Raw genomic sequence first — 71597 nt, 5'->3', positions numbered from 1 at the left:
GAGAGTGGTGGGTGTGTAGAACACGTTGCCAGGGTGGCTGTAGAGGCAGATGAACTACGGATATTTAAGAGACTCTGGGTTAGAATCATGAGTGAAAGAGAAATGGAGGGCTATGTGAGAGGAAGGGTTAGACTGATCTTAGAGTTGGTTACAAGATCAGCACATAATTATGGCCGGAGTCTCTGTGCTGCAGGGTAGTGTTCTTTGCCCTATTACAGATAGGCTCCATATAGAACGAGCTGCCAGAGGAAGTGGTTGAGACTGATACAATGACAACATTTAAGAGATACTTAGATAGCTACCTGGGCAGGAAAAATTTAGAGCAGGGGTACCCAAGGTTTTTTATACCAGGGACCCCTACCATTAACTGAGGGGTCCGTGGACTCCAAGTTGGGAGCCCCTGGTTTCGAAGGTTTGCAGCCAAACACTGGGACATGGAATTAGCTTGTGTGGGGCATCTCGGTTCGCATGGACCATCTGGGATGAAGGGCCCGTTTCCACGATGTATTGACTCTATGTCAGTACTACTGAATACCTCAGTGGATTCTCATTATTAACTTATCAGCTTAGAGCCACCACCAACCCAGCACTTGGTCTTTGCTGCTTTGATTTTGTTAGTCACTCAACAATTTCATGGTCAAAATCTTGTTTCCAGAAAGCCACTGGATCTCCTCACAACCTTGGAACATCTGGACAGCAACAATACATACATCAGGATGCTCTTCACTGACGACAGCTCGGCATTCCATACCATCATCCCTTCAAGAACTTGGCCTCAATACCTGTTTGTGCAACTGCAACATCACTTGGAGACCCCAGTTTGGACTGGCAACAACTTCTCCACAACCTCCGTCAGGGTAGGTGCGCCTACCTGTGCGCTTAGTCCCCTGCTCTACTCACTTTACACTTGTGACTGTGAGGCTAAGCGCAGCTCCAATGTCATAATTAATTTTGCTGGTGACACCACTGTTGCTGGCCAAATCAAAGGTGGTGACAAATCAGCATTCAGGAGGGAGATTGAAAATCTGGCTGAGTGGTGCCAAGATCACAAACTCTCAATGTCAGCAAGACCGAGGAGATGATTATTGACTTCAGGAGGAGGAAGCAGGAGCTCCATGAGCCAGTCCCCACAGGATCAGAGGTTCAAAGGGTCAGCGACTTGGTGTTATTATTTCAGAGGGTCTGTTCTAGGCCCAGCACGCAAGTGTAATTCTGAAGAAAGCACGGCAGCAAATTTACCTCCTTAGAAGTTTGCGGAGGTTCTGCGTGACATCTAAAACTCTGACAAGCGTCTGTAGATGTGGGGTGGAGAGTATATTGACTGGCTGCGTGAAGGCCAATGTCCTTGAATGAAAAATCCTATGTAAGTGAGTAGATACGGCCCAATTGATTAGGGGTAAAGCCCTCTCTACCATTGAGCACATCTACACAGAGCACTGTCGCAGGAAAGCAGCATCCACCATCTTCTCACTATCCACCATCATCATCAAGATCATGCTCTCTACTTGCTGCTGCCATCAGGGAGGAGGTACAGGAGCCTCAGGACTCACACCACCAGGTTATTACCCCTCAGTCATCAGGCTCTTGGACCAGAGGGGATAACTTCACTCACCCGTCACTCTACTGTTCCACAACCTATAGACTCACTTTCAAGGTCTCTTCATCTCATGCTCTCAATATTTATTGCTTATTTATTATTATTATTCATATTTTTCCTTTTGTATTTGACAGTTTGTTGTCTTTTGCACACCGGTTATTTGTCCATCCTGTTGGATGCAGTCTCTCATTGATTGTATTATGGCTCTTGCCTGCAAGAAAATGAATCTGACATATATGTATTTTGATAATAAATTTACTTTGAACTTTGAGTTTCTGTTTGTAGAGTTTCTCATGTGTCTCACCATTCCCCTTCACCACAACAGGATCTCGACGCCTACAGGTAATAATTTCTGAATACACACTTGCGCATTTGCAGAGACACACAAAAGTGCTTGGTGTCACTGAATATGCTGACGTTCAACAATAAAAAACAAATCCACACTTGGAACTGAGTATTATGCTCTGTTCTGGTCACTTCATTATAGGAGTGGTCAAGATTCAGACGGGGCGCAGAGGAGATTGTCCTGAGCACTGAACCTACTCCAAGATCAATCTAAACGTTCCCTCCCATGCATTGTTTTTTCAACCATGCGTTTACCTAAGAGTGTCTCAAATGTCCCTAATGTACCTATACATCTATTGCCATCCCAGCAGTCCATTCCACACAGCCACCACTCCCTGTGTAAAAAAAACTTACTTCAGACATCCCCCCTCCCCCAAACACCTTAAAATTATACTCCCTCACATTAGAAATTTCTGCCCTGGGAAAACCCTTTAGCTATCTACTCCACCTATGCCTCTTATCATCTTGGACCCCTCTACCAAGTCACCTCTCATCCCCCTTCACTCCAAAGAGAAAAGCCCTAGTTCACTCAGCCTCTTCTCATAAGACTCGCTCTTGAATCTGGGCAGCATTCGGTAAACCCCCCTGCACCCTCTCTGGAGCTTCCACATCCTTCCTACAGTGAGGAGACCAGAACTGAACACAATACTCCGAGTGTGGTCTAACCAGGGTTCAGACACAGTGACGATGGAGGGTCCCTGTCCAGGGTGCCTTTTGCCCTTCCTGATGGTAACGGTAATCATTCTGGGTGTCCTGTTGGAGCAGCCTGCGAGAGGAACTGAGGTGCACCTTGTAGATGGCGGTGCAGCAAGCGTGGTGGTTTGGCAAGCGTTTTGCTGGCGTTATGTTGTGTCTGCACATGGTCATCTTATCCTGTGCCTGCATCTTTACATAATGTGGGGTAACTGAGGTGTGGGGATGAAAAAGTGAACAGACCAAAGGGGATGACCGGTCACTGGGTGTTGGATCAAGTGTGGACAACCATGTGCAAACACAGCTGTACACGTACAGACACACCAGTGTCACTCAGGGTGACAGTAATAACCCCCATGTCCACACACAGACACACCAGTGTCACTCAGGGAGACGGTAATAACCCCCGTGTCCACACAGACACACCAGTGTCACTCAGGGTGACAGTAATAACCCCCATGTCCACACACAGACACACCAGTGTCACTCAGGGAGACGGTAATAACCCCCGTGTCCACACACAGACACACCAGTGTCACTCAGGGAGACGGTAATAACCCCCGTGTCCACACACAGACACACCAGTGTCACTCAGGGAGACGGTAATAACCCCCGTGTCCACACACAGACACACCAGTGTCACTCAGGGTGACGGTAATAACCCCCATGTCCACACACAGACACACCAGTGTCACTCAGGGAGACGGTAATAACCCCCGTGTCCACACACAGACACACCAGTGTCACTCAGGGAGATGGTAATAACCCCCGTGTCCACACAGACACACCAGTGTCACTCAGGGAGATGGTAATAACCCCCGTGTCCACACAGACACACCAGTGTCACTCAGGGAGACGGTAATAACCCCCGTGTCCACACACAGACACACCAGTGTCACTCAGGGAGACGGTAATAACCCCCGTGTCCACACAGACACACCAGTGTCACTCAGGGAGACGGTAATAACCCCCGTGTCCACACACAGACACACCAGTGTCACTCAGGGAGACGGTAATAACCCCCGTGTCCACACACAGACACACCAGTGTCACTCAGGGAGACGGTAATAACCCCCCGTGTCCACACACAGACACACCAGTGTCACTCAGGGAGACGGTAATAACCCCCGTGTCCACACAGACACACCAGTGTCACTCAGGGAGACGGTAATAACCCCCGTGTCCACACACAGACACACCAGTGTCACTCAGGGAGACAGTAATAACCCCCGTGTCCACACAGACACACCAGTGTCACTCAGGGAGACGGTAATAACTCCCGTGTCCACACAGACACACCAGTGTCACTCAGGGAGACGGTAATAACCCCCGTGTCCACACAGACACACCAGTGTCACTCAGGGAGACGGTAATAACCCCCGTGTCCACACACAGACACACCAGTGTCACTCAGGGAGACAGTAATAACCCCCGTGTCCACACAGACACACCAGTGTCACTCAGGGAGACGGTAATAACTCCCGTGTCCACACAGACACACCAGTGTCACTCAGGGAGACGGTAATAACCCCCGTGTCCACACAGACACACCAGTGTCACTCAGGGAGACGGTAATAACTCCCGTGTCCACACAGACACACCAGTGTCACTCAGGGAGACGGTAATAACCCCCGTGTCCACACAGACACACCAGTGTCACTCAGGGAGATGGTAATAACCCCTGTGTCCACAGACACTCACCGAGCCCGTTATGATTCCTGCTGTTGTCCTTAGAGCCAGGGCTACGATGCAGATGATCAGCAGGAAAGCGGCTGCAAATGCTGAATTCATAGAATCCTGGAAAAGCAGAAGATTGCAGAATTTTATTGCACACTGTCTCACCACACACTCCCGGGGTCAGACAGAGTGAAGCTCCCTCCACACTGTCCCATCACACACACCCAGGGTCAGACAGAGTGAAGCTCCCTCCACACTGTCCCATCACACACTCCCGGGGTCAGACAGAGTGAATCTCCCTCCACACTGTCCCATCACACACACCCAGGGTCAGACAGAGTGAAGCTCCCTCCACACTGTCCCATCACATACACACCCGGGGTCAGACAGAGTGAAGCTCTCTCCACACTGTCCCATCACACACACCCGGGGTCAGACAGAGTGAAGCTCCCTCCACACTGTCCCATCACACACACCCAGGGTCAGACAGAGTGAAGCTCCCTCCACACTGTCCCATCACATACACACCCGGGGTCAGACAGAGTGAAGCTCTCTCCACACTGTCCCATCACACACTCCCGGGGTCAGACAGAGTGAAGCTCCCTCCACACTGTCCCATCACACACACCCAGGGTCAGACACAATATAAAGCTCCCTCTGCAGTGTCCCATCACACACTCCCAGCGTCAGAGTGAAGCTCCCTTCACATCACACACTCCCGGGGTCAGACACAGAGTGAAGCTCCCTCCACACTGTCCCATCACACACACCCGGGGTCAGACAGAGTGAAGCTCCCTCCACACTGTCCCATCACACACACCCAGGGTCAGACACAATATAAAGCTCCCTCCACACTGTCCCATCACACACACCCAGCGTCAGAGTGAAGCTCCCTTCACATCACACACTCCCGGGGTCAGACAGAGTGAAGCTCCCTCCACACTGTCCCATCACACACACCCGGGGTCAGACACAATATAAAGCTCCCTCTGCAGTGTCCCATCACACACACCCAGCGTCAGAGTGAAGCTCCCTTCACATCACACACTCCCGGGGTCAGACACAGAGTGAAGCTCCCTCCACACTGTCCCATCACACACACCCGGGGTCAGACACAATATAAAGCTCCCTCTGCAGTGTCCCATCACACACACCCAGCGTCAGAGTGAAGCTCCCTCCACACTGTCCCATCACACACACCCGGGGTCAGACAGAGTGAAGCTCCCTCCACACTGTCCCATCACACACACCCGGGGTCAGACACAATATAAAGCTCCCTCCACACTGTCCCATCACACACACCCGGGGTCAGACAGAGTGAAGCTCCCTCCACACTGTCCCATCACACACACCCGGGGTCAGACACAGAGTGAAGCTCCCTCCACACTGTCACATCACACACACCCGGGGTCAGACACAATATAAAGCTCCCTCTGCACTGTCCCATCACACACTCCCAGGGTCAGAGGGAAGCTCCCTTCACATCACACACTCCCAGGGTCTGGGGTAGAGGCTGCTGCACAGAGCTGTGCCTGCAGTAAGTTCCTGGTGCTGGCAAAATCAGCCAACCGTGGGTTTGGAAACAGGTGGTGGAGGGATCTGCCTGGCAATGTTTAAGGAGTACGTTCATGCCCGGGTAACTATCGAGAAGGAACACACATAGTCCACAGTGACCAGTGAGGCGTTCTGGGCCGTTGGGCTCCGCGGGGGGCTATTGCCATCATTGACAGATGGAAACATTGTAGTTTAATGTGTAATGTCTATTTGTAGTGAAGTAATTGTGTTAGTCACTGTGTGTATATATTGTAACACTGAATTTGTAATAAAGATATTTTGTACTTTTAGATGGACCGAGTGTAGAGTTTTATCAGGCTTTTTGGTAATGTCCTGGGGGATGACTACAGCCTTGTTCTAGGGGAAAGCCTAGCCACTGAGCAGAGAGCTGTTGTGGTCCTACTGCCCAAGAATGGGGACCTCCGCCTATTAAAGAACTGGAGCCCGGTCTCCCTTTTGTGCGTGGACTACAAGATCTTCGCCCGGGCAATGGCCAACCGTTAATGAGAACCGTTAATGGTTCATTACTGAGACAGGTGATCCATCCTGACCAATCTTACACAGTCCCGGGCCGCTCCATCCAGGACCTGATCCACCTGCAACAGGAGACTGGGTCCCAGGCAGTGTTTCTTTCTCTTGACCAGGAGAAGGCATTTGACCACAGTTTCTTGGTGGGCACTCTGCAGGCTTTTGGGCTCAGACCACACTTTGTGGCCCGAGTTCGGCTCCTATACTCTGCCAGAGTGCCTTGTTAAGATCAATGGATCACTGACAGCGCCCATTCCCTACAGAAGAGGAGTATGTCAAGGGTGCCCCATGTCTGGTCAATTGTATGCGATCTGTGTCGAGCCATTCCTGAGCCTTCTTGGCCTATGAAGGTCATCCCCTCAGCCTATGCCGACGACATACTCCTCATGGTGATAGATCCCAGTGACCCGCAGAGGATGTGCAAGTGCCAAGAGGTTTTTTTGGCAGCATCTTCTACTAGGATCAACTGGGCAGAATGTTCCGGACTCTTAGTGGGTCAGTGGCAGGTGACTCCCTGCTGGAGGAGATGAGAGCTTTTGAGTGGAGCACCAGACGTCTTCTCTATCTGGGAGTCTACCTGAGTCCTTCTGGGGAGACCTGGCTGGCGAACTGGCAGGACCTGGAGACGAAAGTCATGGCCCAGCTGGGGCGCTGGTCAGGCCTTCTCAGGATGCGTTCCTATCGAGGCAGGGTGGTGGTCATAAACCAGCTGGTGGCCTCCATGTTGTGGTACCGGATGGTCAACTTGGCCCCTCCTGCCCCCTTTGTTGTGAGAATACAGAGGAAGTTAGTGGACTTCTTCTGGGGTAACAGGAAACACTGGGTCTCTGCAGCGGTCTTGAGTCTCCCAGTGGGAGAGGACGGACAGTCGCTGGTGTGCGTTCAAACGCGACTGGCAGCTCTCCACCTCAGGACTCTGCAGAGATTCCTGTATGCTGAGCACCCTCCCAGGTGGCATATGTTGGCGACATTCTTCCTCCGGAGGGGCTGCTGTCTTCACGATGACATGCAGCTACCACCAGCGGGCGTCAGCCGTGCTGGTTTGCGGAGTCTGCCCGGCTTCTATCAGGACCTACTGAGAGTCTGAAACATGGTCACCTCAGGCCGGGAATCCCCTCCTCTGGCAGAGGGCGGGGTCCTGGCCGACCCTTCTCCTACCTCAGTGGGTGTCGGTGCGGCTCAGGTGTGTGGACCGACTCAGGCTGAGCTGCTTGTCGGGCCCAGACCCCGCAATCTTATCCGAGAGCCGTGTCCACACAACTTGAGCCGTCTCTCATCGACACCCACAGTCTCATTCAGGGATGCAAGTAGGAGGTATTTGTATGGGCTGCTGCTCCACACCCTCCACTTCCTTGCCCTTGTCCACCGTCCCGATACGCCATGGCGGTCGGTCTTTCCACCCGGAGGTGAGGAGGGTCCCCACTGGAAGTCCCTTTATGAGGGGGTTCTTCCCATGCACCTGGGGGATCTCGGCTGGAGGGTGCTGCATAGAGCGGTGCCCTGCAATAAGTTCTTCAGTTTGTACATGGATCTCCCACCCGCATGCCACTTCTGCGGGCTGGAGGAGACCGTGTACCACATGTACATGGAGTGTGCGAGGCTGCAGCCCCTTTTTGCGTATTTGCGTGGGCTGCTTCTCGCCTTCTGGCTGCATTTTAGCCCCACCCTATTTATATACGGTCATCCGATAAGGAGGGGGCATGGAGGGATGAGGATGTCCTTGTTAACTTGCTCCTGGGGCTGGCGAAATCCGCCATCCGAAGGTCTTGGAAACGGGTGGCGGGAGGATCTCCCCGGGCAGACTGCCTGGCAATGTTTAGGGGGTATGTTCGTGCCCGGGTAAATATTGAAAAAGAACACGCGCAGTCCACGGCGACGTCAGAGGTGTTTCGAAACCGTTGGGCTCTGCGGGGTGTAAATGCCATCGTTGATAGAGATGGCAACATTTTGGTGTAATGTCTATTGTCTATTTGTAGTGAAGTAATTGTGTTTGCTACTGTTTTGTATATATTGTATAGCACCAATATTTGTAATAAAGGATTTTGTAAAAAGGAAAAAAAAGGGGTCAGACACAGAGTGAAGCTCCCTCCACACTGTCCCATCAAAGACAGAGTGAAGCTCCCTCCACACTGTCCCATCACAGAGTGAAGCTCCCTCCACACTGTCCCATCACAGAATGAAGCTCCCTCCACACTGTCCCACCACAGACACAGAGTGAAGCTCCCTCCACACTGTCCCATCACAGACACAGAGTGAAGCTCCCTCCACACTGTCCCATCACAGACACAGAGTGAAGCTCCCTCCACGCTGTCCCATCACAGACACAGAGTGAAGCTCCCTCCACGCTGTCCCACCACAGACACAGAGTGAAGCTCCCTCCACGCTGTCCCATTACAGACACAGAGTGAAGCTCCCTCCACACTGTCCCTTCACATACAGAGTGAAGCTCCCTCCACACTGTCCCTTCACAGACAGAGTGAAGCTCCCTCCACGCTGTCCCATCACAGACACAGAGTGAAGCTCCCTCCACACTGTCCCTTCACAGACACAGAGTGAAGCTCCCTCCACACTGTCCCATCACAGACACAGAGTGAAGCTCCCTCCACACTGTCCCTTCACAGACACAGAGTGAAGCTCCCTCCACACTGTCCCATCACAGACACAGAGTGAAGCTCCCTCCACACTGTCCCTTCACAGACACAGTGAAGCTCCCTCCACACTGTCCCATCACAGACACAGAGTGAAGCTCCCTCCACACTGTCCCTTCACAGACACAGAGTGAAGCTCCCTCCACACTGTCCCTTCACAGACACAGAGTGAAGCTCCCTCCACACTGTCCCATCACAGACACAGAGTGAAGCTCCCTCCACACTGTCCCTTCACAGACACAGAGTGAAGCTCCCTCCACACTGTCCCATCACAGACACAGAGTGAAGCTCCCTCCACACTGTCCCTTCACAGACACAGTGAAGCTCCCTCCACACTGTCCCATCACAGACACAGAGTGAAGCTCCCTCCACACTGTCCCTTCACAGACACAGAGTGAAGCTCCCTCCACACTGTCCCATCACAGCCTCACAGGGTCCAACAAAGAGTGAACCCATTACAGACTCTTAGGACAGGCATAAGACAGATAAGCCACAAATATCTTCACTCATCTCTCTCGTTCCAGCATTCCCAACCCTTGTCTCCGTACCTCCGCTACCTGGAGTGCTATGGTAGCATAGCAATTATCAGACATCATCACCGTTGGGGATATGAGTTTCGGAGTTCAATCCCAGTGTCTTCTGTAAGGAATCTCTCTCATCCTCCCAGAGGAATGCGTGGGTTTGCTCTGGTTTCCTCCAACAGTCCAAAGATGTCACCGGGCAGGTCAATTTGTCATTGTAAACTGTCCTGTGGTTAGGTTAGGGTTAAATCGGGGCTGTTGGGGGTTGCTGGGCAGTGCTTCTCGAATGACCAGGCCCATTCCGAGCTGTATCTCTAAAATAAACAGAAATAAAGCCCTTCCCACTGACACAAACCGAGCACCACACCACACTCTGATTAGGTCAGCACTATGGCGCTGACTTGCTTACGTCTTACCATGAGCGGCCAGAAGAGGAAGGTTATCTTGGAGTCGAGCTTGAGCAGATACAAGACGTAGAAGGCCAGCGTGATGAAGATCTCCATGAGCGGGACGGCCAGGAAAGCCCCCGAGGAGGACGAAGCAGCAAACGAGACAAAAACCACAAAGGCCACGACCTGGGGGGGGGGGGGGGGGGTGCGGGGAGGGGCAGATGGAACAGGGGCATCACTCTCCACTTTGGAAACCACGCCAGCCCTCGAGATTCTTCTCCCCCCTCCCCACCCCAACTTCTCCAGAACTGGTCAATGGGGCCTTCCTAGACCAGCGTTACCCAGGCACTGCTGATCCCATTTAAGTACATGCTGGTATTTATGAATATTTTGTTTGCCCTATAACTTTATTAGTTTTTGAAGTTATATATATTTATTTTTATATAATTCTTTATAATTGAATGCTGTTGTTTCATTGCATGTCGTGCCCCGACCAACACGCCTCAGCAAATTCCTAATCCATGCAAATATACTGTATATCCTTTATCATAAGACATAAGAACAGCATTAGACCATTCAGCCCATCGATTCTGCTCTGCTATTCCATCATGGCTGATTTATTATCGCTCTCAAACACATTCTCCTGGCTTCTCCCCGTAACCTCTGATGCCCTGGCTAATCAAGAACCTATCAACCTCCGCTTTAAATATACATAAAGACCTGGCCTCCACAGCTGACTTGTAATGATTACAGAAGACTTGACATTTTCATTCAAGAATGTCTCTTAAACTGTTCTCACTTAATCCGTTTGAAGGTTGGAGCTGGTCAGGTTGGTGGGGCAGTGGGAGGGATTATTTTACGGCCTTTAGGGCCGCAGTGAAGTTCCTCCATTCCTGGTCGTGTTCAGGTCTCCCTTCATCGTCTCAGTAGCTTCCTCCCGGAGTTCTGTCAGCGATGCCAGTCCGGGTTGGAGACTCACGAATACCATTCCACTCAGATGTACAAAGGCTCTTTGTTGCCGTTCCCATAACAGTTTTGTTTGACCAGTCAGGGTTGCTGGCCCCAAGCTGAATCTCCAAACCTGGAGGACCGGTGGACCACTCTTAGCCTGGCCTCTCCCCTTTGACGGGTTTGGCACGGGTGACCCTACCAAGAGCCAAAGCATAAAGCCCTGACTCCGGGTCACTGAGGCACGCAGCCTCCAAACCCTACCACAAGGTTGTGGTTCTCTTGCAGGAGTGGAGGGACTAGAACAGCGGAAGTGTTGACAGGAGTGGAGTGAAAAACAATGGCAAGCAAGGAAGTGACATGTACCAAGGTACAGTAAAAACGTTGTGCTACCTACTGTTCATACAGATCGATTCATTACAATGTACAGTACTGTGCAAGAGTCTTTGACAGCCCAGATTTTTAAAATCTAGTTTCAGATGGCATGACTTCCCTATCCTATGTCACCATTTTCTAGGAATTTGATGTCATTTTTAACCAACATTGCCGCCCCATCCCCTTTAGCTACTTGATGTCCGTTTGATACAACGATGTTCAGCTCGCACCCCCCCACCTCTCCCCACCCTCACTCTTGCACCCCCGTCTCTCCCCACCCTCACTCTTGCACCCCCGTCTCTCCCCACCTTCACTCTCACCCCCACCTCTCCCCACCCTCACTCTCGCACCCCGTCTCTCCCCACCTTCACTCTCACCCCCACCTCTCCCCACCCTCACTCCTGAACCCCCTCTCCCCCCACCGTCCCTTTTCTCCCCTCTCCCCACCCTTCCCTTCCCCTCTCTCCCCACCCTTCCTTTCCTCCCCTCTCTCTTCCTCTATTTCCTTCCCTTTCTCTCTCTCTCTCTCGACCCTCCCTTCCCCCTCCATCCTCTCTTTGTCTTTCTCCAGCCCTCTTTCTCTTTTCACTTCTCTTTCTTCAACGCCAGCCTCAGCCTTTGCCTCTCCTCTCCCTCTCCTCCCCCCCCCCCCGTCCCGACTCTCCACTGTTCTTACTTTCCCCGTCTTTCCACTTCGCTCTCTCTCTCTCTCCCCGCCTTCTCTTTTCTCTTTCTCTCTCCCCCCCGCCAGCTCTCGCTTTCTCACCATCTCCAGAATCTTCAGCACACTCCGTCTGGATTTCAGAAACAGGAAATTGACTTCCATTTCGGAGAGTTGGTCCTGGATTTCGGGCAGACAGCGGACGGATCTCAGTGCGGAGATGTTGGGCAGAACTTCCGAAGTTTGTCCTCTGGCCCCGCCCACCACTCGCTTCAGCAGCCAATCCCGCTGTATCTGCATTTGATTGACGCGTCGATCAGCCGGAGGGTCATGAACTGTTGCCATTTCATACCGCAGACAATTTTCACTGCGACCAAAATAAACTGGAGAAATATGTGAGCAAGTGCGAGATACAAGCGCAGGGCATTTAACAGCAATAAATGTATGAAGCGTTATGGTCATCTCTCACATGGTGGATTGGATAGTGGACTACTTGACAGATAGACCTCAGTATGTGCGGTTGGGAGACTGTAGGTCTGACACAGTGGTCAGCAGCACAGGAGCGCCGCAGGGAACCGTACTCTCTCCGGTCCTGTTCACCCTGTACACATCAGACTTCCAATATAACTCGGAGTCCTGCCATCTGCAGAAGTTCGCTGATGACACGGCCATAGTGGGGTGTGTCAGGAATGGTCAGGAGGAGGAGTATAGGAAACTGATACAGGACTTTGTGATATGGTGCAACTCAAACTACCTGCGTCTCAATATCACCAAGACCAAGGAGATGGTGGTGGACTTTAGGAGATCTAGGCCTCATATGGAGCCAGTGATCATTAATGGAGAATGTGTGGAGCAGGTTAAGACCTACAAGTATCTGGGAGTACAGTTAGACGAGAAGCTAGACTGGACTGCCAACACAGATGCCTTGTGCAGGAAGGCACAGAGTCGACTGTACTTCCTTAGAAGGTTGGCGTCATTCAATGTCTGTAGTGAGATGCTGAAGATGTTCTATAGGTCAGTTGTGGAGAGCGCCCTCTTCTTTGTGGTGGCGTGTTGGGGAGGAAGCATTAAGAAGAGGGACGCCTCACGTCTTAATAAGCTGGTAAGGAAGGCGGGCTCTGTCGTGGGCAAAGTACTGGAGAGTTTAACATCGGTAGCTGAGCGAAGGGCGCTGAGTAGGCTACGGTCAATTATGGAAAACTCTGAACATCCTCTACATAGCACCATCCAGAGACAGAGAAGCAGTTTCAGCGACAGGTTACTATCGATGCAATGCTCCTCAGACAGGATGAAGAGGTCAATACTCCCCAATGCCATTAGGCTTTACAATTCAACCGCCAGGACTTAAGAACTTTTTAAAAGCTATTATTAATGCTTTTTGAGTTAGTGATTTAGATGCATATCATATTTTTTACTGAGTTAAGTATTGTATGTAATTAGTTTTGCTACAACAAGTGTATGGGACATTGGAAAAAAGTTGAATTTCCTCATGGGGATGAATAAAGTATCTATCTATCTATCTATCTATCTATCAGTCACTTACTTGGGAGAACTCTTAAAGAACAGAAACACTTTCTGGCCGATGTGTGTAAGGAGTTTGTATGTTCTCCCCACACTGGGTGCTCCAGTTTCCTCCCGCATTTCAAAGACATACCGGTTGGTAGGTTATTTGTCTTTGTAAATTGTCCTGTGATTAGGTTTTGCCTTAAATCAGGGCTTGGAAGAGCCTTCTCCATTCAGGCTTGGTGATGCCAGAAACGGCTGTGCGTGAAAATGAAACAATTTCACTTCTTCATCAGATTAGGAACTACAAGGAATTTGAAGGTATCAGCAATGACTGTTCCAATGAAAATGGAGATTTGGAGGATGCAACTGCCGAAAGCATTGTATGAAGGCAGTCCATTATCTGCACTGGGTGTCTGCCCTGATTTTGTTCATTTACAGTCAATCAAAAGAAGACGGCAGATTACTCTGGATGAATTCCCCCTGGATAACTATTAGGAACTAATACACAGGTTTATAGTACCGTAGTAGTATAGGTAATGTTCTAGTTTGTTGTGTATTTCATTTAAATATATAATTTGTTACTCAGTTAAACGGTAGTTTGTCTTTGTTATACCTTTTTAACTATTTCCATGAAACTTCAGCTAATTGAGGCATCCACTTAATTGGGCCAAATGTACTGGTCCTGATGTGTCCTAATTAACTGGAATCCACTGTACTTTGTTTTACTATGTGATATAAATTTTGTGGGTGTGTAGGTTTTCGCAAATTGAATGAAACCTTTTATTGAACTCCAAAACCCAGACACAAAAGCGCGCTAAAAATCTTAACATCATAACGTCATTGTAGTGTTCTCGCACAGGTGTAAAAGAATAACAAACAAATTACTAAAGCGAAAATATAATAAACTAAACAAATGCCTTAAAGGCAACACAGTCATCATGTCAGTCCAGCCTCTTAAAGCGAAACCCCAACTCAATATCAGTGGTTGTGAATTATGTACACTTCTCCCAAATACGTTACCCTACACAGGCCTCCCCTCCACCCCAGAATTCACCGGCATTGTGAGCCTAACTGGAGCTCGGATGAGCCACCCAGCTTCAGTCCTGTGTTCCATGGGTGGAACAACAGCAGGTACATTTGGCTCACCCAGAGGGGCTTTGACACATTGATGGTCATGTCATGATGGCAGGGGCATGGCAACTGAATACTCCAAGTCTTGGTAGGCCAGTTGAAGGTGATCTACCAAAATACATTCAGATTTACTCCTCATATCTGTGATCGTTTCTCCCCATTCCAAAAAGCAGAATGGGCCATCGTATGGGGTCAAAGAGGGTGCTGGTGTGCATCATGGCAGATGAAAACAAACAAGGTGGAACGCAGGTCAACAGGAACCCAAGAGCACTGTACGCCATGATGGGAGATAGGAATAGGTGAAAGGGAATTGAATTTACTGAGAAGGATGGAATGCCATTGAGAGGCTGATGCACCATCAATAACTGAGACGTGAGGCGAGATATAGGCTTTTATTGACTGGAAGAAAGAACAAGCAGCAATTGACCACCATGCTACACCCTGGAGACTGAGGGCAGGGCTCAGGCCCCAATCGCCTTTATACCGGGGTCTGTGGGAGGAGCCACGGTCAGTGGGAGGAGCCACAGGAGCAGTCAGCGGGGGGGGGGGGGGGGGCGTGTCCAGACAGGTATATGTAGTTCACCACAGAGGCCCACTTTGTTGTGGCGGTCAGGAATGAAATCACGGCTGCCTGTATACCAACTCAGCCAAGGATGACTGCAGATCCTCTTTTGAAACTGTTCAGAGCCCCAACACGGCTCCTGGGAGACGATCATGCCAATAGTCACCCATCAGGAAAGTCCCCAGAGCAGCCTTTAAGGAGCAGTGAATCCGCTTGGATAGGCGATTGGGCCACGGGTGATACGCCGTGGTGTGATGTAGCCTAACACTGAGGTTCTGGGCCGTTGCAACCCAGAGGTTTGATTGAATTGGGGACCGTGGTCAGAGAGAATATCAGATGGGACGCCAAACCGAACAGCCGGGGTCCACGTCTGTGGTCATCGTCAATGCTAAAGGGACGGCCTCTGGCCATCTGTGGTATGGTCCACCACAGTAAGGGGTGCATGAAACCACGGGAGTGGGGAAGAGGACCAACAAGGTCCACGATGACACGGTCGAACCGTCACACAGGCACCTCATGAAGTGCCAATGGCACCTGAACATGACGGCTTAATTTTGCCTGCTGGCGCTCCGCACAGGCTGCAGTCCAATCACACGCGTGCTCTCTGAGGCCATGCCACTAACTTTAGAGCAACCAGTCTGTGTGAGGCCTTCTGGCCTGGATGCAAGAGGCCACGTGTGGAGTCAAAAACTGTCCACTTCCAGTTTGCGGGCATGATGGGGCAATGGCAACCATTTGGGACATCGCACAGGAGAGAAACCCCTGCTTCCCTGAACTTAATGTCAGCCAAGCACGGGCCTGTGACTACTGTCCGGTAAGCCTGGACCTCTGGGTCAGTAGCTTGGTGTTATGATACCAGCCCCCCCTCCTTCCTGAGAATCGCAAGATCGCTATTAATTCGGGTCTTGGACCCTGGAAATGAGAGACAATGCAATGGATCTGACTATTGTTCTTAGAGACACCTGTGTGAATTGCGACTCTATACAACGTGCCAGCTATCAGGGACATGGACACCCTTGGGCAATGTGGGGTGGGGGTTGTATCACCCTACCTTGATTGACATCTACAACTCTGCAAGTCAAGATAAAAGAGGACTGCAGGAGGCAGTACCCCAGCAACGCACCAGAAGGAGACACCATTGCTCATCGCTCCCGTGATGACGGGAAGCTGTTCGGGAGCCACGTGTGGTTCGGTTCCCCTAGCTTGGGGAACGAGTGGCTGATAACCCCGAAAAGGACTTCGAACTGACAACGGGGAACCCACGTTTCCGATTCAATGATTTTGAGTCCAAAAGGCTGGCAAGTTTATTTTCTCACCAAAATTCTTTCTCTCTCCAACCAGTGAAACCCAGCGGTCCCCAAACGGCTAAAAGCCTTCATGAACTCCAGAGACTTTGATATTTCCATCGGACAATATTTTTACCCCTAGACAAATGATAGAGCTACTTCTTATTGTTGATTATTACTATACCCGCGCTTTAGATTGAGTATTGACGACGTATGTTATCTGAATGTTTGTATTAACCTTACTTTTGTGCCCCTTTATAAATAAAAAACATTTAAAAATAGTACCATCAGACTTCAGCGGACCTCTCTATCTTTGCTGGTAAGTGACCCAGTTACGGGGTTCGTAACAACATTGGGGGCTCATCCGGGATTTGACACCAAATTGGGAGGCCAGTGAATCGGGATTGTAAGTCAAAAATTTGGATCTGGTACGCGGGTAGCCAGACGGGAAACCAGCAAAGATGGACGTGGAGGAATTTATGAAAGACCCAACTTTGGTGGCTAGAGACGGCCACCAAATCAGACTTGGTAAATTTGGCGAAGGGGTTAAGCCTCACAGAGGTGAGGTTATCAATGAAAAAGTGGGAAGTGCGAAGGGTCATAACTCAGTATTACATTGGGAAGAAGGTGTTTACAGCTGAGGATTTGGAAAATATCCCTGAAAAGGTACTAGCGAGTCGGACGGATCAGTTAGAGTTGAAGAAATTAAGGTTGGAACATGAATTTAAAGTAAAGCAGCTGGAAGCAGCTGAGAAGGAGAAAGAAAGGGCTGAGAGAGAAAGGGAGCAGGCGTTCCAGCTAAAGGAATTAGAGGTGAAACGGGATCATGAGCTCCAGCTAAAGAAGCTGGAAGCAGCTGAAAAAGAGAAGGAAAGGGCTGAGAAGGAGAGGGAGGCAGAGAGAGAGAGGAAACATGCCTTGGAGATGGAGAAGTTAAGGAAAGAGCGAAGAGATCAAGGGTCAGACAGAGAGGAGCGGTTTAATGTTAGTCGGGAGTTAAAGTTAGTACCTCCGTTCGAAGAGACGGATGTTGATAGTTATTTCTTGCTGTTTGAAAAGGTGGCAGTGAATCAGAAGTGGCCCAGAGATCAGTGGGTGGCGTTGTTACAAAGTGTGTTAAAAGGGAAGGCACAACGAGCATATACGGCGTTGTCCATCGAGGAGGAGGAAGCGGAGAATTATGCCAAAGTGAAGGAGGCCATTCTCCGGAGTTACGAGCTAGTACCTGAAGCATATAGACAAAGATTCAGAAATTTACGAAAAGGGTGGAATCAGACGTATACCGAGTTTGCCTATGAGAAGGGTGTGCTCTTGGACCATTGGTGCACCGCAGAAACGGTGGGCGAGGATCATGAGCGTCTCAGGGGGTTATTTTTGATTGAGGAATTTAAAGGGTGTGTTCCGGAGGAGATCCGGATGTATCTGAATGAGAAGCCGAATAAGTCCATCTCAGAAATTGCTAGGTTCGCAGATGAATATGCTCTAACCCACAAGACAAAGTTTCCTTCGAATAAAAGTACCCCGAGAGACCGTGGGAACGATTGAGAAAGTCCGCTGGCTGAGGCAGAGGTCCCGCCGGGAGCTAGTGGTAAGGTTGAGGGGGAAAGGCCCGGCGGCCCGAGATTTCCGGGCTTGACCTGTTTTAATTGTGGAAGGGGGGGACATATTGCATCTAGGTGCTTTGCTCCGAGGAAGGAGCTAGAAAAAGGGAAAGCAGCGGTCCCTATCGGGTGTGCAGTGGTAATCAGAAAATCGACAAGAGGGTCCCGGGTAGGCAGAGTGCGAGAGGGGTCTGAGATTTATCTGTCACACGGAACCGTGTCTTTGAGGGAGGGGGACCCACCAATTCCCGTAAGGATTTGGAGAGACACGGGGGCGGAGCTATAATTGATTAGTGGTAACGTGTTAAAATTCGGACCTCAGATGGGAGAGGTAGCCTTGAGAGGAATAGGAAAATGGATAGAAATGGTGTCCTTACATAAGGTCATTATGGATTGTGAGCTGGTGTATGGATCAGTTGAAATAGGGGTGCCATCAGAATTCCCGAGAACTGACGTGGACGTCCTTCTTGGGAACGATTTAGCAGGGGGGGGGAAGGTTTGGTCAGCCATGACTATGACCCGCCGACCGGTGCGTGTTGAGGCCCCGCCCCTAACTTTCAAGCGCTATCCCGCATGCGTGGTCACTCGCAGCCTGTCGAGAGCGGCAGCTGAGAACGGGAGCAGTTTAAAATTGAGCAGTTTTGATTTGGCTGAGACGTCTTTACCGACCCTGTGCCACGAGGGTTTAGAGGGTGGTAAAACGAGGAGTAGTAAAGTGAAAGGGGGTAAGGGAGAGGAGATAGATCTTCCCTTAGCGAAGAGAAAGGTCCTAGAGGTAGGAAATAAAGATGAGAAACAGATAAAGCTGTTAAAAGGTCCAGAGTTGGACATGGATGATCTGTCTGGTTTGCCAGACCTGTTTGAAGAAGTTGAGAGTTCTAAAGGTGTTCCCGATAATGAGATGAGGGCAGTCCTAGATGAAAAGGATGCCATTACCTTGGAGAGGTCCGCTGGGTTGGCAGATGAGGTTGTTTCAGCCCGCGGGGTTGAGTTTACTCCGGAAGGGATTTGCCCAGAGAGTAGCTGGGAGGAGCAAGGGAATTTGGAATTTGAAAAAGGTACGGGTATTGAAAGCCTGGAAGAGGTCAATGCCCCGTTTGAGAGTGTCCAAGACGGGGATGCATATGGTCCTGAACCTAGTCACGGAGCTCAGAAAAGGTCTGAGGTATCTGATTCAGCTGAACGAGATGGCCGTCCTTTTGGGTCAGATAGACTGGGTTCAGTGAAGACAGGGTTAACCCTGGTAATTGTGGGAAGTAAAGGTTCCCAGGGGTTTGTACTCGAAGGGTGTGGTGTGAATCAGCCGAATTTGAAATGCTGTTTGAACAAAGAAGGATCGCTTGCAGATCTCAAATTGGAAACTAATAGCATGACGGGTCCCGAAGAGAAAACTAGCAATTTGCTTAAAGCTAAAGAACTGGGTGGAAATGAACTAGGTCTGGGACCCAGTGTTGGTAACATAACCCCTATGAATGAGGCGGACGGGAGTTTACCCCGCCAAACTACTCGAGTTCCTCCTGTAGAAACTCACCGGAAAAAAGGTGACGGTTAATGGGGGCGCCATTTTTAAATAGAAAAACTGGCTGTACGGGATTTTGACAAAGCATGTGAATAACAAAGACAACCCCCTTGGAACCTGCCTGTTAAGTTGAAATCTGATGCTACCAGCCTTTAGTCAGGTACAAGAGGGGAAAAATATTAAAGGAAGTGCCACTGTAGTCGTTACCTGTTTAGATGCTGAATTAAATGTATAACTGTATAGCTCTGTAGTTAGAAGAAAAGCTTTTGTATTGTGTTAGATTCTAAAATCCTGTAAGACCCTGTATGAATCCATTTTTAACCGCTGGTAAAAAACGTTTTTTTTTTAAGAGGGGAGGTGTTATGATACCAGCCCCCCCTCCTTCCTGAGAATCGCAAGATCGCTATTAATTCGGGTCTTGGACCCTGGAAATGAGAGACAATGCAACGGATTTGACCATTGTTCTTAGAGACACCTGTGTGAATTGCGACTCTATACAACGTGCCAACTATCAGGGACATGGACACCCTCGGGCAATGTGGGGTGGGGATCACTCTACCTTGATTGGCATCTACAACTCTGCAAGTCAAGATAAAAGGGGACTGCAGGAGGCAGTACCACAGCGACGCACCAGAAGGAGACACCATTGCTCATCGCTCCCTTGATGACGGGAAGCCGTTCGGGAGCCACGTGTGATTCGGTTCCCCTACTCTGGGGAACGAGTGGCTGATAACCCCAAAAAGGACTTCGAACTGACAACGGGGAACCCACGTTTCCAATTCAACGATTTGAGTCCAAAAGGCTGGCAAGTTTATTTTCTCACCAAAATTCTTTCTCTCTCCAACCAGTGAAACCCAGCGGTCCCCAAACAGCTAAAAGCCTTCATGAACTCCAGAGACTTTGATATTTCCATCGGACAATATTTTTACCCCTAGACAAACGATAGAGCTACTTCTTATTGTTGATTATTACTATACCCGCGCTTTAGATTGAGTATTGACGACGTATGTTATCTGAATGTTTGTATTAACCTTACTTTTGTGCCCCTTTATAAATAAAAAACATTTAAAAATGGTACCATCAGACTTCAGCGGACCTCTCTATCTTTGCTGGTAAGTGACCCAGTTACGGGGTTCGTAACACTTGGTCAGCTGCATAGTTAACCCCTGTGTGTATGGCCTCATACACGTCAATCAGCCACGGCATTATTTTTCCCCTTGATATGGTGTATATCAGTTGTGAACTTTGATATGGAGCCCAGCTGGTGTTGCTGCCGTACAGACCAAGGGTCTAATATTTTGTCCATCGCCTTCACAAGGGATTTGTGGTCAATAGACACTATGAAATTGCAATACTCGAGAAGGAAACAAAAATGGCAGACAGCCAGATAAGAGACCGAGAAGCTCACAGACAAATGTGCTGTACTTCCTCCTGGGGCGACGGAGCTGTCGGCTGACAAGGGCGAGTGGCTGCTACCTGCCTCCGACCAACTGTTCATGCGCAGCACCCACAGCGTGGTCTGAGGCATCAGTAGTAATGGCTGAGGGTGCATTGGGGACTGGGCACACTGGTAGGGTCACATTAGAAAGAGCTCATTTGGTATCATCAAGTGTGTGGTCACGTATGCTGACCAATCAGAATCAGGTTTATTATCATGTTGTAAAATTTGTTAACTTAGCAGCAGCAGTACAATGCAATACATAATATAGAAGGAAAAAAAGTAAATCAATTACATTAAGTAGATAGATAGATAGATAGATAGATAGATAGATAGATAGATAGATACTTTATTCATCCCCATGGGGAAATTCAACTTTTTTTCCAATGTCCCATACACTTGTTGTAGCAAAACTAATTACACACAATACTTAACTCAGTAAAAAATATGATATGCATCTAAATCACTATCTCAAAAAGCATTAATAATAGCTTTTAAAAAGTTCTTAAGTCCTGGCGGTTGAATTGTAAAGCCTAATGGTATTGACCTCTTCATCCTATCTGAGGAACATTGCATCGATAGTAACCTGTCGCTGAAACTGCTTCTCTGTCTCTGGATGGTGCTATGTAGAGGATGTTCAGAGTTATCCATAATTATATATAATGAATAGATTAAAAATAGTGCAGAAACAAATATATATTAAAAAAAGTGAGGTATTGTTCATGGGTTCAATGTCCATTTAGCAATCATATGGCAGAGAGGAAGAAGCTGTAAGTACGTGCCTTCAGGCTTCTGTACCTCCTACTTGACGATAACAGAGAAAAGGGCATGCCCTGGGTGATAGGGGTCACTGCCTTTCTGAAGCACCGTTCCTTGAAGATGTTTTGGATACTATGGAGGCTAGTACCCAAGATGGAGCTGACTAATTTTACAACTCTGTAGCTTCTTTGGGTCCTGTGCAGTAGCCCTCCCCACCCCCACCCCATACCAGATAATGATACAGCCTGTCAGAATGCTCCCCACGGTACATCTGTAGACATGTTTTAGTTGACAAACCAAATCTCTTCAAGCTCTTAATGAAATATAACCGCTGTCTTGCCTTCTTTATAGCTGCATCGATACGTTGGGGCCAGGTTAGATCTCAAAGAACTTTACATCCACTCCTTTCATTTCTGATTTCTCTATGAAGATTTGTTTGTGTTCCCTCTTCTTACCCTTTCTGAAGGCCACAATCAGCTGAGTACAAGGTTGTAGCTGCAACACCACCCAACTAGCTGTTATATCTCACTCCTGTACGCCCTCTTGTCACCATCTGAGATTCTACCAACAATGGTTGTATCATCAGCAAATTTATAGATGGTATATGAGCTGTGCCTAGCCATACAGTACAGAGGGAGTAGAGCAGTGGGCTAAGCACACTCCCATGAGATGTGCCAGCATTGATCGTCAGCGAGGAGAATACCAGAATCCATACAGATTGTGGTCTTCTGGTTAGGAAGTTGAGGACACTGAGAACCAGGTTCTGTAGCTTATTGATCAGGACTGTGGGAATGACGGTGTTAAACGCTGAGCTACAGTGAATAAACAGCATCCTGACATGGGTGTTTGTATTGCTCAGGTGATCTAACACCGTGAGAAGAGCCATTGAGATCATGTCTGCCGTTGACCTATTGTGGCGATAGGCAAATTGCAATGGGTCCAGGTCCTTGCTGAGGCAAGAGTTCATTCTAGCCATGACCAACTTCTTAAAGCATTTCATCACTGTCGATGTGAGTGTGACTGAATGATAGACATGAAGACACCTCACACGACTGTTCTTGGGCACTGGTGTAATTGTTGCCTTTTTGAAGCAGGTGGGAACTTCTGAACATAGGTAGCAGTGAGAGGTTGAAAATCTCCTTGAATACTCCCGCCAATTGGTTGCAAAATTTTTCAGACCCTTACCGGGTACTACATCAGGACCTGCGCCTTAAAGATAGCCTGATGTCAGCCTCCAAGACATAGATAACAGGGTCACTGGGTGCAGCAGGGATCTTCACATCTGTGGTTTTATTCTCCCTTTCAAAGCGGGCATAGAAGGCGTTGAGTTCATCTGGTAGTGAAGCATCACTGCCATTCATGCTATTGGGTAGGGGTATTGCCTTCCAGTGCTCTATACAGAGGGAGCATAAGATCAGCAGCTTGCGGAATAAAGTGGCGATAGAAATTTACAATACCTAAAAACTCCAACTGATTTTCTGTAGTGCGGGGTGGAGGAAATCTCTCATAGCAGCTACTTTTGTTGGGAGGGGTTTTGCACCTTCTGTGGAGATGCAATGGCTGACAACCCAAACTGGCATTTAACCCGTCTTGGCTTAAGTGCTCAGAGGTGGGATACGTGTTCAGATTTCGATGCACTGGTGCAAGCGTGTCATCTAAGTAAACAAGAAGGAAATCTAAGTCTATTAATTCCGAGTCCATTAGCCGTTGGAAAGTCTGTGCCGCATTTTTCATGCAAACAGCATGCGCAGAAACTCAAAAAGGACAAAAGGGGTTAATCACAGCTGTTTTGGGAACATTCTCCGAGCACACAGGCACTGATGGTAGCCCCTAACTAAATCGACTTTGGAAACAACTAACTTTCCGGCTAAACATGCTGAAGAGTCCTAGATGTGTGGGACGGGTTAATGATTGGGGGTGGGGGCCTCGTTAAGGCATCGGTAATCACCACATGGGCAGCAACTGCCATCGGATCTAGGGACCACATGGAGGAGCGAAGCACTGGGGTTCTTTAACTGCGGTGCATAATGCCAAGTCTTTACATGTTGGCAAACTCAGCCTTCATGATTGGCAGCTTTTCTGAGTCCAGTCTACACGTGCAGGCATGGACTGGCAGGCTGATTGTGGGAATGTGGTGCTCGACCCCATGTTTTGTGACTGTGGTGGAGAATGTGGACTCAGTGAGGTCTGGGAATTTGCCCAATAGTTGAGTAAACTCACATGCAAGTCAAGTCAAGTCAACTTTTATTGTCATTTCGACCATAACTGCTGGTACAGCGCATAGTAAAAATGAGACAACGTTTTTCAGGACCATGGTGTTACATGACACAGTACAAAAACTAGACCAAACTACGTAATAAAAAGAAAACACAGAGAAAGCTACACTAGACTACACACCTACACTGGACTGCATAAAGTGCACAAAAACAATGCAGACATTACAATAAATAATAAACAGGACAGTAGGGCAAGGTGTCAGTCCAGGCTTTGGGTATTGAGGAGTCTGATAGCTTGGGGGAAAAAACTGTTACATAGTCTGGTTGTAAGAGCCCAAATGCTTCGGAGCCTTTTCCCAGACGGCAGGAGGGAGAAGAGATTGTATGAGGGGTGCATAGGGTCCTTCATAATGCTGTTTCCTTTGCGGATGCAGCGTGTAGTGTCAATGTCCGTGATGGCGGGAAGAGAGACCCCGATGATCTTCTCAGCTGACCTCACTATCCACTGCAAGGTCTTGTGATCCGAGTAGTGCAATTTCCGAACCAGGCAGTGATGCAGCTGCTCAGGATGCTCTCAATACAACCCCTGTAGAATGTGATGAAGATGGGGGGGGTGGGAGATGGACTTTCCTCAGCCTTCGCAGAAAGTAGAGACGCTGCTGGGCTTTCTTTGCTATGGAGCTGGTGTTGAGGGACCAGGTGAGATTCTCCGTCAGGTGAACACCAAGAAATTTGGTGCTCTTTACGATCTCTACCGAGTGCAGTGGTGAACACACACTTGACGGAGTGGCCGTGGGGAACTTAATGGCGAAGCAGAGTAATGACCCGAAGTCTTTGACATCCACAAGCCCGCAGTTCTTAAGAAAGACCAACAGTCCTTGGGCAAACAAGAACTCTGCGCCAAGCAGAGGCCTAGGCACTTTAGCCAGGACAAAGTCCCATGTGCAGCGTCACCCACTGAAGCAGAGTGTCCCTTGTCGTATCCTAAATGTCGGATCCTGCTGCTGTTGGTGGTCTCCAGCTTCCCATCAATAGGTGACGCCGGTCATACGCTCACTTGAGCACCTGTGTCGCACACCCTGAAAGGATGTCTGTAATGAACAGACGATGAAGACCCTGGCAGTTGGAACCCATTGTGTTCTCTGATGTCCTGATACGCTGGCACTGTTGAAGCTGTAAGGCGGTTGGCACTTCCTAGTGTTTGTACCAAAGCGAGTATGGTAAAAAAAACACAGGCATGGCGTCATCTGTTTCGCAGCCATGGGTGTCCTTATGTCGGGGACCTTGCTAACCGGGCTAATTGAGGCAGGAAAGGGAGGAGAAATGATTCACTGCAGCCTAGCTGAGTGTAGACTATCAGCCATTTTAGCATGCTCCCTATAGTCCTTCACAGGTACATTAGCGAGCTGTTGTGATGGAAATGAGACAGATTCTTTGGGTCTCAAAGACAAGAGCTCTGGACACACAGTTTTAATAATAAGAAGTTTATTTACAAGGGGAGAAAAAGCTTGGGAACAACACAAGCGGCTACAATATTCGCACAAACGTGCTTAGAATAGAGGAGCGTGGGAAAAGTCGTGTCGGTAGTACAATACATGGGAAAACGGTGTGGGGACAGGGTACAGGTACACATACAAGCAAGGGAAAAGTTACTACAATACCTGCCCCCCTTGACTATGGGCAGGCATGGCTCTCTGCTACAGGGATGACAATAAACGCTCCCACAACCCTATTCAATGCACAGCTCACCACGTGTCTCCAGCGCTGTACTGCAGTCTTCAGCCTGGAGTGAAGCAGGGTGGTCCCTCGAGGATGGCAAAAGAGAGCGAGCCAAGCACATGTAGGCTCCCTTTATAGGTCAGGGGGCTGGAGGGTCCAGCCCAGGTGATTCACCAGGAGGCCAACAGCTTGGTGCTGGATGGATTAATCTAATGAAGGTGGCCAATGCTTAAGTGTGCATTGATTAGTTGGGAGGGGCGAAATGTTGACTGGCAGGTAGGGTGACCTCCGACCAGGTGAGGGCAGTGCTGTCATGTGACAGGCACGGCTCTGGATACACGAGGGCTATGCAAACTTGATCAGGCATTTGCTGCACAAAGAGTTCTTCAAAAATAAAAAAAGGATGGTGGTTTCCCAGGAGAGACGGCGTGTGGTCCATTAGCTCCAACGACTTAGCATCACCGAGACCAGGTAACAAGAGCAAATGCTCGGGTGTGCTCAGACTCCCATAGTCTAATGGTCTGTAAAAGATGATTTTCACCGATCGGTATTTATCATGTTCGGGAGGGTGTTCTAGTAGATTCACCACTCTTGCAGCCGTAGAGTTACATAGAAATATCTGGTGTTGTCGGTGGAGATTTCTCGCAGTGTGAATTGGGCCTCAGCATTTTGCTCTCAAAACTCCGGCAGTTTAAAAGCCACTGTGTTGGCTGACATGTTCAATAACTCTGGAATCGTTCTAGAGCATCGGGGTCACTAATGCAGGTTTCTTGCAAATCAAATGAAGTGAGGCATTTTTTTGTTTAATGAAACCCATAACACCTTTAATTGACTCAAAAACCCAAACACAAAAGCGCGCTAAAAATCTTTACATAACGAAACCAGAAATTTCTGACAAGTGTTTCAGGTGTGGCATAGATGTTGGTACCTTTTTGCATTCCACCTGGCTATTTACGAAACTGAGATCTTTTTGGACAGATCTGGGGGTGGGGGGGGGGTACTGGGAAAGATTCTGGGGATGGGTTTCCCTCTAGACCCAGAATTGTTTCTTCTGAGGAATTTAGCAGTTTTGAAAATTAACCTCCCCAGGAATAAATCCAAATTTATTAAAATTGCGCTGTCAGTGGCCAGGAAATTCATAGCGGTAACATGGAAATCCTATTCTCTTGTACATATTGATCTTTGGAATAAAGAAATGCAAAGTTGTATACCCCTTGAGAAGATTACCTATACCCTTAGGGATGGATACACTATGTTCATTGAGATTTGGCAACCATATTTGGATTACTTAAATGCCCAGATTGTTTAATTTATTTATTTCAATTTTTTAATATTAATATATCCCTTATTATAAGCTAGTTTCTTTAATTGTATTTTAAACTGACTCTGAGAGCTGGATGCCTACTCTTCTTTTTCCTTTTTCTCTCTTTTCTTTTTTCTTCTCTCCCTTCTTTCCTCTGTCTTTGATGTTTTTCTCCCTCCTTTTTTCAAATGCGGGGAGATGGTGTTGGGATAGGGTTCTTTTTTTTTCCTTGGACTTGTTAATGTATTTGAACTAATTTTTTCTTTCAATATGTATTAATCGCTGTATTAATTGAGTCCTTGTATTCCTTCTTTTAAAAAATTAAATATTTAAAAAAAATCTTTACATAACAACGTCATCATGTCAGACCAGCCAGTTAAAGTGAAACCCAACTCAACGTTGGTGTTTATGAATTGTGTACATTCCCACCTATTAAGTTACCTTACAGGTGAACGGCAGCCCAGCGAATTGTCAGGATGGAGCTCCCAGGACTGGACACCGTCCATTCCAGCAGACTCAGGAGGAAAACAATCAGCATAACCAGAGACACCACACACCCCGGCCACTCCCTGTCTGACCCGCTGCTGTCCAGCAAAAGGTTCAGGACACTAAAATCCAGAACAAATAGACTGAGGAACAGCTTCTACCCCAGAGCTGTGGCCTCCATCACACCACTCCCACAGAACAGTGACTGAAACAGTGAGCACACACAAGGACTCAAATACTCGCACTAACGGCACTTTGTGCATTACTGTGATATTCTGGTGCTGCTGTAGCTTATTTTCTGCTACTTATCTATTTAATACTGTTTTTCTATTACTATCTTGTTTTTATCTACCACTTTATTTGATTGCCTGAGAGGAAGCCAAACAGAGTTTCATTGTATCTATGTGTAATGACAATAAAGATCATTAATTCATTCATTCACTGTGGTCCCGAGGAGCAGTGTTTCCTTTGGTTGTATGTATGTATAGTCTGATGACAATAACCTTGAAGATTTAAGGAAAATTTATTGTCATCTGAAGATATTCATATTGAAGATTTATTGTCAGTTGTAGTGGTAGTTAATATGTCACAAAGTTAGGCACTCCTACATAGAAGATGTTCACATACTGTACACAAAGGTTGTCAGTAAAGGTTCGGTTGAATATCCTGCATGCTGGTGCCCTGGTGTGTTCTGCACCATCTCCCAATAACGAACACAACATCAATTGGCAGTACACTAATGTGTATTGATGCAGTATTAAAAACACAATAAGCATAAAGAACATATTAAAACACCATGAATAGAAATACATAAGATTAGTATCTCTCTCTCTCTATATATATATATATATATATAGAGCCTAGTAAGCGATTTCCCAATACGTCAGTGTGGCATGGAAGGAAATCGTCCGCTACCTGGAAATAATTCCGGATGCGACATACCTACCGATATACTACACACACACACACACACACACACACACACACACACACACACACACACACACACACACACACACACACACACACACACACACACACACACACACACACACACACACAGACATATACACATATTTTCATATATACGCGTACATACACATACACACATATATATGTGGACATGAAAAATATATATATACTGTATATATATATTTGATGTCCACATCCTCATTAGCATCCTCTGGACCTTCTCCAATGCCAGCACAGCCTTTCTTAGATTAGGGACCCAAAACTACTCACAATACTCCGAGTGCTGTCTGACCAATGCCTTATAAAGTCTCCATATTACATCCCTGGTTTTATTCTCTCGTCCTCTCGAAACGAATGCTAACATTGCATTCCTTACTACCTACGTAACCTGCAAGATAACCTTTAGGGAATCCTGCACGAGGGCTGTACGTTTGATTTTTGAATTTGTTCATCGTTTATAAAACAGGCTACGCCTTTATTCCATATGCTTCTCATACTCGCTGCTCCTGACGTTCATCGCCTTGCCGTTATTTTAACGCCAGTGAGATGGCACTGTCCCTTTAAGGCGGGCAGGAGGAAATGATACCGGGAGGATGTTACATTCCTGCAGGGGCGGGACGGGATTAAAATGCTTCCGTGTCCAGAACGGGTGATGTGACTCGTGTTCCCATATCTCCCGAGTTTGAATGTGTGTGGGCAGGCTGCTGCGGATGGCCGTGTGGTGTTGGAATCGGTTTTACCGGCTGCTGAAGCCAAGCGGCGGCCGCGGCTGTGCAGGTAGGTAAATGCCCGGCTGCGGGCAGGGGAACACGTTGTGATCAGGGTTCCGGCATTTCCACCACTGAGTCACAATCTGCATAGTCGTATTTCATAACGCCACTAAATAGCCCTCGTGTCGAGGCGCTGCTGTACGGCAAAAACCCCCCTCAATTCGCCACCCTCACGATGATCTACTATGGAGGAGCATCTTTATGGCTAATACGGGGGGGGGGGGAGGGGGACACATAATTTTAAGGTGTTGGGAGAAAATATAGGAGGGATATCAGAGGTAGGCTTTTTACACAGTGGTGGGTGTGTGGAACACACTACCGGTAGAGGCAGATAGACGAGGGATATTTAAGAGAGTCGGGGATAGGCACATGAATGAAAGAAACATAAAGGGAAGCGCTAGATTGATCCTGGAGTAGGGTCGGCACAGTATTGTGGGCCGAAGGGCCTGTTATGATGTATTCTTACTCAGAGGATGGTTGCAAGTGTGGACCGAGCTGCCAGCGGGAGTAATGGGTGCGGACTGGAATTCCACGTTTAAGAGAAGTTTGGATGAGAACGTGGATGGGGGAGGCAGAGTAACAGTTCAGAATGGACTAGATGGGCTGAAGGGCCTGGTTCTGTGCTACATGCTCAGGACCTAACGTGTTTCTACTAATACCCCCACAGACTTTGTTTCTCTTAGATGTTACACTGTATAGAAATACTGTATATTTACCAGTGAATTGGATAGGTTCAGGTATATAATTGGTTTATTGTTGTCACGTGTGCTGAGATACGGTGAAAAGTTTTGTGTTATCCGTGCCAATCATTCTTGCATCAAGGCGATACGAAAAAGAGAACAGGAATGGACTGCGGATTAAAGTGCAGTAGTTACAGAGAAAGTGCAGTGCAGGCAGGCAGGCAAATTGGCAATTTTGGCAACTGGGCCCCCGGTGAGTTTTTTAAAAATATATATTTATTCAGAGGGTATGGGCTTCACATGGAGGTAAGCTGCGTGCTTAAACTGCCGCAGTCCCTGAGAAGCAAGAGAAAATCTGCAGATGCTGGAAATCCAAGCAACACACACAAAGTGCTGCAGGAACTCAGCAGGCCGGGCAGCATCTGTGGAAAAGAGTTCAGTCGACTTTTCGGGCGTAGTCCTGCTCGGCCCAAAACCTCGACTGTACTCCTTTGAACTAGATGCAGTCCTCGAGGTAGGTAGGTAGGTAGGTAGGTATATCATCAAGGACATCCTCAAAAAAGCAATGTCTGAAGAAGGTGTCACAGATCACAAGGGCTGTCACCATCTGAGACATTGCTACCACTGAGGAGCCTGTAGAATCACTGGTGGATATTGTGAAATATATCACTCTGCAGCATCAGTGCCCTGACCTACAAAAAATATAAATTACAATATAAATATATATGAATTAAATAATCTCAAAGGGGATAACTTCACTGAACTTCATTTGTCCCATCGTTCAAATCTTCCCACAAGCAATGGATTCATTTTCAAGGACTCTTCACCTCATGTTCTCGATATTTATTACTTATTTATTATTTCTTTTTGTATTTGCACAGTTTGTTGTCTTGTGCATTCTGGCTGTATGCTCTAGTTGGGTGGTCTTTCATTGATTATAGAAACATAGAAATTTACATTACATTACAGGCCCTTCAGCCCACAATGTTGTGCCAACTATGTAACCTACTTTAAAAACTGCCTAGAATTTCCCTAGCGCATAGCCCTCTATTTTTCTAAGCTCCATGTACCTAAGAGGCTCTTAAAAGACCCAATTGTATCCCGTTCCACCACCACCACCAGCAGTACATTCCACACACCCACCACTCTCTGTGTGGAAAAACTTACCCCTGACATCCCTATTTCCAAACACCTTAAAACTATGCCCCCTCATGTTAGCCATTTCAGCCCTGGGAAAAAGCCTCTGACTATCCACACAATCAATGCCTCTCATCATCTTATACACCTCTATCAGGTCACCTCTCATCCTCTGTCGCTCCAAGGAGAAAAGGCTGAGTTCACTCAACCTATTCTCATAAGGCATGCTCCCCAATCCAGGCAACATCCTTGTAAATCCCCCCTGCACTCTCTCTAGTACCCACTATAGGTGATATTAGGGTTATTACTCTATTATGAATTTATTGAGAATGCCCATAAGAAAATGAATCTCAGGGTTGTATATGGTGACGTACATATTTTGATATTAAATTTAATTTGAACTTTGAACTTTAGTACAAAAAGGGAGCAGTAAAGACACAAAATAGTGAGGTAGGGTCCATTCAAAAATCTGATGCGGAGGGAAAGAAGCTAATCCTGAAACGTTGAGCATTTCCCAGCAGCTTCTTCCCCTCCGGCATCAGATTTCAGATGATCCAGGAACAGTTCCTCACTAATTTGCTCTTTTTGCATGACTTGCTTATTTTTCATATATTCTTATAATTTATAGTAATTGTCTTTGCACTGTACTGCGGTCACAAAACAACAGGTTTCACAACGTATCTGATGCCCACAGTGATTTTGGGGATGGAGTTTCCAGGATTTTGACCCACTGACGGTGATATATTTCCTGGTCAGGATGGTGTGTGGCTTGGAGGGGTGGTATTCCCCATGGTTATGTTGCCCTTGCTGGTAGAGGTGGTGATGTCCAAGGAGTCTCAGAGTTGCTATAGTGCATCCTGTAGCCAGTACAAACTTCTACTGTGTGTGAGTGGATGGGATGCCCATGTGTGTAGAATGGGATGGGATGCCCATGTGACAGCAGACCAGGTCATGTTCTCTTCTCGCTGTTCACATCAGGAAGGAGATGGGACTCACACCAGGTTCAGGAATAGTTATTACCCCTGGGCCAGAGGGAGATAACTTCACTCGGTTTCACTTGCCGCATCATTGGAATATTCCCACAACCAATGGACTCATTTTCAAGGACTCTTCATCTCATGTTCTCGATATCTATTGTTTATTTATTTACCATTATCATTTCTTCTGTTGTATTTGCACAGTTTTTCTTCTGTGCTCTGTTGAATGCCCTAGTTGAGCATTCTTTCATTGATTCTGTTATGGTTATTGTTCTGTAGATTTATTGAGTATGCCCACAAGAATATGGATTTCAAGATTGTATATAGTGACATATGAACTTTGTCAAGTCGGCAGCTTTGTCCTGTATGATGTGGAGCTGTTTGAGTTGACCATAAGACATAGAAGCAGACTTAGGCCATTTGGCCCAATGAGTGCTCCAGCTTTCCATCATGGCTGATTTATTTTTCCCCCTCAACCCCATTCTCCTGCCTTCATCCTGTAACCTTTGATACCCTGGCTAATCAAGAACCAAACAACCTCCACTTTATGACTTGGTCTCCACAACCATCTGTAGCAATGAATTCCACAGATTCGTCATGCTCTGGCTAAAGAAGTTCCTCCTCATCTCTACTCTGAGTGGTCCTCCCTATAGGTGAGTGGAATGTGTAGGAGCCAGGCCCCCAGTAAGCTCAGTGGGACAGTGCAGGTGTGACAAATGTGAACAAAACTGCTTACGGATCTGTTTTGATGAAACGTCTCTGATCTATAACTCTCTCTCTCCATGGATGCTGCCTGACCTGCTGAGTTTTTCCACCTTATTTTTTAACACATAAAGTTATAACAATTTAGGGATACTCCTGAAGATAGAAACACTTGTTTCTTATTATTACATATACTGAGGTAGAGGGTGTATGTTACAGTGGGGAAAAGTTTGTTTTGCGTGCCATCCAAACAGATTATTTCATCACGTTAGTATATTGGGGTTTGGTTGGCTGTTCATCGTGTCCAATGATGACAGGAGGCCTGTGCAGGAGGGTTTTTAAAGTGGTAAAGTTCCACTCTCTGGACCTCAGAAGTCCAAATCCAGTGATGTGAACAGGCGTCAGAAGCTGAGGTCATCCCTGGTTGCAGTGGATGACCATCATGTCTTCCGTCCCTTGTCATGGCCTTCCGCTCTCCACGGAGCCTTGCAGTACCACCTTCCTGGCCATTGGATCTCACTGTAGATCTCCTCTGCTCAGTCCGCTGGAGCTGACTTTGCATGCTAGGACAGGCATTAACGACCTTGAGGTAGCACAAAGGGAAACAATAACAATGCAGAATAAAGTGTTACAGAGAAAGGGCAGCGCAGGCAGGCAATGGGATGCAAGTAATATTGAGGTAGATTGTGAGGTCAAGAGTCTACTTCATTGTACTAAGGAGCTGTTCAATATTCTTATAACAGCGAGGTAGGATCGGTCCTTCAGCCTTGTACTGAAGACTTGCCTTTCATAGGTTAATCTGCAGTAAAAGCATCTTCTGTAGTTTTCACGTGGTCCCTGAGACCGCAGAAAGAATCCAGTGTGACTAGGGTGTTTCCTATAGTGGGGGAGTCTCGGACCAGACACGGATAGAGTGGATGTGGAGAGGATGTTTCCTATAGTGGGGGAGTCTAGGACCAGAGAGCACAGATAGAGTGGATGTGGAGAGGATGTTTCCTATAGTGGGGGAGTCTAGGACCAGAGGACACAGATAGAGTGGCTGTGGAGAGGATGTTTCCTATAGTGGGGGAGTCTAGGACCAGAGGACACAGATAGAGTGGCTGTGGAGAGGATGTTTCCTATAGTGTGGGAGTCTAGGACCAGAGGGCACAGATAGAGTGGATGTGGAGAGGATGTTTCCTATAGTGAGGGAGTCTAGGACCAGAGGGCACAGATAGAGTGGCTGTGGAGAGGATGTTTCCTATAGTGAGGGAGTCTAGGACCAGAGGACACAGATAGAGTGGCTGTGGAGAGGATGTTTCCTATAGTGGGGGAGTCTAGGACCAGAGAGCACAGATGGAGTGGCTGTGGAGAGGATGTTTCCTATAGTGAGGGAGTCTAGGACCAGAGGGCACAGATAGAGTGGATGTGGAGAGGATGTTTCCTATAGTGGGGGAGTCTAGGACCAGAGGACACAGATAGAGTGGCTGTGGAGAGGATGTTTCCTATAGTGAGGGAGTCTAGGACCAGAGGGCACAGATCGAGTCGATATGGAGAGGATGTTTCCTATAGTGGGGGAGTCTGGGACCAGAGGGACAGTCACAGGGAAAGTGTGGGCAGACAATAAGGTACAGGATAGAAGCTGTTCTTGAGCTGGAAGTACATGCTTCATTTTCTGCCCGATGGGAGAGAGAAGGGAGGTGTCTGGGGTGGGAGGGGTCTTTGACCATGCTGGCAGCTTTACTGAGGCAGGGAGGAGTGCAGACAGAGTCCGTGGAGGGGAGGCTGGTTCCTGATGTGCTGAGCAGATCAGTGATGTGCTGAGCAGTTTCCTGCCGTCACAGGCAGAGTGCTGGCCATACCAGAGCCTTGATAGAATGCCTTCTGTTGTGAATCAGTAAAATTGATTCACCAATCAGTAAAAATTGGTGAGGGTCAAAGGGGGCAATGACAGATTTCTCTAGGGAGTAGAGGTTAGCTGTGGTCTGTGTGTGCTGCACTGCCCTGTCCCCGTCTTCCTGCTCCTCATTGTGTCCTGGTCTCTCTCTCTCTCTCTCTCGAGTCGTGCTGTTCACCTAAAATGGGTTTTGTATCTTCCAGCTCGATTTCTCAGTGGCGGAGTGACGGAGGAGAAGAAGTTGGTGGTACGTATTTTATCACCAACATTATCCCGCCTGTAGTATGTATATATTCAGCAGAAACCCGTGTGGCTAGATGTTTGATTAATCTGTCATAAATTGGGGGACTGCTTTCTTGAGCACCAGCAAAGGTGGAATTTTCCGGTGGCCAACCATTTTAATTCCTATTCCTTTTTCCATTCCTGCCCTGGTCCATGGTCTCTTCCTGTGCCACGATGAGGTCACCCTCAGGGTGGAGGAGCAACACCTCTTATGCTGTCTGTGTTGCCCCAACCTGTTGGCATGAATAGTGATTTCTCCCTCTGGTTTAAAAAAAAATCCCTCCACCTTTCCTCTTCTCATATTCTCCACTCTAGCCTCTTACCTCCTCTTCTCACCTGCTCCACTCTCTTCACTGATCAGATTCCTCCTTCTCCAGCCTTTTACCTTTCCTACCCACCTGGCTTCATTTATCACCTTCTAGCTAGCCTCCTCCCCCTTCCTCCACCTTTTTATTCTGCCATCTTCCCCCTTCCATTCCAGTCCTGAAAGAGGGTTTTGGCCTGAAACACCAACTGTTTATTCCTATCTGTAGATGTTGCCTGACTTGCTGATTTCCTCCAGCATTCTGTGTGTGTTGCTCTGGACTTCCAGTGTCTGTAGAATCTCTCGTGCTTGCATTAATGGAAATATTTACTTTTCTTGATGGAGGTTGGGGACTGTGCAGTTTCTGTCCAATGAGCCACCTATAAAATCTACCTGTGTCTGACACCAGCAGTCGTATCATTGCTGGAGGTTCAGTTTTTTTTTAAACCAGAGATTTCAGGATCAGTTGGGTGCTGGAGTGGAGATACCTCTCTACCAAGGGAGGTGCAAGGCACTTCTTCCCTCCGATAGCCTGTAGGTCACCCTTGGGCAAAGTGTAGCACCTGCTTAGCCCCCGATCAGGGTCATGTGAAGCCATGGGAGCAGGTGGTGGATGGTCGTATGAGCAGCTGGTGCATATCACAAGTCCTGGTTATGTGACCACTGACACGAAGCAGACAATCTCTGAAGGGTATTGATTAGGGCTGGGTTCATCAGTTTTGTAAAGACGCTGCCCGGAAGAAGGCAATGGCAAACCACTTCTGTGGAGAAATTTACCAAGAACAATCGGCCACGTCATACAACACGGCACATAATGATGATGTCAGAATCAGGTTTATTACTACTGACATTAGTTGTGAAATTTGTTTTATGTTGGCAATACAGTAAAAGACATATTTAAAAAAAAAACTTATAACAACAGGTAATGTGTATGGTGAGGCCTAATTTGGAGTATTGTGTGCAGTTTTGGTCACCTACCTACAGGAAAGATGTCAGTAATGTTGAAAGAGTTACAGAGAAAATTTATATGCCATGTGTGGAGGGCCCGAGTTATGAGGAAAGATTGAATAGGTCAGGACTTTATTCCTTGGAACATAGAAGATTGAGAGGAGATTTGATAAAGGTACACAAAATTAAGGGGTAATTGCAAACAGGCTTTTTCCATTGAGGGTGGGTGGGGCTACAACCAGTGGTCATGCGTTAAGAGTGAAAAGTGGGAAGTTTAAAGCAAATATGAGGGAAACTTCTTCACTCAGAGGGTCTTGAGAGTGTGAAACAAACTGCCAGCACAAATGGTGCATGGGAGCTTGGTTTCAGTTTTTATGAAAAATCTGGATAGGTACATGGGTGGTAGGGGCATGGAGGTCTGTGGTCCCACTGCAGGTCGAGTAGGCAGTTTAATGGTTTGGCTTGGACTAGATGGGCTGAAGGGCCTGTTTCTGTGCTGTACTTTTCTATGACTATGTAAAAAAAAGTATTGCAAAATAGTGAGTTAGTGTCAAATCTGGTGATACTGATCAGAGGCTCTGTGAAAGTCAATAATGAGGTGTAAAACTCGGTGCTTATGGCCATTTTGTTAAGTGTTACAAGATCAAACAAAGAAAAGACAAATAGAAATTGTGGTTGTCTCATTATCAGACAAATTTCCAGTGATAACAATTAATGCATAAAATAGTCAGATTCAAGTGGCATGACACCTGTTACAGAAAAACAGAGAAGCTTCTGGAAAAGCACAGAATCAGCTAGATACAACTACTGGAAAACTTACTGAACAATTATGTGTATACAGATGATTATATAAAATACTAGCAAGTGCAGGGCAGTTAAACTACAGGGGAAATACTGGAAAAATAATTCTTTTAACCTAATCCAGTAAATGGGTTCATTGTCCATTCAGAAATCTGATGGTGGAGGGGAAGAAGCTGTTTCTGAAACGATGAGTGTGTGTCTTCAGGCTTCTGTACTGGTTAACTGAGGTTTTCAGATACTGGAATGTGGATGACACTGGCAAGGCCAGCATTTATAGCCTCTGATGGTGGGACTGAGCCTCCTTGAACGACTGCAGACCTGATGCAGGTGCTCCTATGTTGTCATTTATTTATTTAGAGATACAGCACAGAACAGGCCCTTCCAGCCCAACAGACTGCACCGTACGGCAACCCTAGCCTAATCACAGGACACTCTACAATGACCATTGACCCACTAACTGGTGCGTCTTTGGAACGTGGGGAAAAACTGGATCACTTGGAGGAAACCCACGCGGTTCGTAGGGAGAACGTACAAATGGTGGCTGAATTGAGCTCTGAACTCCGTCACTCCAAGTTGTAATAGTGTCTGGCTAACCGCTACACCTTGGTTTCAAAGGTCCACAATTTAGACCCCGTGATAATGAAGGATTGGTGGGATCCTTCCAAAGGTTGGTGGTATTGTGGATAGTGTAGAAGGTTGTAAGTTACAATGGGACATGGGCAGGATGCAGAGCCGGGCTGACGTGTGCCAGATGGCGTTCAGTCCAGAGAATTCACTTCAGAAAATGGCAGAGTACAGGGTTATTGGCAGGATTCTTAGCAACGTGAAGGAACAGAGGGATCTTGGGGTCCATGTCTGTGGATCACTCGAAGTTGATCGGGTTGTTAAGAAGTTGTATGAAGTGCTGGCCTTCAGTAGTCAGGAGATTGAGGTCAAGAGTTGTGAGGTAATGTTGCGGCTCTGTAAAACCCTGGTTAGGCCACACTTGGAGTATTGTGCTCAGCTCTTGTTGCCTCATAATAGGAATGATTTGAAAGCTTCAGAGAAGGTGCAGAGGAGATTTACCAGGATGCTGCCTGGGTTAGAGAGCACGGCTTATGAGAATAGGTTGAGAGAGCCGGGGCTTTTCTCTGTGGAGCAAAGGAGAATGAGAGGTGACTTGATAGAAGTGTACAAAATTACAGAATGGGTTTCCCCAGGGCAGAAATGGCTAATACCAGGGAGCATCTTTTTAAAAAGTGATTGGAGGAAAGTCAAAGGAGGTAGTAAAGACAGATACATAGGGGCCATAGAACATAGAACAATACAGCACAGGAACAGGCCATTCAGCCCACAATGTTGTGCTGAACCAGCTAAAAAGTAAATCCAAAACACCCAAAAAACGAATCCTTCCTACCTACATCGTGTCCATATCCCTCCATCTTCCTCACATTCATGTGCCTATCTAAACATTTGTTAAAAGCCTCTCATGTATTTGCCTCTACCACCATACCGGGCAGCGCATTCCTGGCATCCATGACTCTTGGAGAAAATAAAACTTGCCCCTCACATCCCCTTTGAACCTACCCCCTCTCTCCTTCAATGCATGGCCTTTGACATTGGACATTTCAGCCCTGGCAAACAGATACTCTGTCCATTCTGTCTATGCTTCTCATAATCTTATAAACCTCTTATCAGATCTCCCCTCAGCCTCCAGCCTTCAGAGAAAACAACCCAAGTTTATGCAGCCTCTCGTGATAGCACATGCCCTCTAAACCAGGCAGCATCCTGGGAAACCTCTTCTACACCCTCTCCAAAGACTCAACATCCTTCCTAAGGTGAGGCAACCAGACCTGTACGCAATACTCCAGATGTGGCCTAACCAGAGTTTTATAAAGTTGTAACATACCCTCCTGACTTTCGAACTCAGTGCCTTGACTAATAAAAGCAAGCATTCCATAAGCCTCCTTAACCACCTTATCAGCCTGTGTAGCCACTATCAAGGACATTTTAGAAACTCTTGGGTACGTGGATGATAGAAAATGGATGGATGTGTGGGAGGGAAGGGTTTGATTGACCTCAGAGCAGGTTTAAAGGGTTGGTACACCACTGTTCTGTGTTCTATGATGCCTATAGGTGCTCAGCATTGGATATTTGTATCAGTGTGTGGGAACAGTAGTGAGTTTCCCAAACTCTCCCGCTTTCTTTCATCTCCGGTAATCTGAGGGACATTCAAAATAAATTTATTATCAAGGTCACCATATGCAAACCAGACTCATTTTCTTGTGGGCATTCACAGTAAATACAAACAAAAATAATAATAAATATTGAGAATATGAAACAAAGACTCCTTGAAAGTGAGTCTATAGATCATGGAAACAATTCAGTGATGGGTAAAGTTATCCCCTCTGCTTCAAGAGCCTGATGTTTGTAAGGTCATAACTGTTCCTGAACCTGGTGTGGATCCTGAGGCTCCTGTACCTCCTTCCTGATGGCAGCAGTGAGAAGAGAGCATGGCTTGGGTGGTGGGGATCCCTGAGTGGAGAGGGCTTTACCCATGATGGACTGGACTGTATTCATTACTTTTTGTAGGATTTTCTGTTTAAGGGCCTTGGTGTTTCTATACCAGGCTGTGATGCAACAAGTCATTTTACTTTTCACTGCAAGACTAGAGAAGTTTGTGAAAGTTTTAGATGTCATGCCGAATTTTCACAAACTTCTAAGGAAGTACAGGTGCTGCTGTGCTTTCTTCGTAGTTGCATTTGCATACCTTCTGAGGATGGAAACCAAATAACTCTGCTCGTGTTTCATTTCAGATCTGCGTTGAAGGGAACATTGCAAGCGGAAAGACCACGTGCTTGGAATATTTTGCAAGATACAGTAACATTGAGGTAAGTAATGGCCTGTATAAGTGTTTTGAATTCATTCTTACAATGTGGGAGTACTGCCAGGGTTGGCTGTCTTGTCCATCCCGATTCCAGTATTTAGTTGATGCAGGGATGCAGTTGTTAGAATCTCCAAAGAAATATTGGCTGTTTATTCCACTCTGCACTCAGCCCTGAGACACCAGGCGAGGTCATTTGATTACAAATAATTGGTTTATTGATCATTACAGAATGTCTCTCTGGTGCTTCCCACTCCCTCCCCTTTTTCTAACCATGATTCCTGTCTCCCTACTCCCTTCCCACTCTCAGTCCACAATAGAGACCCATATCAGAATCAAGTTTATCATCACTCACATCTGTCATGAAATTTGTTTTCCTTAGCGGCAACAGTACATTGCAATATATAAAATTACTACAGTACTGTGCAAAAGTCTTGAACACTTGGCTATATATATTTGCCAAACCACTTTAGTACTGTACTTGAGACCATCACCCCTACGGTCAGTAGCATTGGCTACAGACAGTAGCTTGCCAGAGTCCTCTGTCCTGGGCCAGTCTTTCACTTTGTCTCCAGGTGGAGCCCATTTTCAAAGATCCTTCCTCTCCCAGGGATGAGGCCTTTGGAGTTCATGTTGGCATTTTCCAGGATGGGATTGCTAACCCCATGTCCAAACTTCTACCACAAAACAACAAATTTCAGATCTTATGTCAGTGATAATAAGCGTGATCCATCCATAACTCCATGATGGACCATGGTCCAAACACTTGTCTATTTATTCATATGGTACAGAGAATCTCAGCCAGTTTCTCACTGACTTTGTGGAGTTTGTGCTGTCTCCTGATGATTCTGGGTAGATTCCGGATTCCCGGCAGCTCTGAACACATGGCACAGGAAGAGGCCCTTTGGCCCTGTGTGTCTGTGCTCTCTGCCAATTCTTTCAGCGGGAGCGGTCTTTTATTTGTCCCTCAGTGGTAGTGGTCTCATAACTCCCACACCCACACCCCCACTGCCCAGATTGACCCTCATGGACCTTCCTCCGCCATATGTTGAGCGCAGGGAGGTCGATATGCGCCTGGACTCACAGAAGCCCAACGTAGATCAAAGTCAATACCATTTGTGTCACCATATCCTACCTGAGATTCATTTTCTTGTGGGCATTCACACTAGATACAAAAAAGTGCAATAGAATCAATGAAGGGCTATACTCAAGCAACAATGTGCAAAAGGCAAACTGCAAATACTAAAATAAATAAGTAATAAATAGTATTTGGAACAGGAGTTGTAGAGTCATTGAACACGAGTCCATAGATTGTGGAATTGGCTCACTGTTGGGGTGAGTGAAGTTATCAACACCAGTTCAGGAGCCTGATGGTTGAGGGGTAATAACTGTTCCTGAACCTGGTGGTGTGGTACCTCCTTCCTGCTGGTGGTAGTGAGAAGAGAGCATGGCCTGGGTGGTAGAGGGTGGGGAGGGTGTAGGAGGGGTTTTCACCACCTGTTTATGGAAAGATTTAAGAGGAATAACTATTTTCCCCCCAAGGGTGGTATTTATGTGGAATGAGCTACCAGAGGAAGTGGTTCAGGGCAAGATATTGACAACATATGGAAAGCTCTTGCACAGGTACATGGATAGGAAAGGTTTAGAGTAGAGGTTCCCAACCTGGGGACCTTGGGCCCCTCAGTTGCTGGTAGAGGTCCACGACATGAAAAGAAGTTGTAGAGGGATATGGGTGAAATGGAAGTACCTTAGATGACCATCTTAGTTGGCATATGTGAATTGGATTGAATGACCTTGTTTCCTTGCTGTGGCTTCAATGAGATCACTCCTTAACTGAGTAAAGGAGATAAAAGTCTTGGCTAAGCAAGTCTACCTAACACAATAAATCTCAATTACTCTAGGGATGTTTGAGTTTGGGAAGCCTTCAAGACCCACGTGTCACACTGACTGTTCCTCAGCAGATTGGCTTGGCATAGAATTGCCTTAAGGGCAGGGACTGCGGGCTGGAGGCCTGGAGGTGGCCTGTCTTTGTGAGAGTGGGTGGGTGGGAGGGGCCTGCGTGGGGTTGGAGGCAAGTGCACGCGTATGTGTGTGATAGAGAAAAAGGGGCTTGTTTTTTGTTTGTTGCTGTTGTTATTGTTGCTTTGTCGTTCTGCTGAGCATTGTGGGCATGTAATGTTGCTGCTGGAAAATAAGGTGACAGCTATGGGCCGCTCCCAGAATATCCTTGGGTTGTCTTGGCTGTTTGAATATTGAAAGGCCTAAATAGACTGGATATGAAGATGATGTTTCCTATAGTGAGTGAGTCTAGGACCAGAGGGCAGGGCATCAGAATAGAGGGACGTCCATTTCTTTAACCAGAGAGTGGTGAATCTGTGGAATTCATTGCCATAGACAGCTGTGAAGACCAAGTCACTGGGTATGTTTAAAGCGGAGATTGATTAGTCAGCGTGTCAAAGATTACGGGGAGAAAGCAGGAGAATGTAGGTGAGAGCAGACTCAGTGGGCCGAATGGCCTAATTTTGCTTCTGTCTTCTGGTCGTCAGGATCAGTCAGTTGTGTTATCACTGACAAAGTTGTGAAATTTGTTTTGCAGAACAGTACAGTGCAATATAAAATGTGCTATAAATTGCGCTAAGTTATAAACAGAGGGTGGCACAGTAGCATAGCCTTAGCACAGTGCTTTACAGTATCAGAGACCCGGGTTCAATTCCCACCGTTATCTGTAAGGAGTCTGTACGTTCTCCCTGTGGCCGCGTTCGTTGCCTCTGGGTGCTCCCGTTTCCTCCCACATTCCAAAGATGTACTGGTTGGTAGATTAATTGCTCAATGTAAATTGTCCCGTCATTCAGCCAGGGTTAAATCGGGAGTTGCTGGGTGGTGTGGCTGTAAAGGCCTGCTCGGTGCTGTATCTCAATAAATAAATCAAATGAAAATGTGACTAGCAGTGTAAAAAGAGAGAGCAAGTACTGAGGTAGTGTTCGCGGGTTCATCATCCAATCAGCGAGTACTGAAGTAGTGTTCATGGGTTCATCGTCCAATCAGCAAGTACTGAGGTAGTGTTCATGGGTTCATCGTCCAATCAGCAAGTACTGAGGTAGTGTTCATGGGTTCATCGTCCAATCAGCAAATACTGAGGTAGTGTTCATGGGTTCATCGTCCAATCAGCAAATACTGAGGTAGTGTTCATGGGTTCATCGTCCAATCAGCAAATACTGAGGTAGTGTTCATGGGTTCATCGTCCAATCAGCAAGTACTGAGGTAGTGTTCATGGGTTCATCGTCCAATCAGCAAGTACTGAGGTAGTGTTCATGGGTTCATCGTCCAATCAGCAAGTACTGAGGTAGTGTTCATGGGTTCATCGTCCAATCAGCAAATACTGAGGTAGTGTTCATGGGTTCATCGTCCAATCAGCAAATACTGAGGTAGAGTTCATGGGTTCATCGTCCAATCAGCAAATACTGAGGTAGAGTTCAGGGGTTCATCGTCCAATCAGCAAGTACTGAGGTAGTGTTCATGGGTTCATCGTCCAATCAGCAAGTACTGAGGTAGTGTTCATGGGTTCATCGTCCAATCAGCAAGTACTGAGGTAGTGTTCATAGGTTCATCGTCCAATCAGCAAATACTGAGGTAGTGTTCATGGGTTCATTGTCCAATCAGCAAATACTGAGGTAGTGTTCATGGGTTCATCGTCCAATCAGCAAGTACTGAGGTAGTGTTCATGGGTTCATCGTCCAATCAGCAAGTACTGAGGTAGTGTTCATGGGTTCATCGCCCAATCAGCAAGTACTGAGGTAGTGTTCATGGGTTCATCGTCCAATCAGCAAGTACTGAGGTAGTGTTCATGGGTTCATCGTCCAATCAGCAAGTACTGAGGTAGTGTTCATGGGTTCATTGTCCAATCAGCAAATACTGAGGTAGAGTTCATGGGTTCATCATCCAATCAGCAAATACTGAGGTAGAGTTCAGGGGTTCATCGGCCAATCAGCAAGTACTGAGGTAGTTTTAATGGGTTCATCGTCCAATCAGCAAGTACTGAAGTAGTGTTCATGGGTTCATCGTCCAATCAGCAAATACTGAGGTAGAGTTCAGGGGTTCATCGTCCAATCAGCAAATACTGAGGTAGTGTTCATGGGTTCATCGTCCAATCAGCAAGTACTGAGGTAGTGTTCATGGGTTCATCGTCCAATCAGCAAGTACTGAGGTAGTGTTCATGGGTTCATCGTCCAATCAGCAAGTACTGAAGTAGTGTTCATGGGTTCATCGTCCAATCAGCAAGTACTGAAGTAGTGTTCATGGGTTCATCGTCCAATCAGCAAATACTGAGGTAGTGTTCATGGGTTCATCGTCCAATCAGCAAGTACTGAAGTAGTGTTCATGGGTTCATCGTCCAATCAGCAAGTACTGAAGTAGTGTTCATGGGTTCATCGTCCAATCAGCAAATACTGAGGTAGTGTTCATGGGTTCATCGTCCAATCAGCAAATACTGAGGTAGTCTTTGTGGTTCATTGTCCATTCAGACATTGGATGGTGGAGGGAATCACCGATCAGTGTGTGTCTTCGGGATCCAGTAGCTCCTCCCTGATGGTAGCAGTGAGGTGATGGGAGTCCTAATGGCAGATGCCACATTTTTGAGGCATTGCTTTTTTGAAGATGACCTTGATGTGGGGAAGCTGGTGCCCATGATAGAATTGGCTTATGGTCTTAATGCAACTGACACATGTAAATATGATAAATAAAGGTATCTGAATCTTTGACAGTAAGGGCCTCTAATCCTAGTTTATTAGCACCACCACTGTTCTGAGTGTGAAAGCCATGTCCTTAAGACACAAGACGAGAATTAGGCCATTCAGCCCATCGGGTTTGTTCTGCCATTCTACCATGGCTGATTTATTATCCCTCTCAACCCCATTCTCCTGTCTACTCGTCCTTGGCCTCTTACTCTGCCAGCCATATAAACTTCTATTTTCCTCTGGATTGTCTCAGGTTCTTCTGGAGCCGGTCTCAAAATGGAGGAACATCTGGAACCACAACCTACTGGTAAGGACAAGGGTGTTGACTTGGGTGCTTGAGGGGGTAGGGGGATGTGCCAGCAAGCTCAGGGAAAATGAGAGGAGCTTCTGAATCTAAAAGGGGGAACTGCGTGTACAGGAACGCAGGAAGTTTCAGAAACGAGTGAACTTTGACCAAAGCTTCACAGGCACGTCCCTCCTCATCATTGGCAATTTCTACAGGAAGTGCTGCTTCAAGAAGGCAACTTCTTTTATTGAAGATCCCCACCATCCGGGCCACGCCATCTTCTCAGCTACCATCAGGCAGGAGATACAGAAACGTGAAGTCAAGTTCAAGTTTAATTGTCGTTCAACCATACGTGAATATAGCCGAATGAAACAGTGTTCCTCTGGGGCCAAGGTGCAAATCACATTTCCCACAGCACACAGCACGAATAGCACGTGTGGCTCTTATTTCAGAAAGCAAACACAAGGAAGAAAAAAATAAAACCCCAAGTCCTTGAGAGGCAGGATTGTACCTGCTGGTTTCCAGGGATACTGTAGAATGCTTATCACCCTGGTCACCGTATAGTTGTCTAACACACTGCGACGATGTATTAATGTTTCATGTCATCTTGCGAGATTACCCGCACTGCAAGCTGGGTCTCTGCCTGAGCGAACCAAATGGCAGCATGTTCCTGCCAGAACTTGGAGCTTGATCGCGATGGTGTTTACAGTCATGATTGTTCAATGAATGAAATCACTCCAGAATCATCTGGAGGACCTTGTAGAGTGAATTCTGCCTAATGAAATCAAGGCAGTGTATACATTTACATGTGTTAGCAATTTTCAGTGGTGTGTTGGTCGGGGGGTGACATGCAACAAAAGACATTCAACTGTTATTGAGAACAAAGAAATTATATTTAAAATAAAGTTAGAGGTTAAAGTATGGATATGGAATAAATTGTGCTTGAATACCAGTCTGTATCGAAAGTGTATGCAGCTTTATAAAAAGCGGATTAAAGTGTTTACAGTGACGGTAATAGGGGGGTGTGGAGGTAGTTTACAAGAATGATCAGACTAACTGACTCAGGGAAGAACGTTCTCAGATGGCGTGGTTTTTGCTTTATTAGTCCTTTTGAGCTATCCAGAAGGGCGTTTATACAAGTGAATTCAGTGACGGAATGACAGTCACTTGATGACGTCTGGTAAACATAACCCTCAATCTGCTTGCACCTATTCATCGGCAGGGCCTCATGTACGAAGACCCCTCGCGCTGGGCGATTACGTTACAGACCTACGTACAGCTCACGATGTTACAGCAACACACTCGGCCTCTGGTATGACACAAAAGATTTTAAAAATGCTCTTTTGACCAAGTGGTTGTGTGTAGAAGTTAATAAGAGTTAGACTGCATTTAGAAATGTACTCAGTTCCACTGAGTAAATGGATGGTGATGTTTTAAAAAAAAATATTCAAATTAAAAGATTCCTCAGATGCTGGAAATCCAGAGCAACACAACACAAAATGCTGGAGGAGCTCAGTAAGTCAGGCAGCATCCATGAAGAGGAATAAACTCTGTTTCAGGACAAAACCCTTCATCAGTACATGTTGAGGTTTCAGGCCAAGGTATCACAATGAAAAGTCTCATTCTGATATGTCTATCCATGGCCTCCTCTACTGTCAAGATGAAGCCACACTCAGGTTGGAGGAACAACACCTTATATACCAGCTCCAACCTGATGGCATGAACATTGACTTCTCTAACTTCTGTTAATGCCCCTCCTCCCCTTCTTACCCCATCCCTGATATATTTAGTTTTTTTCCCCCCTCCTTTTTCTCTCTGCCTGTTCTCCATCTCCCTCTGGTGCTCCCCTCCCCCTTTCTTTCTCCCGAAGCCTCCCGTCCCATGATCCTTTCCCTTCTCCAGCTCTGTATCACTTTTGCCAATCACCTGTCTGGCTCTCAGCTTCACCCCACCCCCTCCGGTCTTCTATCATTTTGCATTTTCCCCTCCCCCTCCTACTTTTAAATCTCTTACTATCTTTCCTTTCAGTTAGTCCTGACGAAGGGTCTTGGCCCGAAACGTCGACAGCGCTTCTCCCTATTGATGTTGCCTGGCCTGCTGTGTTCCACCATCATTTTGTGTGTGTAGCCCAAAATATTGTTTATTCCCCTCCTTAAACGCTGCCTGACCTGCTGAGCTCCTCCAGCATTGTGTGCTATTCAAATTAAAATTACCATGCGTGTTGGCAGAACTGTGGGATCTTGATGAGCAGAGAGATTTGGAGGTTAGGCATTTTAGAAAAGTGAAGATAGAACATAGAACAGTACAGCTCCTTTGGCCCATGGCCTTTTATTTTACTCCACAATTAATTTAACACTTCCCTTGTACCCAGCCTATAACCCTCCATTTTCCTTGCATTCATGTGCTTATTTAAATGTTCTTAATGTATTGTTCCACACACTCACCACTCTGTGTTTTTAAAAAAAATCTTCCCTCTGACCTCCCCCCCCCCCCCACCCTACACTTCCCTTCAACCACCTTAAATTGTGCCTCTTGTATTAGTCATTCCCACCTTGGGGAAAAGTCTCTGGCAGTCCACTCGATCTATTCCTCTTATCATCTTGTACACCTCTGTAAAGTCACTTCTCATCCTCCTTCACTCCAAAGAGGACAGCCCTAGTTCACTCGTCCTTTCTTTGTGAGAAACCTGTACGTAGGCCTCTGTTAGACCATGGATTTGCACCTTGGAAAGTTTCCAGGGCGCAAGCCTGGGCAAGGTTTTTTTTTTAACGGAAGACCGGCAGTTGCCCAAGCTGCAAGTCTCCCCTCTCCATGCCACCGATGTTGTCCAAGGGAAGGGCATGAGGATCCATACAGCTTGGCACCGGTGTCGTCGCAGAGCAATGTGTGGTTAAGTGCCTTGCTCAAAGACACAACATGTTGCCTCAGCCAAGGCTCAAACAAGTGACCTTCAGATAACTAGACGATTGCCTTAACCACTTGGCCACGTGTCAACACATCGTGAGAAACACTCTCTAATCCAAATAGCATCCTGGTAAATTTCCTCTGCACCCTCTCTAAAGTTTCCACATCCTTCCTATAATGAGGTGACCACAATATTCCAAATGTGATCTAACTAAGATTTTATCAAGCTGTAACATTACCAAGTGACTCTTAAATCCAGTCCCCTGACCGATGGAAAATTAACACGCCATACATCTTCTGAACGACCCTATCAACATGCACTGTGACTTTGAGGGATCTCTGGGCATTCCTGCATTCTCTGCTGTCCACTCTCCCTCCTGTAACATGACTCCCATTGCTTCCTCCCTCCCACCCCAGAACCGGGCTGTTCTCCACATCGCTCTGAGGAATTGGCTGGATTTCCGATCCAGGTCGGTGGCAAGGACGTGATGCCAGAGGTGGAGGATGTGCTGGAGAAGATGAAGACATTCTGCCTCTTGTATTAGCCATTTCTGCCTTTGCTTCTTGTATACCTCCGTCAAATCACCTCTCATCCTCTGTCACTCCAGAGAGAAACATTCCAGCTCATGCAACTGTTTGTAATTCTTTGTAATATTTGTCTTTAGACGCTGCCGGTCCGAATGATGGAGAGATCCATCTACAGTGCCAAGTACATCTTCGTAGAGAACCACTACCAGAGGTAAGCAGTTGTGGCCAAGAAACTTGCTCCCATCGCTCCCTTGTCACACAGGTTGACCCAGACTGACAGCCCTGTCATTACAACTGGTTGAATTGCCTGCTTATCGGATCTGATCCCAATGAAACAGGATCGTGTGCTGGCAGTAAGCTTAGCTTCTCAAGAGTGTGGAGGTTGTAGGTGTGGTGCTGGTGGGCGTGAGAGGAGAAACAGTGAGCTGGGGACACGCTGTATTAGTGATGGTCTTGTTCGAGTGGTGGGAGTTTCTCCACTCAGAGGGTGGTGCGAGTGTGGGACGAGTTGCCAGCAGCAGTGGCGGATGCAGGGTGGATTGCAGCATTTAAGAAAGGTTTGGATAAGTAGTTGGATGGGAGGGATTAGCATGGATTAGATGGGCCAAAGGGCCTGTTTCTGTGCTGCAGTGCTCGGACACGGTGGCAGCCTTGTTATTTTCACATCCTTGTGCTTGTGGAGTATAGTATGACCTAGACTGGGAGGGTTCCACGGTTGTGTAGCATCCTCTCCAAGGAGTTCCTACGTGCTCCCCATGGAATGCGTGGGTTTTCTCTGGGCACTCTGCCATTTGATTGCGGTTCATTTATTATTCCCTCTCAACCCTATTCTCCTGCCAACCTCCCATTGGGGGGGATGGGGGGCAAGGTAGCACAGCGGTCAGATCCGTGTCCATTCCCCGTCACTGTCTGTGAGCAAGTTCGTATGTTCTCCTCGCACCCACGTGGGTTTCCTCCCAGTCTAAAGACATACCGGTTAGTAGGTTAATTAGACATTGGAAATTGCCCTGTGGGTTGCTGGGTAGTGTGGCGCGTTGGGCCAAAAAGACCCGCTGTACTCTAAACAAACAAGTGGGTAAATAAATTGAAATTTGCCCAGTAACAAGGTGACACAGTTAATTGCAGGCATCTCGAGCAACAATCTGTTGGGGAGCTTAGCTGGTCGTGCAGAGTTCAAATTAAATTTATTATCAAAGTACATGTATGTCACCATATACAACCCTGAGGTTCATTTTCGTGTAGGCATTCACAGTAAATACAAGAAGCATAATAGGATCAATGAAAGACTGCAGCTAACAGGATGGACAAACAACCAACGTACAAAAAACAATAAACTGGGCAAATACAATGGAGGAGAAAAAAATAAAAATAGTAAATATAATAAGCACTAAATATCAAGAATATGAGATGAGTCTTTGAAAATGAGTCCATAGGTTGTTGAAACAGTTCAGTGATGGGGTGAGTGAAGTTGAGTGAAGTTATCCCCTCTGGTTCAAAATCCTGATGTTTGAGGGATAATAGCTGTTCCTGAACCTGGTGGTGTGGGTCCTGAGGCTCCTGTACCTCCATCCTGATGGTTGAGGGGTAATGACTGTTCCTGAACCTGGTGGTGTGGGTCCTGAGGCTTCTGTACCACCTCCCTGATGGTTGAGGGGTAATGACTGTTCCTGAACCTGGTGGTGTGGGTCCTGAGGCTCCTGTACCTCCTTCCTGATGGTTGAGGGCTAATAGCTGTTCCTGAACCTGGTGGTGTGGGTCCTGAGGCTCCTGTACCTCCTTCCTGATGGTTGAGGGGTAATGACTGTTCCTGAACCTGGTGGTGTGGGTCCTGAGGCTCCTGTACCTCCTTCCTGATGGTTGAGGGGTAATGACTGTTCCTGAACCTGGTGGTGTGGGTCCTGAGGCTCCTGTATCTCCTTCCTGATGGTTGAGGGGTAATGACTGTTCCTGAACCTGGTGGTGTGGGTCCTGAGTCTCCTGTACTACCTCCTTGATGGTTGAGGGGTAATGACTGTTCCTGAACCTGGTGGTGTGGGTCCTGAGGCTCCTGTACCACCTCCCTGATGGTTGATGGGCTAATAGCTGTTCCTGAACCTGGTGGTGTGGGTCCTGAGGCTCCTGTACCTCCTTCCTGATGGTTGAGGGCTAATAGCTGTTCCTGAACCTGGTGGTGTGGGTCCTGAGGCTCAAGTACCTCCTTCCTGATGACTGAGGGGTAATGACTGTTCCTGAACCTGGTGGTGTAGGTCCTGAGGCTCCTGTACCTCCTTTCTGATGGTTGAGGGGTAATGACTGTTCCTGAACCTGGTGGAGTGGGTCCTGAGGCTCCTGTACCTCCTTCCTGATGACTGAGAGGTAATGACTGTTCCTGAACCTGGTGGTGTGGGTCCTGAGGCTCCTGTACCTCCTTCCTGATGGTTGAGGGGTAATGACTGTTCCTGAACCTGGTGGTGTGGGTTCTGAGGCTCCTGTACCTCCTTCCTGATGGTTGAGGGGTAATGACTGTTCCTGAACATGGTGGTGTGGGTCCTGAGGCTCCTGTACCTCCTTCCTGATGGTTGAGGCGTAATGACTGTTCCTGAACATGGTGGTGTGGGTCCTGAGGCTCCTGTACTACCTCCTTGATGGTTGAGGGGTAATGACTGTTCCTGAACCTGGTGGTGTGGGTCCTGAGGCTCCTGTACCACCTCCCTGATGGTTGAGGGGTAATGACTGTTCCTGAACCTGGTGGTGTGGGTCCTGAGGCTCCTGTACCTCCTTCCTGATGGTTGAGGGCTAATAGCTGTTCCTGAACCTGGTGGTGTGGGTCCTGAGGCTCCTGTACCTCCTTCCTGATGTTTGAGTGGTAATGACTGTTCCTGAACCTGGTGGTGTGGGTCCTGAGGCTCCTGTACCTCCTTCCTGATGGTTGAGGGCTAATAGCTGTTCCTGAACCTGGTGGTGTGGGTCCTGAGGCTCCTGTACCTCCTTCCTGATGGTTGAGGGCTAATAGCTGTTCCTGAACCTGGTGGTGTGGGTCCTGAGGCTCCTGTACCACCTCCCTGATGGTTGATGGGCTAATAGCTGTTCCTGAACCTGGTGGTGTGGGTCCTGAGGCTCCTGTACCTCCTTCCTGATGGTTGAGGGCTAATAGCTGTTCCTGAACCTGGTGGTGTGGGTCCTGAGGCTCCTGTACCTCCTTCCTGATGACTGAGGGGTAATGACTGTTCCTGAACCTGGTGGTGTAGGTCCTGAGGCTCCTGTACCTCCTTCCTGATGGTTGAGGGGTAATGACTGTTCCCGAACCTGGTGGTGTGGGTCCTGAGGCTCCTGTACCACCTCCCTGATGACTGAGGGGTAATGACTGTTCCTGAACCTGGTGGAGTGGGTCCTGAGGCTCCTGTACCTCCTTCCTGATGACTGAGGGGTAATGACTGTTCCTGAACCTGGTGGTGTGGGTCCTGAGGCTCCTGTACCTCCTTCCTGATGGTTGAGGGGTAATGACTGTTCCCGAACCTGGTGGTGTGGGTCCTGAGGCTCCTGTACCTCCTTCCTGATGGTTGAGGCTAATAACTGTTCCCGAACCTGGTGGTGTGGGTCCTGAGGTTCCTGTACCTCCTTCCTGATGGTTGAGGCTAATAACTGTTCCTGAACCTGGTGGTGTGGGTCCTGAGGCTCCTGTACCTCCTTCCTGATGGTTGAGGCTAATAACTGTTCCTGAACCTGGTGGTGTGGGTCCTGAGGCTCCTGTACCTCCTTCCTGATGGTTGAGGGGTAATGACTGTTCCCGAACCTGGTGGTGTGGGTCCTGAGGCTCCTGTACCACCTTCCTGATGGTTGAGGGGTAATGACTGTTCCCGAATCTGGTGGTGTGGGTCCTGAGGCTCCTGTACCACCTTGCTGATGCAGCACAAGAAGAGAGCATGGCTGAGCACAGCTCTTGTATGTGAGTTTTGTCTATCTACTCTTATCTGTGCATCTCATAACTTTGTGAAAGCCAGTTTGGTACTGTATCTAAGGAAAGGTGTGCTGGACTTGGAGATAGTTCTGTGGAGGTTTACAAGAATGAACTAAAAGGGTTAACGTATGAGGGATGTCTGACATCTGGGCTTATACCAAATGGAGTTCAGATACAAGAACTGATCTCATTGAAATCTACCCATTACTGAAAGGCCTGGATAGAGTGGACATGGACATGGTGGGGATGTTTCTGTTGGAGGGAGAGTCTAGGATTAGAGGGCACAACCTCAGAATAATGGAACATTTGAGATGCAAGTTTGTTTCCAGTTTATCGATCATGCGTACATTCAAGTGTCATTTGCGTTAACAACCAACACGTACGAGGGTGTGCTGGGGGCAGCCTGCAAGTGCCTTCACACTTCCAGCACCAACATATCCTGAATCGGAATCATCTTCACTCTCCTCAGCTCCATAATGCCCGCTGTGGATTACGCAGTGCTGACCGAGTGGTTTGATTGGATCGTGGGGAACACCAACGTTTCAGTCGATCTCATTGGTAAGAGTGACCGATGAAGGGGATGAGGAGGGCTGGACGGTAACTGGAGAATGGTTTAATGATTGCGTAAAATTGGTAAACGCCAGGAACTGGCAAGAAAAACTGAAAGTTTCAGGGCTGTGGGCTTATAGCACCTGTCCCACACATGTGCAGGAGATGCATTGTGTGTCCTTTCCCCTTTGACCTTCCTGCCATCAGGGTCATAGGCAAAGTTCAAAGTAAATTTACTATCAAAGTCCGTACAGGTTACCACATACTACTGTGTGATTATTGAGTGACTTACTGAGATGCAGTACGCAACCCCTGATTTAACCCTAACCTAATCACGGGGCTATAAGACACAGGAACAGAATTAGGCCATTCAGCCCATCGAGTCTGCTCTGCCATTCCATCAAGGCCAATCCCAGATCCCACTCAACCCCATACACCTGCCTTGTCACCACATCCTTTGATGTCCTGACTGATCAGGAGACGATCAACTTCCGCCTCAAGTATACCCACGGACTCGGCCTCCACCATAGTCTGTGACAGAGCATTTCACAGATTCAGTACCCTCTAGCTAAAAAAATAAATCCCTCCTTAGCCCTGTTCTAAAAGGTTGCCCCCCCCCCCCCCCCCCAGGACAGTTTACGTTGACCAATTAACCTATCAACTGTTACAGTCTTGGGCTGTGGGAGGAAACCAGAGCACTTGGAGGAAACCCACACAGTCACAGGGAGAACGTACAAACTCCTTCTGGACAGTGGAGAGAATTGAACTCGGATTCTGGTACTGTAAGGCGTTGTGCCAACCACCAAGTTACCATGCCGACCCTTCCTTGAAAATAAATACAATAGACGCAATAAATAAAACTACACATAAACAGACAAAAATTGACAAACCATCAGAGAAGTCTTCTGGTCCAGTGCACTGCGTTCTGTGCAGTGGCTGAACCAATCACTGACTGAGAGTGCTTTCCCAAGGTCACCCTGTGTCCCTGCTGCTCATCAGATTAATTCTCCATCCTGCCCTGTGTCTAACCTCCTGACTGAGCATGACGTACGGCTGAGGAAAGGTACCTCCGCTTCCTTCTGGGCAAGGCACGGCCTTCCAGACACAATTCCCCCAGGTAACCTGCTCTCTCTATATTGGCTCTGATCTAGACATCTGTGACTCTTTGTTCCAACTTAAGTGCCTCATATCATAGACCTCTCATCCTCTTATTTGCCCCTCTCCTTCCTCCTCCTCCCTCATGCATACTATATATCTTGCCCTCTATATCCAAGACCTCCTGTAATCCAGAAAGTTAGGCTGTTAAATCAGCTTCTGAGTCAAACTGTGCTGCACTGTTGCTGGTGGTGGGGCTGGGAGGTGTATTTGGAGGCACCTGGGTGAGTAACAGTGCATTTGTAGATGGTGCACACTGTGTGGTGGTCTCAGCTCAGCGTATCATAAGCACCCTTCTTCCCCCCCCCCCCCCCCCCCATCGAGAGCATCTGCAGGAGTCACTGTCCCAGGTAGGAACCATCTGTTACCCCCACCACACGGGCTACACCATCTTCTCATGGTAGCAGTCCCACGACACCCGGTTCATCAACGGCTACAGCCAATAGCTATTGACGGAGAAATTGATCTAGTGTACGCTGATGCATTCTTTTGATTGTAAATGAACAAAATCAGCGCAGACACCTAGTATGGATAATGGACTGCCCTTATGCAATGCTTTTGACGATTGCATCCTCCAAATCTTCATTTTCATTGTAACATTCAGGATGATTGTTGGTACCTTCAAATTCTTCATACAAGCCTCATCAGTACAGTTCAGCAACAGGATAATCACTTTGTACTAAAATGGACTTTATTCTTTTTCTTTTATCTGTGCTCTTTCTTGTTTTAAAAATGCATATAATTCATGTCTACGCCCATACAAAGTGTTTATTACTTCCTGTTACACTGCTGGTGTTCAGGGCTGTAATGAAAATCCTCTATCCCTGGCAGTGTTCACGGCTTCCTTCTTCATGTCAGTGGCTTCCTTTTCATTTTCACGCGAGTCCTGGGTGGAGACTCAGGAAAACCGTCACACTCCGATGTAGAAGGATGCTACTGTTTTACCAGTCAGGGTTGAGGATGGTTAGGCCTCGGGTGAAACCCGGAATCTGACCTCTATCCTTTGACCTGTTTGGCATGGGTGTCCCTACCGACTATAAAACCCCGACTCCAGCTAGTATAGCTCTCCGGGTCATTGAGGCACGTGAACCACAACAAGGTCGTGGTCCTCTTGGAGGGCAAAGTAGTCAGTAGTGTTGCTAAACTCCAGTGATGAGGGTTCTACCGGTTAATTGAAGATCAGAATGGTTGTAGGGGAGCAGCTGTTTCTGAACCGAGTGGTGTGGACCTCCGACCCGATGGCGGCTGTGAGAAGATGGTGTGGATAATGGACGCTGCCTTCCTGCGGCAGTGGCACCTGTAGATACTGCCGATGGTGGGGGAGTGACGTGCCCGTGATCTATTGGGCAGAGGATGGGACGTGTGGGGGTTAGCGAAAGGCAGTGGGTTCCTTTGTGATGAGAGCCTAATACATATTGATATTCCTCTCAGTGTATCTGCAGACCACGCCCGAGACCTGCTACCAGAGACTGAAAGCCAGGTGTCGGAGCGAGGAGAAGATCATTCCTTTGGTGAGAAGAATTGTAAACGGGGATTAAATGGGGCTGGGGAGGGAGACCGAAGATAAAGATTAAAAGAGATTAGCTTAATTTGTCACATGTCTATTGAAACACACTGTGAAATATGTTATTTGCATCAAATCAAATCAGCGAGAATTGTGCTGGGCAGCTTTGCAAGTTTGACCACACTTCCAGTGCCAACATAGCATTCCCATAATGTACTAACTCTAAGCTGTACATCTTTGGAAAGCGAGAGGAAACCGGAGCACCCGGATGAAACCCATGCAGTCATGGGGAGAACGTACAAAGTCCTTGCAGAGAGCAGTGGAATAGAACCCAGTGTTACAGCTGGCATGCTGTAAAGCACTGTGCTAACCTCTATGGTGGGCTGGTTGGGGCAGATGACGAAAGACATTGGGGAGCATTGAACAGCGGAAATCCTGGAGCGAAGGAATGAGATATCAATCATACAGTCCTTCTCTTTCCAAGCATCTGTACTTCCAAACCAAAGACAGGTGGCAGTGGCTAGCTTAACTCTTTACAGTGCCAGAGACCCAGGTTCAAATCCTGCTGCTGTCTGTATGGAGTTTGTACGTTCTTCTCGTGATCGCGTGGGTTGCCGGTGAGCGCTCTGGTTTTCCCCCACATTCCAAAGGCGTAGGGTTTAGGGTCAGTAAGTGGTGGACCTGTTAAGTTGGTGTTGGAAATACTGTGACACTTACAAGCTGATCCCCCAGCACATTTTCAGACTGTGTTGGTCATTGATGCAAGTGACACGTTGCACTCAGTGTTTCAATGTTTCAGGAGAAGCTGCAGAGATGAACACAGCCAATGTAGATTGAATGGAAACCTCGGTGGGTGGAGACATTCTTGAAACAACATAGAATTAGTATAACCATGGACAATACAGCATAGATACAGGTCCTTTGGCTCAACTAGCCCTCGCTAGTCCCAGTGTCCTGCGTTCGGCCCATATCCCTCTGGGACAGTACCGCAGCAAAAACTCATCACATCTCAAACTGTTAAACATCTTAAAGTATTTTAATGATTAGCTTTATTTGTCATGGGTACATGGAAACATAGAGAGTAATGCATCGTCTGCGTCAATGACCAACACAGTCTGAGGATTGTGCTGGGACGGCAGCCTATAATTGCCATGGTGCTTGCAGCACCAAAGTTGCATGGCCACAGCTCGCTAACCTGAATCTGTAGGTATTTAGGATGTGGGAGTCACAGGGAGAGTGACAAACTCATTACAGACACAGCTGGAGTTGAACCTGGATCGCTGGTGCTGTAGCTTGTCACACTGACTACGAAACTACATGGGGTTGAAGGGGGCATCATTGGAAAGGGAGAGGAAATTTGTCATAACTGCCAATGCTCCCTCTAATATATTTTTTTTATCAGCTACACAGACTAACCATTGCTCTGAGCGGGAAATTTTTACATGACCTGAAAACTGCGTGACGCTTCAAATGTTTTTGTTTGTAATATACATACTAAGGCTGCGTCCGCACTAGACTGGATAATTTTGAAAACGCCAGTTTCGCGTAAAAACGATCGGCGTCCGCACTAGGTGTTTTTAAAAATATCTCTGTCCACATTAAAATGGATATTTAGGTGAATCTCCTCCTCTTGGACATGTGCAGGACACACCTACAGAAAACAACCGAAGAGGAAGTGGTTTACTATTTCCGTTTCCACTGCGGCATTGTTCTGTTGGGTTCATGAAAACAATGAAATTCCACTCTGCTGCCACCATCTGTTCTGGCACGTCATGACAGTGTTTTTAGATTTCTCCAGTTACCCCGTCCACACTGCTCTGCCCAAGCGGCGTTTTCAAAATTACACACTCTGGAGAGTGTTTCTGAAAATCTCCGTTTTCGGGGGGACGAAAACGCCGTTTTAGTGCGGACGGAAGTTAAAAACGAAGAGAAAAAGCTTCAGTTACGGATTTATCCGGTGTCGTGTGGATGTAGCCTAAGAATTATAAGAATGAAAATTGAAAAATTGCATTCTTTTGATTTTATTAATTGAAAGGTCTAATGTAATATAGTAAAACAAAGAAAATCTTTAATGTTTTGTAAAGTTTTAGACTTGGACGACATCAGTGTTCAATGGGCCAACGTTTTATTAATAGTGAGCTACTGACTTTCATTGTGTTTGTTGTTACAATTTGTAACTTGAAACACTGACAATATAAATACATTGAAGCTCTAAAATACTTAAAAGTAAAAATTTGTTTAGAAAATTTATGGATTATACTCAATAACACAATTACAGGGTATTCCACAATTAATTTAGATTTCAAAATTATATTAATGTTATAAAAGAAAATTCCAATTGCGCGGCAATAAAGGCTACGTGTGTGGGAGCATTTCCGTTACTGTGCGGTTGGGCACCGATACAGCTTAGAGGAATGGTGTTCATTGCATAAATGTCACTCACCACTGCCTCTGTTCCTTCTGTAGGACTATCTGAGAAGACTCCATCAGCTTTATGAAGACTGGCTGGTCAAACAGACTTCATTCAAAGTCCCTGCGCCTGTGTTGGTAAGTGACCCTAAGGCAGATCTCACTGGCACAGTGAAGTCAGCTTGTCACACAGGTTGTAGGGATGATGATGGGTGTTGGCTGTAGGAGCCTGGAGCTGGGAGAATTCGAGATATTATGATGTCTTTTAACTTTTAATATCAAAAGGCCTGGATTGTGTTGATGTGGAGGATGTTTCCAAAGTTCAGAGTGTTTATTTGTCAAAACCATAAGATAAAGCAGCAGAATTAGGCCATTTGGCACATCAGGTCTACTTCACCATTTCATCATGGCTGATCAAAACAGAAATAAATCAAAGCATGCAACAGAGATGATAGAAAGGACAGGCAGGAGATGAGGCCTAATCACAGCCAGTGGCATGAGTTACAGGGCAATAGAGGTGTGGTGCAGTTAAAACAGAAAGCAACAAATACTGGACTGCAAGTGTTGTATTTGAATGAACGCAGCATAAGAAATAAAATGGTCAATCTTGAAATTCAGCTACAGATTGGAAAATATGACGTTGTGGCCATCTCTGAAACTTGGCTAAAGGATGGCTGCCATTGGGAGCTGAACATCCAAGGATATACAGTGTATCGGAAAGATAGGTTAGTAGGCAGAGGGGGTGGTGGCCCTGTGTATAAGAAATAATATTAAATCATTGGAAAGAGATGACATAGGATTGGAAGGTGTAGAGTCTCTATGGGTTGAGTTAAGAAATGACAAAGGTAAAAGGATCCTAATGGCAGTTGTATACAGGCCTCCATACAGCAGCCGGGATGTGGATTACAGATTACAACAGGAGATAGAAAAGGCATGTCAAATGGGCAATGTCATGATGATTGTTGGGGATTTTAACATGAAAGTGGATTGGGAAGACCAGGCTGGTACTAGACCTCAAGGAAGGCGAATGCAGTGTTGGCATTCATTGCTAGAGATATAGAATATAAGAGCAGGGATGTGATGTTGAGGCTCTATAAGGCACTCGTGAGACCACACTTGGAGTATTGTGTGCAGTTTTGGGCTCCTTAATTTAGAAAGGATATGCTGACGCTGGAGAGGGTTCAGAGTAGATTCGCAAGAATGATTCCAGGAATGAAAGAGTTACTGTATGAGGAATATGAGAGGGGATAGCGAGAGGAAGAATAAAGGACAGGTGGGGACTACACGGTTCCGGAATATTAAGTGTGTAGTAGAGGAAGGTGGGGCGGAACAAGTGATAAGGAGGACTCGTGTACAGAGGGATGGTCTGACGGAACATGGAGTTAAATGTGTTGAAAGAATAAGTAAATTTAGGAAGGACAACAAAATTCTAGGGGCGTATAGCCCGATGGGAGTTCGGGGAGCTGGGTTAAGCACAATAGGCAGCGATTCAAACAGAGAGAGGAGAAATGGGCTAAAAATTCTATATCTGAATGCACGGAGTGTCAGAAATAAGGCGGATGAGCTTGAAGCTCAGGTGCGAATGGGTAAACTATGATGTTGGGATAACGGAGACATGGCTGCAGGGAGATCAGACCTGGGAAATGAATGTACAAGGGTATACGTGCTATCGTAGGGACAGAAATGTGGGCAGAGGGGTGGGGTGGCCCTGGTGGTGAGGAATGAGATTCAGTCCTTTGCAAGGGGGGACATAGGGTCAGGAGAAGTAGAGTCTGTGTGGATAGAACTGAGGAACAGTAAGGGCAAAAGGACCCAAATGGGTGTTGTCTACAGGCCACCAAACAGTAGCATGGATATTGGGTGCAAGTTGAATAGGGAGTTAACATTGGCATGTGGCAAAGGTAATGTCGCAGTAGTTATGGGGGATTTCAACATGCAGGTGAACTGGGAGAATCAAGTTGGTGCTGGACCACAGGATAGGGAGTTTGTAGAGTGCCTACGGGATGTATTCTTGGAACAGCTTGTACGAGAGCCGACCAGGGACAAGACTATTCTGGATTTAGTGTTTATGTAATGAACAGGATTTGATAAGCGATCTCGCAGTAAAGGAGCCATTAGGAGGTAGTGATCACAATATGATAAGCTTTTATCTGCAATTTGAGAAGGATAAGGGCAGCTCGGAGGTGTCAGTGTTGCAGATGAACAGGGGAAACTATGGAGCCATGAGGGAGGAGCTGGCCAAAGTTGACTGGACGGATAGCCTAGCAGAAAAGACAGTGGAACAGCAATGGCAGGTATTCTTGGGAATAATGCACAAGGTGCAAAATCAGTTTATCCCCCAGAGAAGGAAGGATTCAAAGGGGGGAAAGGGGCCACAGTGGTTGACAAAGGAAGTCAGAGATTGCATAGCATTAAAAGAAAAGGAAATATGACAGAGCTAAGGTGAGTGGGAGGACAGATGATTGGGAAGTGTTTAAGGAACAACAGAACTTAACTAAAAAGTCAATACGAGGAGAAAAAATGAGGTACGAATGCAAGCTAGCCAGGAATATAAAGGAAGATAGCAAAAGCTTTTTTAGGTATGTGAAGAGAAAGAAGATAGTTAAGAACAACGTTGGGCCCTTGAAAAATGAATTGGGTGAAATTGTTATGGGAAACAGAGAAATGGCAGAAGAATTTAATGAGTACTTTAGATCTGTTTTCACTAAGGAAGACACAAGCAATCTCCCAGATGTATGGATGGGCCAAGGACATAGGGTAACAGAGGAAATGAAACAGATTGACATTCGGAAGGAAATGGTGATGAGAAGACTGATGGGACTGAAGGCTGACAAATCCCCAGGTCCAGATGGTCTGCACCCTAGGGTACTAAAGGAGGTGGCCCTGGAAATTGCGGATGCATTGGTAATCATTTTCAAATGTTCCTTAGATTCAGGATCAGTCCCTGAGGATTGGAGAACGGCTAATGTTATCCCACTTTTTAAGAAAGGAGGGAGGGAGAAAACAGAGAACTATCGACCTGTCAGCCTGACATCGGTGGTGGGAAAGATGCTAGAGTCCATTATTAAGAATGAAATAGTGGCATATCTAGATAGCAGTGATAGGATTGGGCCGAGCCAGCATGGATTTACCAAGGGTAAATCATGCTTGACTAATCTGTTGGAGTTTTTCGAGGATGCAACCAGGAAGTTAGACGGGGGAGATCCAGTGGATATAGTGTACCTCGATTTTCAGAAGGCATTTGATAAGGTCCCACATAGAAGATTGGTGGGTAAAATCAAAGCTCAGGGCATCGGGGGGAAGGCATTGACATGGATAGAAAACTGGTTGGCAGATAGAAAGCAAAGGGTAGCGGTGAATGGGTGTTTCTCGGAATGGCAGGTGGTGACTAGTGGGGTGCCACAGGGCTCGGTATTGGGACCACAGCTGTTTACCATTTACGTCAACGATTTGGATGAAGGCATAGAAAATAACATCAGCAAATTTGCTGATGATACTAAGCTGGGTGGCAGCGTGACATGTGATGAGGATGTTAGGAGAATTCAGGGTGACTTGGATAGGCTGGGTGAGTGGGCAGATACTTGGCAGATGGCGTTTAATGTGAGTAAGTGTGAGGTTATCCACTTTGGGAGTAAGAACAGGAAGGCAGATTATTATCTGAACGGTGTAGAGTTGGGTAAGGGAGAAATACAAAGAGATCTAGGAGTCCTTGTTCATCAGTCACTGAAGGTGAATGAGCAAGTGCAGCAGGCAGTGAAGAAGGCTAATGGAATGTTGGCCTTTATTACAAAGGGAATTGAGTACAAGAGCAAGGAAATCCTCTTGCATTTGTACAGAGCCCTGGTGAGACCACACCTGGAGTATTGTGTACAGTTTTGGTCTCCAGGGTTAAGGAAGGACATCCTGGCTGTAGAGGAAGTGCAGCGTAGATTCACGAGGTTAATTCCTGGGATGTCTGGACTGTCTTACGCAGAGAGGTTAGAGAGACTGGGCTTGTACGCGCTGGAATTGAGATTGAGAGGGGATCTGATTGCAACATAAGATTATTAAGGGATTGGACAAGATAGAGGCAGGAAATATGTTCCAGATGCTGGGAGAGTCCAGTACCAGAGGGCATGGTTTGAGAATAAGGGGTAGGTCATTTAGGACAGAGTTAAGGAAAAACTTCTTCTCCCAGAGTGTTGTGGGGGTCTGGAATGCACTGCCTTGGAAGGTAGTGGAGGCCAATTCTCTGGATGCTTTCAAGAAGGAGCTAGATAGGTATCTTATGCATAGGGGAATCAAGGAATATGGGGACAAGGCAGGAACTGGGTATTGATAGTAATTGATCAGCCATGATCTCAAAATGGCAGTGCAGGCTCGAAGGGCCGAATGGTCTACTTCTGCACCTATTGTCTATTGAATGTCTGGCAGATCTTGGGCTGTATTCCCTGGAGTTCAAGAGAATGAGGATCTCATAGAAACATTCTGTACGTTAAGAGGCCTGAACAGATTAGATATGGCAAAGTTATTTCCCATGGCAGGGGAGTCTAGGACAAGAGGGCACAACTTCAGGATTGAAGGATGTCCATTTAGAATGGAGATGCGGAGAAATTACTTTAATCAGAGGGTGGCAAATCTGTGGACTTTGTTGCCACGAGCAGCTGTGGAGGCTAAGTCATTGATATGTTTAAGGCAGAGATAGATAGGTTATTGATTAGCCAGGGCATCAAAGGGTATGGGGTGAAAGCAGGAGATTGGGGATGACTGGATGAAGTGAATTGAATGATTGAATGGTGGAGCAGACTCAATGGGCTGAATGGCCCACTTATGCTCCTATATCTTATGGTCTTATGATCTACTTTTCCTTTCAGCCGCAATCTCCTGCCTTCTCCTGTATCCCTTCATGCCCTGAAAAATCAAGAATTAACCTCTGCCTTTAAGTATATCCAGTGACTTGGCTTCCACAGCCACCTGTGGCAACGAATTCCACAGATTCACCACCCTCTGGCTAAAGAATTTCCTCCACATCTCCATTCTAAAAGGACGCCACATATTCTGAGGCTGTCTTGTCTTAAACTCCCTCACCTTGGGGAACATCTGCTCCACATCCATTCTGCTGAGTGTATGTGTCCCCATACTCTGCCTGAGGTTTGTTTCTTGCAGGCTTTACAGGAAAATAAAGAAATGCAATAGAACTTATGAAAAACTATGAATAACAAAAACTGAGAAACAAATACGCAGAAGAATACAAATCCTGTCAATAATTTTAAAAAAGTGAATACCAGGTTGCGGAGACCCTGAAAGTGAGTCTGTAAGTTGTGGAATCAGTTCAGAATTGAGGTGAGTGAAGTTATCCACAGTGGTTCAGGAGCCTAATGGTTGTAGGGTAAACATCAGTGGGGAAGTTTAGGACCGGAGGGGACAGTTTCAGAATAAATGGACATCCCTTTAGATCAGAGGTGAGGAATTTTAGCCAGAGGACAGCGAATTTGTGGTATTCATTCTCACAGACGTTTGAGTGTGTTTAAGGAAGGGATTGATGGGTCCCAATGAAAGGTCTCGGCCTGAAACCTTAACTGTTCATTCCTCTCCACAGATGCTGCCTGACCTGCTGGGTTCGTCCAGCATTTAGTGTGGGTTGCTCTGGATTTCCAGCATCTGCAGAATCCCTTGTGTTTATTGCTAGCTTCTTGATGTGTAAAGAGAGTGAAGGATTACAGGCTGAAGTCAGGACCACAGGGTTGAAAAAAAATTCAGCCACAATTGAGTGCAGAGCAGATTCGATGGGCCAGTTGGCCTAATGCTGCTAAGGGGTTAAGGGTTATAGAGCATAGGAAGGGTGAATGAGGTTGGGAGAAGAAAAATCAGCCCTGACCTAATGCAGAGCAGACTCAGTCGTCCCAGTTCTACTTGTCTTACTGTCTTAGTTCTCTGTCCTAGGTGATCCCTGCAGACCAGGACCTCGAGGAGATGCTGGAGCAGTACAAGGCACACAGGGAGCACATCCTTTATCCCAATTCCACCATCCTTCAGAAACCGAACTTAACAAGAGGGCTGAAGCCAGCGACTCAATAGTGTGCATTCTGTGATGGAAGGCAGACAGCCTGGGTGGATATTTGGATTACAAACTGAAAAACTGATTGCTGTCAATAACTCAGAACCATTGGTGGTACCGCGTTGAACTTGACACTAGATCATGCTGCGTTCTCTGATTTGCTTTGTTATTGTTCATATCAGGTGTGACCCACCCCACCCCCTTCCCCTTCTCTCACCCTGTCAGTGGGTCCTTCTTTTCAAGGCGCAACCCGCAAGTAAACAAGCCACTGGGTTTTGGGGAGACGAAAGACAGCAGATGCTGGAGTGCGTGTCAGGGAAGTCTGGAGACCAGTCAACAGTTCCCCTTCCCTCTGCAGGCACTGCTTGATCTCTGAGTTCTCCCAGCAGATTGCTTGTTGCAGTCACTTCTGAAGCTCACAATTATGACAGGGCCAATGAAAGGTCAGGAATTTTTATAGAGGAAACACCAAAACAAATTTAGTTTCTGGTGCAACAGTGCTCTAGACCTGTGTCTCTTTCTGCTTACTACAAGGTGATGATCTCACTACTGTTTCGGTATTGTGTCAGAGTCTGACCCAGGTTAAATGAGACCAGATTTCTTATCCTTATCCCTCCAGCCTGCTCTTGATCCCTCCACCTTCGTGAGCCTGCCTAAAAACCCCATATCACCACCATCTTGTCTGTTTTCACCACTGCTCCTGATAGTCTGTTCCAAACACCCACCGCTCTCAGAGAGAAACTAAAAATCTTCCACACTTCCTCTTTAAACTTAGCCGCTCACCTTAACTCCATACAGCCCAGTATTCTGACCTAAGTAAAAGGCTGTAGGAACATGTATAAACTTTTACTTTAACTTCTCGACTTCACTGTTAGAGTTGAGGCTACACTACCATCTCTCCCTTGTGACAGTCTGAGCCAAAGGATGAAGCCATCCATTGGTCAGGGTTATTTGTGATTGTTGCATACTAGCTGTCTAACGTGATACACAAGCCAGAGCTGTGTAATTCAGAGAGCCCATGTAGCAAGCTCCCCCTCTCCCGTGTAGCTGATGAATCCAAAGGAACGGCAGAGACTGATACAGTTTAGTACCAGCACCATCACAGGAGTTGCCAGTCAGCGTTGAACTCAATGTAAGACTGTCTTAGGGACTCCAGCTCCTGATTTTTTTCCTTGGGGTTTACTCCCAAAGCCTTCCCTGTGAGTAGGTGCAACCGAAAGGCAGCGGAGGTTTAAGATGAGAGTTCCAGATGAGCTGCCAACCGTGGCTGATGAACCCCATCTGCCCGAAGCGACTGGTTTTAAGGTGCCAGCACTGCACCTTTGTCCTTTCTCCAGTAGAAACGGTTCTGCCAGATTTAGTAGCTAAAGCCACATGTGAAGGTTAGGAACTACAATTTGAGACGAGCATCATTGGGAGCATTTAATGGGTAGTGGGAGTTACCTCCACTATCTTCCCTGCTATGATGGCCATGAAGGATGATGGAATAGTATACTTTTAATTTATTATATTGTTGTAATTAAGTTCCATTCCATTTAAAGTGACGAAAGATTTAACACTGAGCATTCCTCACTCTCGGTTCTGTCTTTTCTGTTGTTTGTCAAATTTATCCCATTTATCTGTACTGTTTTTGTTGATGGTCTATCGTGTAAACAAAATGGTGCTTGAAACATCGGGAATTTATAATTCCTTCTCTGTAATTTAAAATATTGGCACAGTATTGAAGCAGCCACTGAGCATTCCCAAAGGCTTTGGGGATGAATTCAGGTGGTTTGGCGTCCCGGTGAGTGCCATAATTTCAATGGATTGTCAAAATCTTCACAGGGTCAGTAAAAGAATGTTTATTAACCTCTCTTTTTCTTGTGTTTTGTAAAGATAAATATCAGCTTCATTTGTCACAAATCAGAACATCACAACATTGAGTGAAACGTGTTTGTGTCAATCCAAATCAGCAAGGATTGTTCTGAGCAGCCCACAAGTGTCTCCATAAGACTGTAAGACACAGGAACAGAATTAGGCCATTCAGCCCATCGAGCTTGCTCTGCTATTCCATCATGGCTGATCCCAGATCTCACTCAACTCCATTCACCTGCCTTCTCATCATCATCATCATCATCATTCCTTAATTATACCCACGGACTTGGCCTCTATCACAGTCTGTGTCAGAGCATTTCACAGATTCACGACTCTGGCTAAAAGAAAAACTCCTCTTTACCTCTGTTCTAAAAGGGTCACCCTGTAGCGGTGTGCTACACGCAGCGCTGCAATAACGACACGGAGACGGTGAGCTGCAGTTGCAAAAGAGATTTATTCAAACTTCGCAGCCTCGCTTTAAAGCCTTCCTAATCCCGCCCTCCCCGGGCGGGAATGCTGTAGGGGGCGCGTATTCACAGTCCCGTCCCGCGCGCAGGCTTTTCCCCTTGCTGGTGAAGCTGGCTTGGCGCCCTTTTTGGGACCGGCCTCTATGCCGGCGTGCGCCACATTGTGAGCCGGTTCGAGTGCGCTGGGAAGTGGGTCACCACATAACACCCCCCCCCCCCCCCCGCCACCCCCAGAACCGGCGATACACCCCCCAATTCCCAATGTCCACAGTCTGGGCCGGACTCTGTTTGGGAGGTCTGCCTATGCGCCGCGGTGCTTGAACCTCGACCGGCTGCGCCAAGTCCACATGGGCTGGTTTGAGTCGGTCCACCGTGAAAACCTCCTCTTAACCCCCCAATGTCCAGCATGAATGTAGACCCTTTGTTTCTGATCACCGTAAACGGCCCCTCGTAGGGCCGCTGTAGTGGTGCCCGATGTCCGCCCCGTTGTACAAAAATGAACACAGTTTCGCAGGTCTTTGGGTACTCAGGTCGGGTTCTGCCCACGCTGTGAAGTGGGTATGGGGGCCAGGTTACCGAGCCTCTCTTATAGTCTGCCCAGGACTGCTACGGGTTCTTCCTCTTGCCTCCTTGGGGCTGGTATGAACTCTCCTGGGACGACCAGGGGTGCGCCGTACATCAACTCTGCCGACGAGGCGTACAGATCCTCTTTGGGTGCCGTGCGGATTCCGAGCAGGACCCAGGGGAGCTCGTCCACCCAGTTAGGTCCTCTCAGGTGGGCCATGAGAGCCGACTTCAGGTGACGGTGGAAACGCTCCACCAGTCCGTTCGACTGTGGGTGGTAGGCAGTGGTGTGGTGCAGCTGTGTCCCCAAAAGGCTGGTCATAGCTGACCACAGGCTAGAGGTGAACTGGGTGCCTCTGTCAGAGGTAATGTGGGCCGGTACACCAAAGCGAGATACCCAGGTGGCAATCAGTGCCCGGGTGCAAGATTCGGAGGTGGTGTCGGTGAGCGGGACCGCCTCTGGCCATCTTGTGAACCGGTCCACGATAGTGAGGAGGAGCCGCGCTCCTCGCGACACTGGCAGGGGGCCCACGATATCCACATGAATGTGGTCAAAACACCGGTGGGTGGGGTGGAACTGCTGCGGCAGGGCTTTGGTGTGCCGCTGCACCTTGGCTGTTTGGCAGTGCGTGCACGTTTTGGCCCAGTCACTGACCTGCTTGCGGAGTCCGTGCCAAACGAACCTGCTGGAGACCATCCGGACGGTTGTCCTGATGGAGGGGTGCGCTAAGTTGTGAATGGAGTTGAAAACGTGCCGCCGCCAGGCTGCCGGAACAACGGGGCGGGGTTGGCCGGTGGCGACGTCACAGAGTAGGGTCCTCTCACCTGGGCCTATGGGGAGGTCCTGGAGCTGCAAACTGGAGACTGCAGTCCTGTAACTAGGGATCTCCTCGTCTGCCTGCTGCGCCTCTGCCAGTGCTTCATAGTCTACCCCCTGGGACAGGGCTTGGATGTTAGGGCGGGAGAGGGCGTCCGCCACAACATTGTCCTTTCCCCGAGACATGCCGGAAATCCGTCGTGTATTCGGAGATGTAGGACAGATGTCGCTGCTGGCAGGATGACCAGGGGTCAGATGCTTTCGTGAATGCAAAGGTAAGAGGTTTGTGGTCCGTGAATGCGGTGAAAGGCCTACCTTCTAAGAAGTACCTGAAATGCCGGATTGCCAGGTATAGTGCCAACACTTCCCGGTCGAAAGCACTGTATTTGAGCTCGGGTGGTCGTAGGTGTTTGCTGAAAAACGCCAGGGGTTGCCAGCGACCCTCGATGAGTTGTTCCAGCACCCCACCCACTGCCGTGTTAGATGCGTCCACTGTGAGAGCGGTAGGGACATCCGTTCTGGGGTGCACTAGCATCGTGGCGTTTGCTAAGGCTTCTTTGGTTTTAATGAAAGCGGCGGCGGACTCCTCGTCCCAGGTAATGTCCTTGCCCTTACCCGACATCAGGGCGAACAGGGGGCGCATGATTCGGGCAGCCGAAGGGAGGAAGCGGTGGTAGAAATTCACCATACCCACGAATTCATAAAGGCCTTTGATCGTGGTGGGTCGGGGGAAATGGCGGACTGCGTCTACCTTAGCGGGCAGAGGGGTTGCCCCGTCTTTAGTAATCCTGTGGCCCAGGAAGTCAATGGTGTCGAGCCCGAACTGGCATTTGGCCGGGTTGATTGTTAGACCGTAGTCACTCAGTCATGCGTAGAGTTGACGGAGGTGGGACAGATGCTCCTGACGACTGCTGCTGGCTATGAGGATGTCGTCCAAATAGATGAAAGCGAAGTCCAGGTCGCGTCCCAACGCGTCCATTAACCGCTGGAACGTCTGTGCGGCATTCTTTAGGCTGAACGGCATGCGGAGGAACTCCAAAAGGCTGAAAGGGGTGATGAGTGCCGTTTTGGGGACGTCGCCTGGATGCATCGGGATTTGATGGTATCCCCGGACGAAGTCTACCTTGGAGAAGATCCGTGCACTGTGCAGGTTTGCTACAAAGTCCTGAATGTGCGGCACAGGGTAGCGGTCCGGTGTTGTAGCCTCGTTCAGTCTGCGGTAGTCGCCACATGGTCTCCAACCCCTGGCTGCTTTGGGCACCATTTGCAGGGGGGAGGCCCATGGGCTGTCGGACCGCCGGATGATCCCCAATTCCTCCATCCTCTTGAACTCCTCCTTCGCCAGTCGGAGCTTGTCCGGGGGAAGCCTTCGAGCACAGGCGTGGAGGGGTGGTCCCTGGGTCGGGATGTGGTGCTGTACGCCGTGTCTGGGCATGGCTGCCGTGAACTGCGGTGCCAGAACCGATGGGAAATCCGCCAGGACTCTGGTGAAATCGTTGTCGGACAGCGTGATGGAGTCGAGGTGTGGGGCCGGCAACTGGGCTTCACCCAGGGAGAACGTCTGAAAGGTCTTGGCGTGGACCAGTCTCTTACCTTGCAGGTTGACCAGTAGGCTGTGAGCCCACAAGAAATCCGCGCCTAGGAGCGGTTGGGCTACGGCGGCCAGTGTGAAGTTCCACGAGAACCGGCTGGAGCCGAACTGTAGCCGTACCGTACGGGTGCCATAGGTCCTTACTGTGCTGCCATTCGCAGCCCTCAGGGTGGGACCCGGTTCTCTGTTGCGGGTGTCGTAACTCGTTGGAGGTAAGACGCTGATCTCGGCTCCGGTGTCGACCAAAAAGTGGCGTCCCGACCGCTTGTCCCACACATACAGGAGGCGTTTCCTGGGAACTTGCAGGGCGGGCTACAGTGGCGGGCTTCTGCGCCCCACCACTGGTGGTAGAAGCACCATTGTTCGTTGGCCTCCTCACGAACAATGCCTCTGGGGATAGTGGGCTCTGCGGCCGGGCTTGGTCTGGTTTGCTGCTGGGAGCGTGGCCTGGTGATCTGTGCGATGGATGCCCCACTCACCTTCTTGGTTTTCCACAACACGTCCGCCCGGGCTGCCACCTTCCGGGGGTCGCTGAAATCCGCGTCGGACAGCAGCAGGCGTATGTCCTCGGGCAGCTGCTCCAGGAACGCCTGCTCAAACATGAGGCAGGGCTTGTGTCCTCCGGCCAGGGACAGCATCTCGTTCATCAAAGCCGACGGTGGCCTGTCCCCCAAACCATCCAGGTGCAGTAAACGGGCAGCTCGCTCGCGCTGTGAGAGTCCGAAAGTCCTTATGAGCAAGGCTTTGAATTCTGTGTATTTGCTGTCCACTGGGGGCGACTGTATGAACTCCTCAACCTGGGCGGCTGTCTCCTGGTCGAGGGAGCTCACCACGTAGTAGTAACGTGTGTCATCTGAGGTTATCTGCCGAATGAGGAATTGGGCTTCTGCTTGCTGGAACCATAGGTGAGGTTGCAGTGTCCAGAAGCTTGGCAGTTTTAACGAAACTGCATGAACAGATGCGGCATTGTTCATCTCCGGTCCAAATAGCGTTTGGGCCATCGGGGTCACCAATTGTAGCAGTGTGCTACACTCAGCGCTGCAATAACGACACGGAGTCGGTGAGCTGCAGTTGCAAAAGAGATTTATTCAAACTTTGCGGCCTCGCTTTAAAGCCTTCCTGATCCCGCCCTCCCCAGGCGGGAATGCTGTAGGGGGCGCGTATTCACAGTCCCGTCCCGCGCGCGGGCTTTTCCCCTTGCTGGTGAAGCAGACTTGGCGCCCTCTTTGGGACCGGCCTCAATGCTGGCGTGCACCGCTTTGTGAGCCGGTTCGAGTGCGCTAGGAAGTGGGTCACCACAACCCCTCAATTTTGAGGCTGTGCCCTCCAGTTCTGGATACTCCCACCAGAGTAAACATCCTCTCCTCATCCACCCTATCTTATCCTTTCAACGTTTGGTAGGTTTCAATGAGATTCCCCCACATTCTTCTGAATTCCAGTGGGTACAGGAACCAAAGCTGTCAAACGCTCCTCATGTTAACCCCTTCGTTCCTGGAATCATCCTCGTGAACCTCCTCTCTGCAATGACAACACATCCTTTCCACATTGCTGCACAAACATAACATGCCCAATACTTACTGACCTTAACTTGTACGTCTCTTTGGAATGTGAGAGCACTCGGAGGAGACCCGTGTGGTCGTGGGAAGAATGCAGACAGTGGTGGGATTTGAACCCTGCTTGGTGAGTGCGAGCACTGTGAAACGGTACACAAGCCATTGGGCTACTGCGCTACCTTTTGGCTTGTTCCATCCTCTTAAATGATAAACATGGCTAAGGATGCCAGTGGTCTACTTGGATCCTGATGATTAAACCTAAGGTTCATTCAGAAGTCAGGAAAGAGGCACAAAACTTGTTCCTTTGCAATTGTTTCATTAAGCTTTGATAAAACAGGGAGCCAAGTCTGTGGGTATATTGCAGGGAAAGCTAAGATCAAGAAGTTGAGACTAAAATAGAGCTGGTTTGTGCTTAGCTATTTTATACCCATAGATAAGGAAAAATTCCATTCAAATTTGTAGATAAGAGTTAATCAATTAGAAAGCCATTATTCAAATAATACAGAACAAAGAGTCTTTCAGGGCTTTCCAGAATTATACCAATATAACCACTAGGGTTTTATTAAACTTTCATATACATATATAATGTCCTAGTGGTGGAAATATCCGTAATTATATAAAATACAAGTAGACAATTATTGGTGTGCCACAGTAGCGTAGCGGTAAGTCTGACCTTTATGGCTGGGGGCGTGCCGCAGTTCAGAGTTCAATTCTGGTGCTGTCTCTGTACGTCCTCCCCTTGGAATGTGTGGGCTTTCTCCGGGTTCTCCGATTTCCTTCCACAGTCTTGGTTATTGTAAATTGTCCCATCATTAGGATAGGATTGAAATTGGAGTTATCAGGGATTGCTGGGCTGTTTGGCTCAAGAACCCGGAAGGGCCTATTCCATGCTGTATCTCTAAGTAAAATAAAATATTTTAAGTCAGTGAGAAGCT

The 71597-nt window shown here is 47.6% G+C and overlaps 2 protein-coding genes across 3 annotated transcripts; one reads left to right on the top strand and one right to left on the bottom strand.

Moving 5' to 3' along the window:
• Positions 1-4280: 4280 nt before the first annotated feature.
• On the bottom strand, positions 4281-12319 carry LOC140740860 (uncharacterized). Its single transcript, XM_073070429.1, has 3 exons — positions 12042-12319; positions 9980-10138; positions 4281-4432 (listed from the first exon to the last, which is right to left on the bottom strand). Exons 1-3 carry the CDS (start codon positions 12279-12281, stop codon positions 4292-4294), a joined length of 540 nt encoding a protein of 179 aa, XP_072926530.1. The 5' UTR covers positions 12282-12319; the 3' UTR covers positions 4281-4291.
• Positions 12320-29042: 16723 nt separating this feature from the next.
• tk2 (thymidine kinase 2) lies at positions 29043-65664 on the top strand. 2 transcript variants are annotated; one of them, XM_073070427.1, is made up of 10 exons: positions 29043-29211; positions 34780-34823; positions 39707-39781; positions 44761-44814; positions 46016-46105; positions 48363-48436; positions 52632-52720; positions 55298-55377; positions 57837-57917; positions 63702-65664. In XM_073070427.1, exons 1-10 carry the CDS (start codon positions 29121-29123, stop codon positions 63834-63836), a joined length of 813 nt encoding a protein of 270 aa, XP_072926528.1. In that variant the 5' UTR covers positions 29043-29120; the 3' UTR covers positions 63837-65664. The 2 variants fall into 2 exon arrangements, with proteins under 2 accessions (XP_072926528.1, XP_072926529.1); XM_073070428.1 differs by lacking the exon at positions 34780-34823 and having other exon boundaries at positions 29078-29211.
• Positions 65665-71597: the final 5933 nt, after the last annotated feature.

The sequence above is a fragment of the Hemitrygon akajei genome, chromosome 17 (assembly GCF_048418815.1).
Source record: "Hemitrygon akajei chromosome 17, sHemAka1.3, whole genome shotgun sequence".
NCBI lineage: Eukaryota > Metazoa > Chordata > Chondrichthyes > Myliobatiformes > Dasyatidae > Hemitrygon > Hemitrygon akajei.
The sequence above is the reverse complement of the archived record's forward strand: the minus strand, read 5'-3'. Positions and strand labels throughout refer to the sequence as shown.

Excerpts from the sequence above, each read along its gene's own strand:
- tk2 (XM_073070427.1), top strand. The coding sequence starts at position 29,121 with ATGTGTGTGGGCAGGCTGCTGCGGATGGCCGTGTGGTGTTGGAATCGG. Across the intron at positions 29,212-34,779 it reads CGGCGGCCGCGGCTGTGCAG|CTCGATTTCTCAGTGGCGGA; the intron begins GTAGGTAAATGC and ends TGTATCTTCCAG. Across the intron at positions 44,815-46,015 it reads TCTGGAACCACAACCTACTG|GGCCTCATGTACGAAGACCC; the intron begins GTAAGGACAAGG and ends ATTCATCGGCAG.
- LOC140740860 (XM_073070429.1), bottom strand. The coding sequence starts at position 12,281 with ATGGCAACAGTTCATGACCCTCCGGCTGATCGACGCGTCAATCAAATG. Across the intron at positions 10,139-12,041 it reads TGCTGAAGATTCTGGAGATG|GTCGTGGCCTTTGTGGTTTT; the intron begins GTGAGAAAGCGA and ends CCCCCCCCCCAG. Across the intron at positions 4,433-9,979 it reads TCCTCTTCTGGCCGCTCATG|GATTCTATGAATTCAGCATT; the intron begins GTAAGACGTAAG and ends CTGCTTTTCCAG.